Source organism: Azolla caroliniana, unplaced genomic scaffold (genome assembly GCF_043228905.1).
Source record: "Azolla caroliniana isolate FFs.n. ecotype wild unplaced genomic scaffold, voAzoCaro1.0.p SCAF_12, whole genome shotgun sequence".
NCBI classification, from domain to species: domain Eukaryota; kingdom Viridiplantae; phylum Streptophyta; class Polypodiopsida; order Salviniales; family Salviniaceae; genus Azolla; species Azolla caroliniana.
The window spans coordinates 7,681,664-7,741,211 of record NW_028230447.1 but is presented as its reverse complement, the minus strand read 5'-3'; the positions used below and the strand labels follow the sequence as shown (position 1 = coordinate 7,741,211).

Genomic DNA, 59,548 nt, shown 5'->3' with positions numbered 1-59,548 from the left:
TTGCAAGACAAAGTTCGGAGGTTCAACGACGTGCACAATCATTTTGTAACTCTTTCATGAAAATGATTATAAATTTCATACACTTTCTCATATATTATTTTATATCTTATCTTGTCTTATCTTATATTCCTTAAAAATCCTATTTTGTCATATCTTATTGATCTCTATTCACTCTATCTCTACTCTTTCGTCTCTTCCGTCCATAATCCCAGTGATTCCTTCCTCACTTTCACGTTATCCTTTGTGTGCGCAACGCTACGCTTCTAGGCGAGCCACGTCACGACACCAGAGCCATTGGCTGCCGGTGCACTGTTGTTGCGCTTGCACGGAGAGTTGGTTGATGGGTTCACTCGCCGGTGGCTGGTTCCGCCTTACTGCGTCGAGCTGCGCTTCTGGTTCTGCCAGCTGACCACTTTGCCGTTCCGGCTCTGAGTGTGTTTCGGCTAGCCACCCCTTGTCTGCTTGTTCTTGGCCGGTTGGGAAGGTTGGTCTTTGTATATCCGGCTCTTGAGTTACGGGGCTTGCCGGTGCCGCCTGTTGTGCCAGGACTTCTGTGACCGGTTCCCTCCGAACCGGTTCTGGTGCCTCCCTTGGCATGGGATGCTCAGTATGAGTTGCAGGCGTTCCATCCTTCTGTGGATCCGAACGCTTCCCGGCTGATTCAGTGGTGCTCTTCACCGGCTGCCGCTGGAGGTGCTCTGTGGGTTCTTCCTCCATTTCCTCCGCCTGAGTCCCGACATTCATTCTTGCCGCCAAGGTGTTCCTTTCCTGTTGCACCGGTCGGTGGAGTGGGCTCTTTAGGGGCCGTGCCGGTGTCTCCTCGTGTGTGTCTGTCGACCGCTTCCGGCTGGCGCGCTCTTTTGCCGCCTTCTCTGCGTCGGCCGTTTTCCCTTTAGTGGCCTTGGAGGCCAACAGTTGTTGCCGTTTCGAAGCAGGTTTCGGGGTGCCGTCCGTTGCTCTCCCCCGCTTTTTGGTTTGGATGGGCTCCACCGGTGGTGCCAACAGGGTGAGCCATTGCGTCACCGCATGCCATATTTTCCGGCCTTCCTTGCCGTCCTTTCCCCTTACTATATCAATGGCCGTACACAGCCCGTCAGTGATCAGCACCACCCAATCTACCTTGACCCCTTCGTATGTCGCGATAATCAAGCCTGCTCGGTTCTGAGGCATGATAGGGTGTCAAGGGTACACGTGGCCGAACTCATGGAACACACGGGCAATTTCGCGGAATAGCATATCTTCGCCGCCCTGTGTCCTGTAGCCCTTGCTGGCGAGAGAGTACTCACCGAAATATTTGATGAGCTGCTCAGAGGTCGGATTATTGATCGTGTAGATGCCTCCCTCCGGAAGGCCTATTAACGCACGGATCGTCTCCTCCCTGATCACCTCTGTGTCGATTTCTTTTATAATCTTTTCGGCCTCCTAATGTGGCGCCGCCTCCATGATCGTTAAAAAACCTTCTAGTTCGTGCTGCCGTAGCCATTTCTTGGCGGCTTCAGACAGCGTTTGGCAGTCCATCTCTGCGTCGAGGTCGGAGAGCGTTGGCGAGGTTTGGTGGTGGGGAGAGTGTGAGAGAGAGAGTTCTGAGGGAGGGGGTTCATCCGGTACCGACGCTGTGCTACTAGCTTGGCGTCTTTGCTCAGATGTATCTGGTGCGGATACAACTGAGGATCCAACCCTCTCATATCCTCGTAAGACCAGGCAAATACGTCGTGAAACTCGTTGAGGAGTGTAATTATCACCGTTTTGTTCTCCGCATTCATTTCTTTGGCGATGTGCACTGGTTTTGCCTCCTCCGTCGTTCCTAGATTTACCTCTTCTAATTGAGATGCTTTTACGCGCTGTGATACAACAATTTCCCTTTCCAACGCCTCCTGCGCTTGCCATAACTCCCGGATTGCTTCTTTATCCGGTTCTGCTTCGGTTCCGTCCGGTTGCAGTAAGTAGGGTGATACCGCTTCGGCGATGTCAATTTCGAATAGGGGTACAATCTTCGGGTTCTCTTGCAAGTACTGATCTTCTTCTTCATCTACTAATCCTTCCAGCATATTGACGCACTTCGTATATAATGGTGTCAAATCCTTGCCGGTGCCCTTCCTTGGTTGTGTTGGTACCCGTACCTTCGCTTTTCCCCGTCGGAACGTAATCATATTCCTCCTCCAGTTCTGCTTGATGTGTGCCATCTTTAACCAAGGGCGTCCCAACAATAATGGGTATGCTCCTTGAGCCTGCAACTAGAGAACTACGCCTAAGATTCGGAATGTGTGGCCCCCGATGGTTACTTCTAAGTCCCGTATTAATCCTGTCAGCCGCACCGAGCTTGTGTCAGCCATTCGGAGCCAGAACGGACATGGCTCCCACTCTTGGATTCCAAGAGCATCGCATGTCCGGAGGCTTATTACATTTACGCCGGAGCCTCCGTCTATTATCGTGCCTAGGAGTTCTTTCCCTTTCACAATGGCTATAATTGCCGGACTATTGGTGTCCACCACCGTCGATCCCTCCTCCGGATTTGAGAAGAACGTCGGAGCCGATGGTGTGCCGCCTGTCGTCATGCCGGGCTTGAGTCCTTCTGTGAATCTTGTTGGGAGACAGGTCCCTCCGGATGGGAAGGGAGAAGAACAGTCCTATCGGCCTCGGCCGAAACTGGATGACGAGTACCTGGCTTTAGAGAGCCGGATGGTGCAGACCCGGTGAGAACCGGATGAGGAGTACGCGGCTTCGGAGAGCCGGATGGTGCAGACCTGGTGAGAATCGGATGAGGAGTACCCGGCTTCGGAGAGCCGGATGGTGCAGACCCGGTGAGAACCGGATGAGGAGTACCCGGCTACAGAGAGCCGGATGGTGCAGACTCGGTGAGAACCGGATGAGGAGTACCCGGCTACGGAGAGCCGGATGGTGCAGACCTGGTGGGAACCGGATGAGGAGTACCCGACTATGGAGAGCCGGATGGTGCAGACCCGGTGAGGAGTGCTCACCGGATGAAGAGACATATTCGTAAATATGTTTCTGAGAGCCCATCGTGGCTATATTTGTAAATAGCCGAAAAGTCATATTAGTATAAATATGACTTAGGGAAAACTTTTAGAGTGTTGTTGTCATTCTTGTTGGCGCAAGAGATCAGAGCGCGTAACTGTGTACAGAGAGGGAGAGAGAGAGAGGAAGAGGTTGTTGCCTCTGTTGTAACCGCCGCCTGTGGCGAAGATAGAAAGCTCGAGGTTGTTGCCTCGGTGCTTTACTGTTGTACATTGTAACATAGTGATAGTTTGCAGCCTGTGGACTGCTGTGGTTTTTTCCCTAGTTTGGGCTTTCCACGTAAACATCCTGTGTACTCTTCTCTTCACTGTGTGTGCATTCATTCCTGTTTTTTTTTGTGTGTATGATTCTAAGCTCGGTTGTGGCCGAGCATTGCGCATAGGGGACGGGTAGTTCTCGACAAATCTTGGTACTAGCTGCAAGAGTCATCCCAACGGTAGCATGATCTGGCATTCATGCAATGCCTGCCATGTCGCGTTTTCGGACTGACTGTCGCCGGCGAGCTCTTCGGTGTTCTCCTTTTGCTGCGCGAGTTCTGCTACGTTTCGCTCATTTTCCTTTTTCACCCATTCCGTTGCCTATTTCCGGATGGCCTCTTGTGTCTCCCATTCCGTCGTCTTGCCCTTCGACCTTGTGGTGACCTGTTGGAGGTCTGCGACTTCGGCGACTACCATGTTTACTGCCGGTCGCTTATCGTAGCTCTTTGCCGGACATTGATTACTATAATGTCCTTCTTGCCGGCAGTAATAGCAATATGCTTTCCGGATGTTGCTAGATTCGGCATTGTTTCCTGTGCCCGGTGGAGGACTTGTGGTAACCTCGGGGCTCTGGTCTGGTTGGCTACTTGAGGCGCCTTTTTCCGGTTCACGTGGGTGGCTCCCGTTTTTGAAATGCCGTTGTCGTGAAGAATTTCGGCCAAAGGCGGAAACCGGGAAACATTGGCTACATCGGCGGGGTGCAGCGTGTGTACTCACCCATGTACATTTAGTGTGAATATCGAGGGCGCCTTTATGGCACCGAAGAATGAGCAAGTCGGGACAGACGATCCCATGTAAGTCGGGATTTGTCCCACGTTGTAACGCATCCCTTTCCTTGTTCTATAAAAGGAAGGGAACGCCCTTTGTAAAAGGGTTTGCCCATTTTCCCTTAGAGGGTATACCATTAGGTTTAGAGTTAAGTTCTTCTTCTTCTCCTTCTGCGTGTTTGCTTAGGGTTTGGTTTGGTTCGGCCTCCTGTGCAAGACCCCACTCGGCGCGACGAGCTGAGAGCTCCCCGACGGCGGCTTGACAACAGACAACTACTGTAACCTACCTCAGTCCGGCTCGACGCCGGGAATGTATTCTTCCCTTTATATATATATATATATATTTGTCTGTGTATATTCGCGTCGTTGTTGGCGTCGGGTGCTTACCCTCTCCTGCGTTTCTATACATAAGGCGTGAGTCGAGTTGGGTTGTGTGTGCGTGTGTGTGTGCGTGCGCGTGAGTCGGTGTTAAGCACGCTCTCTCTCTCTCTCTCCCTTCGGTTGCTTCCGGTGTGTTTCTGGGATGCCCCAGGAACAGTGAAGCACGACTTCCTACGCTCCATCACTCTCTAGTCCAAGACCCCCGTGGTCCCGCCTTTCTCCACGCACGCGCGTAACAACGCGACATCTTTGGTGAACCCGACATGAAAGGTGGCCAGGGAGGATGGAGTCGGAAGACAACGACCTTGCGGAGATGGTGGCCGAAGTGGTGTTGGAGTCGGCACGAGTGGTGATGAGGCGAGAAGCAGCGCAACAAGCGGTTGAGCGAGTGGTCGGAAGAGTCGGTCGTTTCAACGGGGACAAAGTCCCATCTTACCTGGAAGCCTTCAACGCGGAAATGGAGGAGCGTGGCGTAGACGAGGCGTTGAGGCTGGAGTTCTTCCGTCGGGTCGTAGCTGTCCGGAAGCATGCGGAAGTAAAGGAGCTCCGTGAGGCTCATAGTTCGTGGGAGGCCTTCGAAGAGGCGCTCTTGAAGGCATATGGAGGACGGCGAAAGAGCCGGGGACGACACGATTTCGACTAGTGAGCCACCGGGGTGCAACGAAGGCGTTCCGAGAGTTCGAGCGACGGCTTGCTCGACTCCCGGAGCGGGAACAAGGTTTGGTGGGGGCGGACAAAGTCCTTTTGTTCGTCAGGTCGATCGACCGAGCGGAACGGGAAGCCATATCGATTGAGCTCGAAGACGATGATGGAGCGAATGGGCTTACGGAGGATTGGTCGAAGGTCGGAAGGGTGTGCCAACGGCTAGATGATGAGCGAGCCGAGAAGGCTAAGAGGAAGGGACGCGATGGCGTGCCATCACAGCGGGAAGAGGCCGAACGGCAAAGAGAGTTGGCAAAGGTCAGCGTTGGGGCCAGGATTGCGGAGGCGTACGCAGCTCTCAAAGCGATGCTCGAGGAAGAGGGAAGATCAAGGCCGGAAGCCGAGACGAAGGAGACGGACTTGCCCCACGCGACAGCGGAAGATCGGTACCACGGTACCACGGGAGAGGGTGCGGAACGAAACGCCCTCTCGACTTGCGGAGATAGAACGGCCAAGGACGAGGCCGAGATGCAGATCGCGAGACCGGATCATTGGGACCAACGGTTTCGGGCGTGTCAGCCCGAGGTCCCGGTCATTGGAGAAGCGAGCCCAGACGGGGCTTGCACGATCGGTAAGAAGACGACCGCCGACCACGAAGAGTCGGTGGCTACGGACAAGGGCGTGAAACAGACGGGTGATTCTTTGTGTCTTCCCACACTTGCTCCCGAGACGATGGCAGTCGGGCCCGAGTGCCCACGTGAGTCCCAAGCGGAGGAAGGCAGCGGCGAAAGGGCAAGAATCACCGGCGAGACGATACGGGGAAGGAGTGGACGAAAGCCCACGGACCCGATTCCGGAGAACTCGGCAATTGGGCCCATATGCCCATGTAAGACCGAGGAGATGGATGGCGGTTCCGAGGAGTCCTGGCACGATGCCATCGAAGAAGGATGGGAGGCGGCCTGCGAGAAGGTCGAGGACGGACACGGCACGAGGAGATCGGCATTCCGATACGGGTGGAGCGTGATCCGATCGTGGGTCGTTCGATCGAGACTGGACTCGGCATAAAGGTGCCGATACAGAAGGGGGTGCGGGACGAGCCGCCCTCTTTTACATGGGGAGAAAGACCGACCGGGCGAAGGTCGAGATTTGGAAGAGAATGAAAGCCGGTTCTATGGGATTCCTTACACCGATCCGGCTGCAGGCCCGAGTGCCGACGTGAGTCCTATAAGAGAGATCGGTGGCGACAGGAGAACGGGACTCGGCAATCCGGAGAAGGACGAACGGACCCAGACGAGAACCGGGCGGAGCGGACTCCCGGATGACCATTCCGGGAGGGAGGAAGAGAGCACGCCTACGAAGAGGCCGAGGTACGTCGGTACCACGGGAGAGGGTGCGGAGTAAACCGCCCTCTCGGCATGCGGAAAAGGACGTCCCAGGACAGGGTCGGGAAGCCAAAACAGCGGGCCACGGAGGATCCTTCACACCGGTTCTAGAGACTTCGGCAGTCGGCAACGCGGTCGACGTAAGACCAAGATACTGACGGTGGCGGCGAGCTGACGAAGGCAAGGGCTACGGAAGGGCGGTCTACGGAGGATCCTTCACACCGGTTCAGAGACTTCGGTAGTCGGCAACGCGGTTGACGTAAGACCAAGATACTGACGGTGGCGGCGAGGTGACGAAGGCAAGGGCTATGGAAGGGCGGTCTACGGAGGATCCTTCACACCGGTTCTAGAGACTTCGGCAGTTGGCAACGCAGTTGACGTAAGACCAAGATACTGACGGTGGCGGCGAGGTGACGAAGGCAAGGGCTACGAAGGAGGTATCAGGCCGGCGAAGCGGCCACGAACCAAATCGGACCTTCCGGCAAGGTCAGTGGGGGTAAGGAAGTCCGGTCCTACGGGATCCCCACACCGGGATATGTTTAATGATGCATTGCAACATGGTATGCCGTATGATTGGACTACAAATTGGATCAAACCTTTACATAAAGGTGGAGATATAAATAATGTAAACAACTATCGAACCATCATGGTTGGCTCATTAATGGCAAAACTATTTGGATGTATAATGGAATCAAAGATAAGTGTATGGGCTGAAAAAAGTGGTAAGAGAGCTTATGGACAAGCTGGCTTTCGAAAACACCATAGCACCATTGATCACCTTATCACCCTTCGAGTATTAATGGAGGAAAGTCACCTTAGAGGTAAAGGTTTATATTGTTGCTTTGTAGACTTCAAGAAAGCTTTTGATATGGTACCTCGCGAGCATCTTTGGAGGCGAATGGAAGAACTTGAGGTGCCAAGTGAATATATGCTTGCAATTTCCCGAATTTATGAGAAGGTTATATGTTGTGTGCGCATGAGAGATAAACTTTCAAATTTTTTCAAAAGCACTATTGGTGTTAAGAAAGGATGCCCACTCTCACCAACACTATTTGGTCTATGTATTGATGAATTGGAAGAAATGGTTACCAAGATTGCAAAGGAAGAACGTGTTGAAGAAGTTGTCATTGGGAATGTTGTGATTATGCTTTTGCTATATGCAGATGATGTAGTGCTTTTTGCAAATACTTAAGGAGATGCACAAAAGCTTATGAAGGCATTGGAAAAAATTTGCATGCATACTAAATTAAGTGTCAATAGCTCTAAAACAAAGATTATGCTTGTAAAGAGCCAAAAAAGAGATAAACCATGCATTATGTACAACAATGAGCCACTTGAATGTGTGGAAAGCTTCAAATATCTTGGCCTTGAAGTTCCTTCAAATCATAGATAGAATGAATGTGCTACACGCCGCTTAGAGGCGGGTAAGCAAGCATACTATGTATTTGAGAACACATGCAATCTTGGAGATATTAAGTGTTGGGTCCTCAAGAAATATCTTTTCGACACTTTGGTGACACCGGTTCTTCTCTATGGGGTGGAAGTATGGGGCAGTAGCATCCCTAAATCTATGTGGAAAGAGTTTGAAAATGTCCAAAAGCATTTTCTTACCAAGTTTCTACAAGTTAAGAAACAAACGCCCTACACCCTTCTCCTCCTTGAGACGGGATCGCTTCCCATTGAGATCATGGCCATGGAAAGGGTTGTTGAATACATTCTTAAGGTTCAAAAAAGTCCCTCACATCGACTTCCTAGAATTGCGTGGGAAGCAAGCAAAAAGATCCAAAAGACGCATAAAAGCAAAATTTTGTGTTCCAGTTGGATGCAAGATATAGAAAAATGGTTTGGTAGATGGGATGTGAGACACTTGCTTCATGATGCATCATTAGATTCCTCTGTAAATGAGGCATTTTTGAAACGCCAATGTATCATGACATGGGACAAATGTGGAGGCTCACGCTTCACACATTATACTACACATGTTGCACCTAACTACAAAACCATATTCTTTGCGGAACGGGGAAATCATACACATCCATACATGTTAGAGCCCATACCGTTATCTGCCATTCGAACCATTGCTTCCATGCGACTTAGCTCACATGCATTGCGATGTGAAACATGGCATTGGGGCACAAGTGATGAGAGTGGTCGGCTATGCACACTTTGCCCTAAACAAGTTCGCGAGTCTGAGTATCACACTTTGATACAATGCTCTGCCTTTGATCATATTCGACCATGCTTTCCACATCTCTTCGATCGAGCCCAATCTTTGCATGAATTCCTCTCACAACTACAATGTGCACTCTCGATTGCAACATTCATTGGTAAAGCTCTTGAACATCGAGAGTCACTACTCACTTTCACACATATCACGTGAAATGTAATATTTTTGGTCTCATAGGCCATATTTGACCTCCGAAAACGATAATATAATCTATCTCTCTCTCTCTCTCTCTCTCTCTCTCTCTCTCTCTCTCTCTCTCTCTCTCTCTCTCTCTCTCATGATTGGGTAAACATCCCATTTTGTTGTAACTAATTGTCTCATGGACCAAATTTGGTCTTAGAAGACGTTAATATATCTTTCTTTCTTTCTTTCACTAATTTCACTTGTTTTATGTTTAGTCCACCATTTTTGAAGTTCTTTAGTGCTTTGGAAAGCTCTTTCAAAGTGCTTTTAAATGTGTTTTCAGAGAATGTGTTCCATTATGGTGGTAAAAATATACGATCAAATTTCTCCATTGCCCTCACTACTCGACATTTCCAAGAACTCAAGGTTAAATTTATAACCAACTCAATGACTACATGGTGCATTCTACTTGAGTTTTCTATTCATTAGTCATAAATATGCCAATGGGAGAAAAACTATTCATGATGTGATAAAAAGCCCAAATAAATATGTGTATAATCTATCCATTCATGAGAAAATGGCAACTATGTGTATATCTTTGCAAGAAACAATTATGACTATGCAGAGTGAAATATATGCTTGTAAAGAAAGAGAATTAACTCTTCAACATGCAATGGTGATATAAAATATAGAGATGAAATGGTTGAGGGAGGAACTACATGCAATGAAAAACACAAGTCTTCAAATGCAAGATAACCAAATGCTTGAATAGAAATAAAACTGCCAAGCCTAAAATTAGAAAAGAGATGTTACAGAAGGTGAATGTTGAAAGAAAAGAAAGACCTAACCATGACAAAGTGGAAGTTTCTCTCCTAAGAGAAACATCAAAATCCATGGCATACACACATCCAACAATGAAGTCTAACATTACAAATGTCCTAGATGCAAAAGAGGATTATGAAATTACAAAATAGCAATAATAATGTTGTTATTTGAGGCATGCAAGAGGATGACTCGAAGAATGCATTTTCCCTTGTAGATAATCTTGCAAAATTATTTGATAATCACTTTGGTATGTGAAATGTTATTGTATATGTCGCACACAAGGTTGATAGAAAAAGGTCATAAGGAACATCTTGTAGAACTATTGTTTGAAAAGTTGAATATGAACACAAAGGAGATATCATTTAGATAGAAGTAGGGTGTCTCTAAAAGGTACAAGTTTCTTTGGAATTGAGGATTGTGAGCAACACCATGATGATCTTTTCAAATTACTATAGTAGATTTGGAGCATGATGATCCTTTCATAGACTTGTGTCAAGCTATACCTTTTTCTAAGAAGCTTGGTAAAGAGTTGATTATGGGATATTTTAATGCTAGACTTTGTAAATACCAAAATATTATTGAGAAATCGAAAGAAAATATAATGAATCCTTTTCTATTATGTTGTTATGACATGGTGTGTGCAATGGACAAAAATCCTTTATTATAGGTTAAGGTTACGGTTGAAGAAGTAACAAAAAAAAGATATAACTTGTGTAACAAGAGCTAACTCAAGAAATGAAAAGGTATATGGTTTGAATCTTGCTAGCACTAACAAAAGGGAGGAAGGTGATTTGTAGTACACAGAATATATGGATGAGGTTATAGTAAAATAAAAAGATTTACATTTTGCAACAGTCCAGTATCAAGGTCATGTGCTACAAAACGAAAGTTACTATTTTGGTAAGGGCCCATTTGAGATCTACAAAAGGAGACGGAGCGTTCATTGTCAAGGATCGTGGCCATTTTGAGAAAGATGTCCATGCTTCATCATTAAACGAATTATCACAAGATAATGAAACAAGAAGGCTTGTGGGAGACTTACAACGATAAAAGGCAATGTGGTCGTCACTAGTAGACTTGCTATATTGAAACTCAACAATCTCCTACTGACACTTATACCATTTTTTCCCCATCTCTCCTCACTTAATTCCTATTCAAACGAAGTTGAGGATATTCTACCTTCATTGAATCATGTAGTATGCCCTTGGGATTATTGTGAATGATTGTAATTATCTTGAAAAGTTATGGATATTTTAATAAGATTTCCATTGGGTTTCATGTGATTTGTGACTAAACAAGGATCTCTAGGGCTCATCTCAATTGAGAATTGGATCACGAAGTGTCAATCTATGCATGAAATCATGTAAATTTGCAAGAGACGATGTTCGTTTCAAAACATTTGGTTATTCTTCATGCAAGTATCTAGGAAATAACATGGGGTTTACAATGAAAATTTTGGATCAATAATCGGAGTCCCCCATGAAAAGTTACAAGTGAAAGGAATTTTGGATCAATAATCGAAGGGCATTCGTAATGATGTAACCATGTGATGGACCACATGGGCTTACTACGAAAAGAGGGCTCGTCTAGCTTGACCATTAGGTTGCACTTTGGGGTATGTCATCGTAATGATGAGACTTGAGGTTAGGTAACGTACCAACAAAGTTTTGTAGTAAAACCAAGGGGAAATAAGGACTCTTGACATATATGTTTTCTTTTAAAAAAACATATATGGGCAAATGCCTTTGCATATCTCTTATACGCATAAAACATTAAACATTCAAAAGGAGCAAACTAATTGGTTAACTCAAGTGTTTAATGCATTTGTTCTCGAGGTCTCGAGTTTAAATATGACCAAGACCATACAACATTGTTGATACATATGACTATAAAACATGTTTAGACTTTAGGTCTAAGTGCACTTCGGGGTCCTCGTAATAGGACTTAAAGAGCCGAAACCATATGGGTGGGCACAGAGACATAGTTTATTATTAACATTGTTTCGTGTATAAAGTTAACATATTCATGACACGAAGATACATGGTTGAGCCTTGGGGAGCCTCCATGAAAAAATTGATATAGAGATCAAGGAAAGACATTCATTTGTCACCTCCATGGTTTTTAAAACATCTTTGTGTTACCATAGTAACCTGATCTTGAACCTCATCTCATACGTCCAGAGGGGTATTGACGTGAGATCATGATATCGATTAATGGTTGCCCATGATATGTTCACATCACAACATAATGTTATGACTATTTGTCTGACCTTATGTTATTTCTTTGCCAGAAATTATCATTCAATGGCTCATAATAACGACTCCATGTCATCCGCTCAAGCGAAAGGAATTCAAGGAAATCCTCCTGGGCCAATCCCCATTGAGTCGTATTTGATACAAATACAAAATTTCCTTAATTCAACCGTGCATAAGATGTTTGAACTTCAACAATCTCATAGTGCTCTCGAGACACGTGTCATTACGATGAGCGCTAGGGTGAACATCATTTGTCGTAAAGTCATTTACGAGAGAAAACAAGGAAAGAACCGAAGAAGCAATTGCACGTGGTTGGGCCAATGGGAGTCTCATGTTGAGCTCTATCCCAGACCAGATAGTATGAAGATTGCATATGTCGGCTAAGAACTAGGGGGTAAGGCCGCCGCTTGGTGGCGTGGGCTCCGCACTTTAGGGAAATTGCTCAATATCTGGATATAATTTGTCACAGTTTTCAAGGGCCAATTTCTGCAACCTCCATCTCGAACCGACCCAGCACAAGCTTTAATGAACCTCTCTAGCAGGAAGTTTTCCTCGCTAGAAGACTATGTTCACCATGCTAGAACCCAAATCCAAAATTTGGGTCTAAAAGGGGACAATTGGTTGATACCTTGTTTTGTCAATGCCCTCCCCAATTCGGACTGTCAATGCCCTCCCAAATCCTTCGAAGAGTCCATTGAAATAGTTCTGCTATCAACACACTTCGAAGAAGCACCATAACAAACCCAACGACGCGTCTAGGACTAAGCAGTCGCAATTCGTTGGGAAACGCAAGACACCCAACGAATTCATGGATCACGATTGTAAGCGACATACAAAAGAGCAATGTCGAAAGCTCCAATGGAAAGATCAACAAAACAAAAGTTGTAGACCGTAAAGGTCAGATTCCTAATGTCCTTCAAGTCTATACACGTCATTTAAGTAATTGTAAATGTTCTTTCCCTCACTATGTATTGGGACCCAATGATTTACTACGTGCAAACGGGTATATCAATGGATCTCCCATACAATTTTATTTGATTCGGGAAGCTCACACAAGTTTGTGAATGATTGTTTGGTTCAGATATGGGGAATCCAATCCACTGTAAGTGATCACACCTATAAGGTGCACATGGTTGATGGAAGAGTACAATACATCAACGGGGCGATTGATTCATTAGGAATTTCTATTGATGCTTATATAGAGGAAGTAGACTTCCATGTAATGAATCTTTGTACCACTGATGTAATACTGGGTTATCCCTGGTTTTTTAATAAAAACTCTTCTTTATCTATTTTGTACTCATTTTATTCAATGTGTAAATAAACAATCTCTTTCGATTGCTCCTCTCCATCTATATCTGAGTTGTCTTGTTCTTATTTATTTTATTGTGTACTTGATCCGAACATTCACGTCTATAGTATTGATAATGTCTCGGGTCAATTATCATAGTTTGAACAACAACTCGATAAAATCTTGAATTATTTTCATGATGTTTTTCCAAGTGAACTACCACATGGGTTACCTCCTAAACATAATATAGACCATCGTATAGATATTGTACCTGGTGTTGCACCAATAAGTATACCTCCTTATCGCTTAAGTTGATCCGAAGGTGATGAGGTATCTAAGCAACTCAAGGACTATTTACGAATGGGTTATATACGTTATAGTAAATCTATGTGTATTAATTACCGACAGTTGTATAAAGTGACGATCAAGAATTCATATTCATTGCCCCAGGCTGATGATCTAATTCACCATCTCTAGGGAGCTCGGTATTTTACGAAACTTGATCTCCATACAGGCTACCATCAAATTCATATAAGTGAGGAAGATGTTCCTAAAATTGCATTTCGTACGCGTTATGACCATTATGAGTTTTTGGTTATGCCTTTTGGTTTGACCAATGCTCTGGCCACATTTCAACAAGAAATGAATGACATTTTCCGTGAACAACTTGGAAATTTTGCCGTTATTTTCTTGGATGATATTCTAGTTTATAGACGTACATTAAAAGAACATGTTTGCTTTGTTTTACAAACATTGCGTGACAAATAGTTTTACGCGAAGATCTCAAAATGAGATTTCCACGAGTGCTTGAAATATTTTTGTGACCAACAAGACCAGAAAGATCGTAAGGCATGATGGGCAGATGTCATCCAGGACTTTGATTTTTCTATACAATATCATAAAGGTTCCATGAACATTGTCGTTGATGCACTAAGTTGCATCCGTGAAGTTAACATGCTTAGCTTCATTGAAATAACATCATATCTTTATTATCACCTTCGAGGAAAGTATCTTGATGACAGTTATTTTGCGAAATATTGGGCAAGAGTTGAGTTTGGAACAAACACCACCACATCCTCGAAGGAATCCTTCCACATTGCTAACGGTCTACTCTACCGTAATGGGAAGGTTTGTGTTCCAGATTTGCCTGAGGTCAAAAAGAGAATTCTTTTTTAACGTCATGATGCACCCTCAATAGGGCACCCTGGAATACATCGCACACTCGTTGTCATCTCCACTCAATTCTATTGGCCTACGATGCGTCCTGACATACATTACTATGAGACAAAATATGACCAGTGTCAAGTTAACAAAGCGGAACGACTTAAAACCGTTGGACTTTTACATCCCTTGGATATTCCCAATAATAAGTGGGAAAGTATATACATGGATTTTATTGTTAGCCTTCCTCGCACCCAAAAAGGCCCTGATTCCATCTGGGTTGTGGTTGATCGACTAACTAAAATAGCCAGATTTATGGCTATTAAAACCACGATAACAGCTCCTAAATTGGCTTACCAATTCGTTGACGAGTTATTTCGTTTTTATGGGTTACCGATGGATATCGTGAGTGATCGAGATCCAAAGTTTACTAGCGACTTCTGGACGCAAGTCTTTAAGAAGTTAGAAACTACATTGAGCATGAGCTCCACAGATCGTCCTCAATCTGATGGACAGACAGAACGAGTAAATCAAATTCTTGAGGACATGCTTCGAGCATACGTTGGTGCAAAACCAACAAAATGGGAACGTTATCTCCCAATTTTGGAGTTTGCTTATAACAGCTCCAAACATACATCGACGAGATATAGTCCTTTTATATTGATGTATGGTTTTGTGGACCTTTTACAATCCTCAAATGCATTGGTTCATCAGCCTATCGTCTCACTCTTCATGATGGTGTTGAAATCCATCAAATTTTTCATGTATGTTGTCTAAAAGAACTTTTAGGTTATGGTGACAATATAGTTACAACTGAAACTCTGGTTACTTCTGAAGAATTATCTTCTAAACCACATGTACCAGAAAGAATTCTCGATGTTAAAACAAAAAAAATTGTGTTCTAAAATAATCCGAGAATTTAAAATTAAATGGATGGATAAATCTATTAAAGATGCCACATGGGAACGTGAAAATACTCGTAGAACTAACTTCCCTAACTTTCCATTGCAAGAGTATGTTACGGGCATGACCATATAATATCCCGTGGTGAGAATTTACCGTAATATTCTATACACATGGATAAAGTGTGAGGGTTAAACGAGAGTGTAAAGAAGGGGAGGATTACTTTTAATACTCAGGATTGAGACAACCCATTAGACCAAGTGTGAACTTGCCTGGGGGCCTTAGGTCCGGCTATAAATATGAGGCCTAGCTACCCTCATTTGACACATTATCGACTACGTTGAGACTTTGACATTGTGATGGGTCAACTCTTGTAGCGAGCGCGCCAGCACCAGGTACGACCCGACGCCACGACGGTGGTATGGGATGCCAATCGAGGCTCGAGTCTGTCTCGATCCCTTCGCTCGGGGGTGATCGGGTGGATCAGCACCCTTCTTTCTCTCTCTCATTTCTTATTTATATATCTTTTATCCTTATCATATATGCTTACATTAGTCGCTAAGCTCTAACATAAACCAAACCGTTTAGGGAAAAGTTGAAACCAAATCGAACCATTTAATAAAAATTTTAAACCTAACCATTTAAGTCAAACTAATTAAATATTTAAATAAACAAAAATACATTTAATTAAATAAGCATTTAAGTTAAATTTATTAAATCAATAAAAAACCATTAAATTAATAAACTATTAAGGTAAAAAAAAAGTTAACCAAAAACCTATAAACCTTGAAACCAAACCTATAAGCCTATAAACCCGAGTTTTAGAACCAAACCGAACTGAAACCGAACCGTTTATCGAAAATCTAAACCAAACCAAACCATTAATTATTTTTTTGGAACCAATCAACCGAAACTAACGGTTTGGTTCGGTTTGAGCCGAAACCGTGGCCATTTCTACATATATGTAAAATGGACTTAGTAATTTCATTACTAACAATAACTCTATGTGCAAAATTAACAAAATACATTTTACAAGGTTCACTTACTACGTCACCAATTGTAGCCCAATACACTCACATACTTGAGGAGTTAAACTTTTATACCTATTACGGACCAATTCTACTATCTATGCATCCTTTGTTTTATAATTTGGTACTTAGCACATAAATGGTTGGGAAAGGTTGTTCCGTGGGCTTGAATCAAATAGCTAATGTTTCTAACGAAAAGTAGCTCTTTTGGTTGTTCTTTAGGCTTGAATCAAATAGCTAATATTTCAAGTTAAAGTAGCTTGTGGATGTTCTGTAGGCTTGAATCAAATATCTAATGTTTCAAAGGAAAAGTAGCTTGTGGATGGTCTGTGGGCTTGAATCTAATAACTAATGTTTTCAAGGAAAAGTAGCTTTATGATGTTTTGTGGGCTTCAATCAAATGGCTAATGTTTCTAAGGAAAAGTAGCTTGTGGAAATGATTACCAAAGTCTGACCAGAGACATGTATAGAGTGGGGAAAGCCTCTGATTTTGTTCTGGATTATGTCCTTTTATATCTCATCTGTTAGGCTTTTATGGTATGCTGCATGGTAATGCTATTTCTTTGTCTATTATGTTGTAAGCTATGAAATTCCTTAAGCATTGACTTCAATACTGATTTACAGATGGAGGTGCTTCATGTACTTTCCTTTTCTTTATGGGAGAGTTTACTTGGTTAGTTCTTTCAATTTACACTTCACTTCTTCAGCTCATTGAATCTTCTTGGTGTTTGGATGTCCAAAGGCCATTCACACACATAAAGAGTGTGACCAAAAACACTCAAAAAAAAAGAGTGAATGAGTGAGTTGTCTATGTGGAAACTTTAGAGAGTGAATGTAATACAATTCTCCTCCATCACCCGGATTGGATCGTCCTGGGAAGAGAATAAGAACTAATCCGATTATTATGATTCAACATAACAATAAGTAAGTTGATTACGAAAATGATGAGTATCGGCAAGAGGGAAAAAACAGAAAATGAAGTAGGGTTCACTAATTGTCATTCACTAATGCCAAGATGGAACTTCACCTTTGTTAACCTTCCTTAACCTATCTATATCCAAAGACTTTGGCCACTTATCCCTATGACTCGACCATATAATGATGACCACATAATGACAACCCATAATATGCATAATACCTGAAGTTTTCCTTTGGTAAAAGATATAGAATACTTTTCACACTCATTATAAAACTTTTTGAGTACACAATTGTGCATTTCAATCTTATCTATGCAGTAATCATTTTTCAACATATGGCAAATGATATTTTTCAAGATTTCCTCGAATCTTCACCTTAGTTTATTGGGATGGCATCGTGATCACTTGAAAGCGCAAATGGGCTTACATTTTTGAAGTGGTTGAATCTTAAATAAGAGAGTTTTGGTTCATTTACAGAGTCTTAGCAACATCTTTGCAATAGCTCTAGGAAGGACACCAAATATCTAAATGTTCTTTCCAAAATGACACCTTGGAAAATGACTACAAAGGTGTCTTAACCCTCCCACAGAAGTGTTACTTTTGTGGTAATACCTAAACAAGTCCTTAACCAATTTTGTATTTCTTTCATTTTGCAAAGGCAATGTATCTTTGTTGGATGCTTATCCCTATTAGTTAGGAATCCACAACGGCTCAGCTCAAGCCTAAACCAAACCGGTAAATTGTTTTAGAACAATTTGGTGGTTCACATTGGTTCAAGCTTGGGCTTCCTTACCTGGTTAAGGCTTAATCGGTTTGGATAAAGTAGTTTAGGAACATGTTCGGTTCAAGTTTGAAAACTCCCCAACCGGTTAAGGTTCCTCAACCTGTTTGGTTTGGACAAGGCCAAATTGGTTAAGCCGAAACTGAATTGTTGACAATTCCTACTACTACTATAACCTCCAAGTAAGCAAGACCATAAGAATAACCTCTCTTTTAATGGCAAAGCAATGTGCCATATTATTATTAGGCAAATTTTCCACCAAGAGTATGGTTTAGCTATGCATGGAGCAAGAAGAAGCAACTAGTATACCCTTGTTCTAATTTGATTCATTGGTAGAGAGTTTGGAGCCAATACCCACATTCCAATGTTGTAAATAATTGTCTCTAGTGACGGAAAAGGTATCCAATCATGGACCAAATCCATTATTTTGTACCAAATTTCTCTTTGTGGGGGACATGTATACTTGCTCCCACATTGGTTGGGATAAACAAGCATCATCTATCAATAGATCCTTCACATTGTAAACACCCTGTTTAGAAATAAATATGAATTTCGAGGTTCTTGACATACTAATGTAGACTGGAAATTTTAGTTCTAATATACTCTCAACAATTTTAGTTTGTTATCCAAGAAACATTCACCAGATAGTGACCTCAAATTCATTGTAACCATGTTCCCCAATATGAAGTTGCAACTTTACCCCACCCTGAAAAGGGCATGTAACCAACTTCTTAGGTTGCTAAGCTTATCATACTAACAAAATATCTTGAAAATATGTTATCCAAGAGAAATATGAATTTCAAGTAGTTGTTTCTTAGACTTTCCTACTCACAAATTGCCTCTTGAGTTACGTTGCAAGTCGAACATTGTTACAAGCATCATACATACAGACCTTATCCTTGCACTCATCAAAATGTTCTTAAAAAAACATAGCATATTTGCGTGTATACTAGAAAACTGGTAATTCAACCAACTTTTAAGAACATACTACACCATTCAATCTAATGCAATAGCTTGAAGATCAAACCAGTTTGGCAAAGAGTCAACTTTGAAAAGATCGGGGCAAAAGTGGGATGAGACAATGAGGTTGACAAAATAAGAAGCAAAGAAAGAAAGAAAATTAAAATTTTACAAGGATACAATCAACAATGATTTAATTACCATCTATCGATCAACAATGATTTGTAAGATCAGTTTATTTGTTAAACATAACACAGGGAGAAAAAAGTGAGGTATACCTTAGCCACTGATTAAGCTAATGTCATAACCAGCATAAGGTACCAACATTGCAACCAGCAAAAATGGCAATGTTTTTGTCAATCTGTAAATTTTGCATGAAGATCCATAAAAAATAACAAGGGTATATTATTTAAAAGGACGCAAATACATAAGGCGTCAGGCAAGACTTTTGGATAAGCAATAGCTGCTTATTATTCCTGTCCTCAGCTAACAAGAGCAAAGGAGTGACATTGAGTCAATGGCTAACAGTTTCTGGCCATACCTATCAATTTCAACAGACAAAGGAGCAGATAAGACGATCACACAAGCTGGATAAATTTCTTATTAGAATAAGTTTAAATAAGATTCTTCCAGCATCCGCAGGCCTTGGCAAGCTCAACCACTAAAAGCACTTCGCAGGTTTTTATGTATAACTTCATCTTTCATTCTTGTTAACAGATCTCATCTCCCCATCACTTGTGAAGCTACTCATATACTTACATGATTAGCACAAAACTACGCATTGCAGTAAGCACTTGGATACACAAAACGTCAAATGACCTATACTCTATTATAAAGTGCGTGCAAACAAGCAATCGACTGTTCAATGGCATTTGTGAAATATTAACATCTTCACAATGTCCTTTAAAGTAGATATGAAAACAACAAATTCTGATATAACATCTGCTTGTTTCACTTTCATATCATTAATATACATCCACGGCTTCAACAAACAAGTAAATTATACCAATAGGTAAGCCTACAAAGATCAGTTACATGCAACAAAATACAGACTGCTTTGCATACACTTGCGTTTAACATCTTTTTGCCCAAGTTTGAACGTTGAAGTGTAAGGCTCTGCCTAAGTTCCGAGCTATTCAAAAACATCAACTATAGTTAAATGGAAGAAGAGCTTCGTATAATATCCTGCTAAGATTTAAAAAAAGAGTTATACAAAGCAATCTTCGACTTTTCTAACTAGTTAAAGAAAAAACATGGGCCAATTTCCATAACAAGCTTGCTAATGATTTCCCAAATGGTATACATTTCAATTCTGACCAGCAAAATGCATGTGAAACCAAGCCACATTGTCCATAAGTGAAACAAAATGTTACTACTACCATTCATTGCTGGTTTAGAGATACTGATTCATCATCGTTTCGAAGGCAGTGTATCTGTATCATGTTGTAAACATTTCTCATGAAGGCACTGCATGATGTCCAATCAAAATTGATTTAGCATTAGCCAATATACTAAAAGAACATTTAACAAAAATAATTATTGATTCTCCAATATCTTATCTTAGATAACATTAGGAATCATTGAATAACACTAAAAGACATCAATAAAAATTACAGTGCCAAGAGATATAGGCCTAATTTTTTTGCCAATAAGGGCTATAGGCCCATAGATCAGGAATTCAAATCCCAATCACCCCCCTTCAAAGAAACATTAAGATCAGAGAAAGAAAAACGAAACGATTGTCAAAAACTTGACATAGTAAAGAGATTGTTCAGCTTACTATATGTGGATGTATCGATTTGCTCCGGTAACTCTTTAATATCAACTTCAAACCTCTCTTGCACCTGAGCATGAACCAATGTTTTTGGCACCATTACTACACGTTTGGCCCATCAATAATACTTTCCCTTCTATTGTAGTAATATTTCAATTCAGAAGAGGTAAGTTTACCTGGTTGAGCACATTTGAATCTTCGGTAGAAGCTACAAATGTTATCCCCAAGCCTTTAGTACCAAATCGACCAGCTCTTCCAACCTGTAATAAAAATATATGACCATAAAAATTAAGATAACTATCGTAGAATTAAGATCACAAAATGCATATCATGGAGGTGAACTCTCACCATATGAATATGAATACGTGTACAATCACAAGAATGACAAAACATACTAGTGTCATTAAGAAACTCAAATGTGTACAATGGAAATATACACTTACCCTATGAAGATATGAATCAGCCGTTTCAGGCATATCATAGTTGATGACAATGTTCACTCTCTCAATATCTATACCTCTGCCTACCAAGTCAGTTGCAACCAATATTCTCTTGTGTCCTTCCTTGAAACCTTTGTATCGTGTTAACCTGGAAGACATATACAAATTTGGATCATTTAATTTACTAAGTCAGCAAGGATCAAATATTCTCGCATGTCCTTAGAGCCGCATCCTACCTCAGGTTAATATCTATATGTTAAATTTTTTTAATTGAGCATGTAGTAACCAATCAAAACTCTATTTCCTTCACATTGACAGAAAAACTTTGCATTTCAATGTCATTCCTAAATGTTAATTTTAGGGTAAGTATCACTCATAATATTTAGTATTTTTAATTCATAATGATACTAGACTGTATGGAGACATGTATCTTGCTTAAAACTTCTCAATATAGGAAGAAATGGAGAAATAGTACAGAACCTTTCTTCTTGTGACATGCCGGAATGAATGCAAATTGAGGGGAAATTGCATTCCACAAGAAGCTTATTTAGCTCAGCAGCCCTACTAACACTCTTCACAAATATCACCACTTGATTGAAGTCCAGTGCATCCAAGAGATCGTTTAGTTTTCGGTTTTTCTCTTTCTCACTCAGCTTAATATAATGCTGATTAAAAAAATGCAATCTCATAATTAGGATTCAAACTTTACAAAATAAGCTTAAAACAGCCATTCAGATGTGATCATTATGGGGAGAAGCAATCACAAAAGAAAGACAAACCTGCACAAGACCATGCAAAGTCAGCTTTGCCTCATCATCCACATAGATCTCCATCGGCTGTAATGTAATAATAACAAACATATCAGCCAATAACGATGTACCTTGGGTTAACTATCAATAAATACAACCCAAATATTTATTTCTTTGCATAATCATACCAGACTAAAATACACAAGCTAGAAGTTAGGGAGGTCCTTACATCTTGCATAAACCGCTTGCAAACTGGACGAATTTCTTTGCTCAAGGTTGCTGAAAACATCATTACTTGCTTGTCATGTGGAGTTAGTTTGAAGATTTCTTGCACATCCTTCCGCATGTCTGAAACCATAGGCAGAAATCAAAGGAAAATTATAAGATCACACTTCAAACAATAAATCAGAACATTAAACAAATACTATTAGTGCCATGACCACTTACCAAGAGAATCGAGCATCTTGTCACACTCATCAAGGATAAAATGCCTCACACTTTTTAAGTTCAAATCTTTGTCTCTCGCCAAACCTAGGATTCTTCCAGGTGTTCCAACCACTACATGTGGACACTCATTTTTCAAAAGATCTTTATGAGTTTTAATATTTACACCTCCATAGAACACAGATACTTTGATATCTGGAAGATAAGTGCTGAATCTCTCAAATTCATGGCAGATCTGCAAGAACAAAAGCAAAGGTAAAAAATGAAACAAGAGCACACACTTAAGCATTAGTAAAACTGCCATAATACTCAAATTTCAAAAAACAATAGCGTTAACAGGTGTGAAGCAAGTACAAAAACAAAAATGAGAACACAAAAAAATCCAAGAAATACTTAAAACAGAAAAAATCTGAAATAAATTATAGCCCTAAGCTTTTCTTTATTTCTCCAAATTTCACTACGTTATCAGTATGTCCCCAAATACCCAGGGTATTTCATAGTTTTCTCCTGCTTAAAAGTATAAACATAGTGTATTTACCTGGTATGCCAATTCACGAGTATGACAAAGCACAAGCGCGGCGACTTGACCACTAACAGGTTCAATCTGTTGAAGTGTTGATAGCACAAATACTGCAGTTTTCCCCATTCCTGACTTTGCTTGGCAGATAACATCCATTCCCAATATCGCTTGAGGAATACATTCATGTTGAACTGGGCCATGAACACAATTTAACATTGTCACCTTCAGGTGATGGATAAATAGAGGCTGGTAGGTACAATAGACAAGTTACCTTCAGATGGGTGTTCAAATCCAGAGTCAACTATAGCCCGTAGTAACTCAGGTTTCAGTAGGAAGTCCCTAAAACCTGAACTATGTATACCAACATATCCTCTGCACAAAGACATAATTAGAATTGTAATTCCACAAGCACTTATTGCAGTATATCTCCTTGTGATATACAGCTCCATGCATTCAACTTTTTAAAAAGAAAAGAGCTGCATAGAATGCCCACAACCAAAAAGCAGGTGTTTATCTACCCACAATAACAAAATTAAGCACATTTATGAAACGTGGATAACTTTGAAACTTAACTTCAGAAGATTTTCTGGCAACTTGCATAATATAAAGAAGAAATGTGAAACAAGTAATGAATCCCCCACACACACACTCACATGACTTCAGCAATTAGGATACAGCTAAAAGATAAGAGCTGTATGGACTGCCCACAACCAAAAACCAGGAGTTTATCTACCCACAATAACAAAATTAAGCATGTATATAAAACCTTTCACTTTAGAAGATTTTCTGGCAAGTTCCATATTAGAAAGAAGAAATGTGAAACATGTAATGAGTTGACCCACCACACACACACACACACATGACTTCAGTAATTCAGAAACAGCTCAAAGATAAGAACTGTAAAGACTGCCCACAACCAACAAGCAGGTGTTTATTGACCAACAATAACAAAATTAAGCATGAATATAAAACCTAGATCACTTTTGAAACTTCCCTTCTGAAGATTTTCTGGCATGTTCAATAATAAAAAAGAAGGGATGTGAAACGTGTGATGAGTTAAACACCCCCCTACACATGACTTCATAATTAGGATATAGTTACATCACTTCCCCATCACTTCCCTGATTTCCGCAACCATAATGGTTACTGCATTTTTCAAAGAAAATCCAAACATCATATCACAAGCACATACTAACAATCATTAAACTACTTATTTCCCATATCCAGCATGTGTTCCCACTACATTTCTTAACAGATACAATGTTAGACCATGGTTTTGCCTCGTACACCTTAATCATGAGTATTTATTCCCTTTAGCACACTGCTTAAATCCAGACAATGAGATAACCACGAGCAGAAAATAGCAGAAGTGACTCCAGCAAATCAATACTACCCATGGAAGCTGACCAGCTTAGGTTATTCAAAGTAAGGTAGATTATTTGCATTCCAACCTTAAACATAAAATTCTCAAGGTTGACCATAACCACCCAACATTTGAGAGAAAGTACATAATCTACTTTTCGGACTGTTATCCTCTTGCTGAGCTGAAATTGATAAGCTGTAAAACTACAAACTCCTATATGGGAACCCATGATACTATGGAAATAGAAAACATAATCTTCTACTATATTTATAAGATCTAGAAAAACCACGATAACTTCTGAGCACATTGAATAATACGCCGGGCATAAGCCATAGAGATTTTGTTCTTAAAGAGTGCCCTCGAAATAGTTGAAAATCTCTTCAGTTTCCTAATTATATTGCATCTCCATAAGTGGATTGCTGAACTGCAATAATTTATACTAAGAAGATCGAGAGATGAATCAAGCAGAACCACATCAAAGGCAAACGGCCGAGAACAATGACATTACTTTAACTTAACCTTTGATTGGATTGAAGAGGTTTAGGTTAGGTTAGGTTAACCATGAATGTACTGAAGTAGATTAGCTTACTTTAGCTTAGATGTTGCTTGGAACGGAGTAACTTAGTTTACTTTAGCTTATCCCTCGGTTGGATTGAAGTGGATTGGCTTACTTTAGATTAAGCTTGATCGGTTGGAAGTAGCTTTAACATCACTTTGACCATCTAGAGCAAGGCTTTGATAATGATTTTATACTTGAGAATTTGTGAGGTTGAAAGTTTGTTAGGCGTAGGACTCCATGACTTACTTTTTGCCTCCATTTGCTTTTGCCGTGACTGCATCAGGGGCAGCTTCTTCTTCTTCTTCATAGTCAAGGAGCTCCTCTTGATAGGTATCGCCATCCTTCATGTCTCCCATTCTTCTAAACCTGAACAAGGAACCACACAATTCAGGAAACCAGTCTTCGCGTAGCACATTAAAAAGAATTCAAAATAATGAGAGTAAATCTTTGGCGTCTTTTTGGCAGAGGGAAGAACCTTGTCAGGAAATCAAGTAAAACGTCCCTAACTCCACTGTAAAATCTTAATTCCATTATAAAAACCCTTAACTTAGTATAAAACTTGAACTTCACTAAGGACACCGATTTAAACAAACAAATCAGGGAATAAAAACAATGAGGCTAAGGAGCAAATTCCTTGCAGAGAAAGAAATCACAATCAAAATAAGTGTAAAAACACTAATTGCACAACAAAATCCTACTATTGTAAGAATCCTAAAACTCGCGTCAAATTTTGAAGTCTGCTGGGAAAGAAGACCGCCAAACTTAGGAACTTACAAAAGGTACCAAGTGATATCAAGTGAAAAACAGTAAACCCCAGAATAAAATCTTAATTCCATGTGAAAGCATAATTCTACTGCAAATAATGAGGGCAAAGGACAGAATCCAAAATAAAAATGAAGTGAAAAAAAGGATCCACCATTAAAAACCTAATTTCATCTTCCCTGTAAAACCTGCCACGCTAAACTAGAAATCAAAGGTTCCGAAATATGTGGGCAAATACGTTTTCCTTTCAGCAGATAGTATACACAGAGAAAGAGCTTATAATCAATATCAGATGAAAAAAAATTTGATTCCTACTTCCAGTAGTAAGCCTAACCCTGCTGCCAAACCTTATCCCAGTAAAACTCTAATACCCCTTCAGAAGCAAAAATCCATAGCAAAAATTCTAATACTGTATTGTTAAACTTAATTCCAGTAGCACAATAAATCCACAGTACGAAACCTGACTCCAAGTCAAAACCCTAACCGCATTGTAGAAACATCGACTCTACTGCCCTAACTACTCTGCAAAATACCCTAGATGTTCTGTAAAAACCCTCAATGCACTATGAAACCTTGACGAATGTGAAACCATAACGTTCCAGTGAAAAACTATGTTCATTGCAAAACCTTTTATATGTTCACTACTAGTACACTGTTAAGTTCTTAAATTCAGTGTGAATCCTAATTCCACAGGCAAGACATTAATGCCACTGTAACCCCATAATTCCAATTCAAAAACCTAAATCCACTGTAAAACTGAAAGTTACAGTAGACCCTAATTAGATTGTAAACCCTTAAATCGATTGCAGAGTCTTCAATCACAGTAAAACCTTAACTTCACTATAAAACTCGAATTCCATAACCCTAACTCCATCCTAAAACCCACTAGAGCTCCAATGTGAGAACCTAAAATTCACTGTAAAGTTCAAGTCCAACTCCACCATAAAATCCTACGCCCCACGTAAAAATCCCTGACACTATTGAAAACCCCAAATACCACTGCAAAACCCTACTGTGGAAAGCTAGAATGACATGAGCGAAGAGCAGGAGAAAGAGGTGGAGACTGACCTGGGCCTGTTTGTCGAAAACGCAAGGGCTGACGGGGAGGCGTCGAGTGTATGGCGTCGGGCCGGACAGAGAGAAGAAGATCCGCCTCAACAGATCTCTCCGCCCTAAGCGCGCGCAGAAGAGGAAGGCAAGCAAAGCAGGAAAGGAAGGGAGAGAGAGAGAACAGAACAGAACGCAAAAGAGCAGAAACAGAGACACAGAGACACAGAGAGAGAGAGAGAGAGAGTGTGTGTGTGTGTGTGTGTGTGTGTGTGTGTGTGTGTGTGTGAGAGAGAGAGAGAGAGAGTGTGTGTGTGTGTGTGTAAGAAGCAAAAGAGCACCCAACAAAACCCTAATCCTCTTCTTCTTCTTCTTCTTCTTCTTCTTCTTCTTCTTCTTCTTCTTCACTGATGGAGTAAACAAATGTGTTGGTGGGCCGCCCGCGATGCTCCGTGATGACCGTGCGGCATGTCCCCAGGTCATTTCGATTGATGATATGCCGATTTTCCTGTCCGATATACAAACTCGGCACCCACATCCACGAGAGAGGAGATGCTCGACTGCACCACCTTCGGCAGCCCATTCAATATGTAGCATAGCCACACGGATGGCTTTCGTTATAAGTTTGGTTGAGCAAGAGAAGCGATACACCACTCGCACCTCTTGGTGGATACCATCAGTCATTCATTCAATCCAACAACCTGCAACTTTTTTTTTGTGTGGTCATGTGTATGAGAAGTGCTATTTAGGACTGAGACCTCGCCCAATACGTTAACACGACACGTTGGTTGAGTTGATGCTATATATATGACGAGTTTGTAGATTGCTAACCCAATACACTAATGCAGCATATAGTTTGGGATAAGCGATATATACACGATGAGGCCATCGAACATTTAGCCCACTGCATTGGCATCATTGGCATGGCATGTAGTTTAGGAGAACCAATGTACCATGAAGTTATTAGTCTGTAGTTTGACTCAACAACATGGCCTATAGTTTGGGTGAAGTGTATATGGTGTAAGAAACATGTTAAAAAGTATAATGATGTTATTTGAACTCAAGACCCAAAGTTCAAGGTCAAATTTGTGTTCCTTGTAGACTATGAGCTAGTGGAATCCAAAGAGGCAAATATAATGTTCCAAGGGCTTTGTGCCCAATAAAGTATGAGATAAACAACATAATTTGACTTTCGCTCCAACTACTCCAAGTCCTACCATCCTCGATGAGCACTCTTGGACTCTCTTAGTGCTATTTTTTGCTTCTTCTTTCTTCTATATGTGTTAGTCATGTAATGCACATGATATGGTGAGCCGAGATGGGATTTAGAATTGTATGCCTTCCCATTACAATGTCACATGGTCCCTGTGGCACTATCCCAATTCTTAATTGTTCATCATGCTCACCAAAATGCCTCACTTTAAATTTTGCATGTGAAACAATCTATCTCTAACTTCCTATTTACAATTTGGATACATTTGGAAGTTTAATTCCACCAAAGTCATGGACCACTACATTTTTAAAACTTCCAACAATATACCACATGCAAAAATGTGAAGATCCACAAATAGTGTTGCCCATTTTTTGTGGTGGTTAACATTGCAATTTTATAATAAAAAAATGTCCCAACATTAATGCCCCCCCCCCTCCCCTTCATGTTTGAGTGTAAACATCCCATATTACATACAATGGTTGGAGTGGCATAGACCATGGTTGCAACAGGTTTTATCTCTATGACTGCAACTTACCATTGTTGGTTGTGGACATTGAATCATGTGATAATGAATAGAAACAAGAACGGTTGAATAACCAACATCTAACCATAAGCTCGAGTAGCTAAATGAAGGGCATTTCCCCACTAGAATGAAATGGTATGGTCATCCATCTCTTGATAAGTGGTTGAAATGGAGTATATGGTTGCCCATATTCATGACTACCGCCATTAACACAAACATCCATTGGTCCACGTTTCCATTGCCCTTGATATAGTTCAAATTAATTGGAAATCATCAATGTCATGTAAATTGACACAAGATACCGTCATTCATCATTGACAACAAATGCGAAAAAAGTGTGAAGTCCAAGCTAATCATGATTGCAAATATTCGTAGTTTAGAGAAAAGTGGCAAAATCATGAAGTACAAAAGGGGCAACAATCAGCTTTACTGGGAGCATTCAAGCATAAGAAGTATGAAGAAGTTGGAAAAAATTGGACATAGGTAGATTTCTCCATACATGTGACAATCCTAGGTACTTGTCAACTTGGTTTTGACCAATCACACGAGGGGTTTCATGCACTAGTGTGTTGAGATGTTAGTTTCAGATGAAATGTCTAATTTGAGTTGTCTATCTAAATGCCTATCATTACATCTTATATGCGTAGTTGTATTTGATTATTCAAAACACAATCCATTCCTTATGGTTTCAATGAATATATGCACTTTTGTACACGAGTAGAGCATTGACATAAAATTAAGCATATTAAATATGAAGAATAACACATAATAATAAGAAGCCCACACCATAAACAAAGGAGCACGAAGTAATTACTGAAGTGATAACAAATTACCTTTTGAAGCAATAAAATCCATTAACTTGTACAAATTTGTGTGTCACATCATCTCTAATTCCAACATTTTAAGTTGATATTTTTGTCCCTTAAAGCACATTTAGCAGTCAAATGGAGTGTATTCTCACTTTCAATAAAGTGCATTTTGACCATACGTGAAAAGGAAATCAAAGAAGTTGCAAAAGAAACTGTAATGCAAAATAAGTGAATGTGGGCTAATAAGAACCTTGATGCAATGAATGTTAATTGCAAATGCATTGACAAATTACTATTTTTTTTTCCAAAAACAAACTCATTCCATTAGTTATTAAAATTTATAGATAAGAATGTTATATACAAATCCCAATAGGGACGCAATAGTTCCATCCATAATATGAACCATACGTACCATAAACACCCTCAAAGAATGATAAATACCATACTTTTGGATTAACTATTTATTATGAGGTAAATAAGCCTAAAAAACAAAAAAAAACATTAAAAAAATGGGGGAAAAACAAAAAAAAACATAAGAATGTTTGAATAACATTCGCTTTCCAACGTAGGAAAACGAATGTTATGCTAGACGAACACGGATTTTACATACTATGGTTCATCTTATGTGGAGGCCCACTAACTCAAGAAAGGGAGAGGACAACCATTTTTGGATGAAGGTTAATTGTTGTCTTTCTGTTCCATTAGCTCCACCCGTGAGGCCATTGTGTTGGCTCTTTAGTGTGGCTACAACGTCACATCTACATCTCCTGCAATACCATCGCCTGATGCATGGGCTGATTGGAGAAGACCCGCCTACATCGTTGTTGCGGAAATCCGCGCGTGCATGTCGGCTTGGGCGGGACCACGGGGGTCACGTACTAGGGAGTCAGATGGTGGAGGTCTCACGCTCTACAATTGGCTTCCAACTGTACCCAATTGATGAAGGTAGGGTTTCCGTTCGATGAAGATTACGGGTACAACAAGACAGTTAGTCGCAACTAGGGACTCAACTCAAATAGGTTAAAACTTGAGAGGAATATACACGATATATATATATATATATATATATATATATATATATATATATAGAGAGAGAGAGAGAGAGAGAGAGAGAGAGAGAGAGAGAGAGAGAGATTACAAATGTTTTTACAACAAATTGGCTTACATGCCATGAATTCGGTGGATATTACAAAACAATCGGCTAAATACAACAAGTTAAGGAATGGGAACCGGCGAAGGCAAGTCAAGTGGGCCACCGGGACCGCGACGTCCATCGTTGGTCACACCCCGAAGACGGTGGAGTGTTGTCATGCCACTTTGCCCTCCCTTCTCGAACCAGCCACCATGCGAAACACTCTCCATCGAGGAGAGGAAGCTGAACCACTAAATACCTCCACCGGAATGCCAAAGAGCTGTCGTTGTAGAAACCCTGAACCAAACCAAACTCTCACATGAAAAAGAAGAAGATAGTAACACCGAAACCCTAAACCGCATAAACCCTAACTCACACGAAGAAAATCGGAAACCCTAAATCTCCCACGAACTCTCACAAGATGTAGAACGAAAACGGAACACTAAACCTCCACTCAAAAGAAGGAATTAAACCCATGAGACAACAACGAAGAAGACCTAAAATGAAACCCTAAAACGAAATAGGGTAAAGAAGACCGGAGTAGAAACCCTAAGAAGAAGAAGAAACTACCAAACCCTAGATCTACATGGTACACCCTCCTAACTCAAAATGGGTGACCCCCTTAATAAGAGGCCCCTCACCTCCTTTTATAGTTCAAGGAGAGAGGGATGTTACAATGTGGGAGGCCCTATATTCCTCCCCTTTCTTATTTCTATACATATTTTCTCATGTGCACGTGCAAGTCGTTGCACATCCTCGTTTTATTCGTTGTACCCGATTTTCTCACCATTGCCGAAAATATTCACGACATGCACCCCCACCAAACCACATATCCTCAAGTATGTGCCAATATAGGGGAAGAGGTGAGATTTCGGCAATGGTGATCAACCGGCTTGTCGACCCGTCCATCTTTGCATTCGGCCAAAATGGGTTCGATCAATCGGGTTCAACTGGGTCAGCCACCGGATCGGTTTCGGCCGATTGATGCCGGTCGAATCATGTGTCGTCTCGGTCGAGTTCGGTCAACCGACTCCCTTCCGAGTCTTCTTCCATTCGGGCCGGAATACCGACTCTTCCTCTCTTGCCACTTTTCACCTCTCCATCGAATTTTCCCGCGGCTTCGTCCTTGGCCACCTTTGTCGGCCACCTTCCCTCTGACCATCTCCATCGATTAGGGCATTTCAACCCTTAGTCATTCCCCGAATTGCGCTCGCTTTTCCAAGACCAAATATGTCGCGTATATCCACGGGTTTGTGTTGAAACAGGGCGGGAGCACCGGGATCTCGGACCAAGGAGCCGGTGTGCGAAGAAGGTTTTCTGGACACGTATCCACTCCATATAGATGATGGGATGTCAGACGGTGAGCACACAATGTCGTGGTGTGGCGTGTTCAGTGTGAGAAAGAGTGAGGTTCCACACACATCTCATAAAGTCATGTATAGTAGCCTAATGGTTAGGCCTAATAAGGATATATAGAGAGGTGTAGAGTTCACGTTTATCTTGGTGCAAACCAAGGAGTATTTTGTTCCCCTTCGATTCCTTATACATCAACTTCTTCGGCATCTCGATGGTAGTCAACTCGGGAGCGGTGGCGTAAGGGAGGTTGTAGTGGCAGTGCCATGATATGGCAAGACTCGAACCCATGCCCTTATGTTATATGGGTCGAGCTCTTGACCATTACACTATCTATTGTAATACGTAAAATATCATGTTCATTTAAGTTTTACTATTGAAAGTTAATGTATATTCTAGATTTCTATAGAACATTCTAAAAGCTTCAGGACTACTCCTGAGGGCACTATAAAAGGAGGCACAAGGCATTATTTTGAACCAAATTGGTTCAACTCCAGTCTTAAGCCTCATAGCTGTTTTGTACTTACTCTTCATATAATATATCATCTGTTATCATCATCTCTCTCTCTCTCTCTCTCTCTCCTTTTTGTTAATCCTCGGGCCGAACAACAGCCTAACACAAGGTGTCCACTTAAGACACTTCACCAAAGGGTGTTACGGCAAGATGACTTGTGACACAATGCTTAATTAGACCTTAATTGGTTACTTAACAATGCATCCTTAACACGCGTAAGATATACAATAAGCACAGAACGGTAATCAATACTGAAAGGTTAAGGCAATAAGTTTTATTAATTATCCGCTGTTAATTACATTGTAACTGGGCCTTTATATAGGTCTCCGGTGCGAAGTACAAAACGGTGCCAACCGGCACCTATTTGGAATCGGTCCGGATCCGGATCGGCATACCGATTCCGGTCCATCCGTCCATATTAATAAAATAATTACAACAGTTCCCGAATAAACTATTCCTTTCACAGTCTGGTCTGGACATCCTTAAGCCTTCTTGCTGGCCGGGTAACACATGGCACGCCCGTGGGACAGTACCTTGTACGTTGAACCCATTATCCGGCCCTGCTACTCTTCGTCCAAAATATCCAGAATGCTTTGCTCCAGAATTTCCAATGGCTCGTTGGGAATCTGTTGTTGCTGCTTTAGCTGCTGCTACTGTGGCTACTGTTCCGTTTGTGGCTGCTCTGTTTGTGCCTTCTCAATTTGGGGCTGCTGCTCCGTTTGTTGCTCTGGCACCGATGTTTCCTTCGTTGTCTCCTCCGTCGGAGTTGTCGCTGGCTGATTGATCCCGGCATGGTCCCCGTTTGGTCCTTGTACTGGCGACGGTTCCTCATCACTAAGGTTGACCGTTGCCGCCTTCCTTGCTTTTTCTTCCCGAAGCCGGGACCGCTCATAGCTCTCAAACTAGATTTGAGCCTCCAGCCGATCGTCGTCCAGTTGAGCTATGAGCTGTCGGACCTGCACCAATTGTTCATCCACCAAGGCTGTGAAATCTTCGGCCAACTCATCCCTTATGGCGGTGAAGTCCTCCGATGTCAGCGTATAACAATCATCACCTTCCTTCCGCCGGTTTTCCACGTCCGCCCTGAGCAATTGGAGTTCCGCTGTATTCTGCGCCCATTTCGTCCACCATTGCACAGAGCTCTCGTCAATCAAGCGTTTGGTCTTGGTGAGCCTTGCCCGGAGGATGCACTGGATCCGTTCGGTTCCCATCTGTGATTTGATCTCCGTGGCTTGTCGCTCCTCTTTCAATTGCTTGATGATTCTGACCGTGTCTGCCTCCTGCTCCCTATAATGCGACAATTGACTTTGATAGGTTGTTTGCAACCTCTGTAACACCATTGTCGCCCTTTCCTTTTCTTCATGGTTCTGCTTGTGGAGCTCCATCCGGTCCATCGCCGCTTCCTCCAATAGCTTTGAACTCTCAACTCGTTCGTTGGCGAGTGCCGTTGTGGCCCTATCAACTTCTTACCGGAGCTCGGCCATCCTTTCCTGCTGTTGCTTATACTCTGCCTCCAGCTACTTGTAGTCCCGGTGCAGATGATCAAAATCATCGGTCTTCTGCTTCAGCCTCTGGTTGATCTACCGGCGCGCGTGGTCCTCCCGATCCTTCTGTTGATGGAGTTCTTCCTTCAGCCTTTCGATTTCCGTCTCCGCCATCCGTCGCAACTTGTCTTTCTCCTGCAACAATTTCTCTTTTTCCTCCTTTAGCTGGTCGTAAGCATGATGTCCTTTACGCAGGTTTCCCTTTGCCCGGCGGAGGTTCTCAATGGTCTTCTTTAATTCTTCTTCGGCCGCCTTCTTCAAGTTGCGTTCGCGGCTTCGTAATGCTTCTGTTGGGATTACGATCCCTTCGGATGGGATGGTCGGATGTCGGAGATGAATGCCGACGAGCCCGGTTTCGGTTTCGGATCCGGATGTTGAAGACCCCGGCTTCGGTGCCGGATGACGAATGTACCCGGAGAGCGATCCGGATGCAGGGACATATCCGTGAATATGTTCGCTATGGGCCCCTGAGGCTATAGTTGTAAATAGCCCCAAAGTCATATATGTATAAATATGACTTAGGGCAAACAGTTTTCTTGTTGCTCATCATTTTTCTGTTTTTCCACTCAAGAGGAGTGAAGAGGGAGCAGCCGTGAGAGAGAGAGAGAGAGAGAGAGATAGAGCGCGAGAGAGGAAGAGGACGACGCCTCTTTGTATTTCCGCCTCCTGTGGCGAGGACAGCGAGCTCAAGGTCGTCGCCTTGCAGCTCGCCATTGTATACTTCTCTGTATAGTGTTGGTTTGGAGTCTTGTACTCCCGTGGTTTTTCCCGTCTAGGGTTTTCCACGTTAATCCCTGTGTGTTCGCGTTTTTGTTTCTCTTTGTGGTTCCTATTTTCTGCTCCATTGATTTGCGCTTACTCGGTTGTGGCCGAGTGGTGAAGGTGAATCGAAGTGTCGATTTCCCAACAATCTGGTATCAGAGCGAACTGCTGCAGAAAATGGAAGGCGGCGGCAGCGGGCAGCCGGGGATGATGGTGCTGAATGCGCAGAATTACGCCGACTGGAAGATCAAGATGGAGGATCTTCTGATTGTTCGGGACCTGTACGAACCGATTGACAGGTCGGAAATACCGAAGGGGGTACTTGAGTCGGAGTGGAAACTCCTGAACCGGAAAGCCGTAGCGACGATCCGACAATATGTCGATGTAAGCGTCCTACAACATGTGGCGAACGACACCAACGCATATGAGATGTGGAAGAAGCTGTCGGGCCTCTACGAGAGGAAGAATGCGTTGAACCGGACCTCCCTGATGAGGAAGATAGTGAATCTCAAGTACCGGGACGGCGAGAGTATGGTGGAACACGTAAGCACGTTCATGGGATTCGTGAATCAGCTTGCGGCGATCAAGTTCCCGTTGGAGGATGCAATGCAAGCCATCATCCTGATGTGTACATTGCCGGAAAGCTGGGAGAACTTGGTGGTGACTCTCAGCACCTCCTGCACCGAAGATAACTTGTCCTTACAAACGGTAAAGACAAGTATTTTGAACGAAGAAGCGCGTCGGAGAGATAAAGAACCGGCCTCCGACTCGAAGGCGCTGCTTACCGAATCGGATCGGGGAAGACAATGGAACCGGAGTCCGCAAAGACGGGAGAAGTCGGGGACCCGGTCGCAGTCAAGAGGAAGGCCCACATGCTTCCACTGTGGGAAGCCGGGGCACTTCCGAAAGAATTGTCGGCATTACCGAAAAGACAACGGAGCCGACGACACCGATTCGAAGAAGTCACCGGAGAGAAACGGTGCATACCGGGGAGCCACGGACCGGAGAGGTTCGGATCGGCGAGGGCAGGACCGGAAAGGAACAACGGCACTCGCGGCAAGTGAGGAAGAAATCATGCTCATCACCGAAGAAGGTGAACTAAACATTGCCGGCGATGAGACGACCTGGGTGGTCGATTCCGGAGCATCGTTCCACCTGACCCCGGAGAGAAGATACTTCTCATCCTACACAGCTGGTGAGCATGGCTGTGTTCGGATGGGGAATGAAGGTACGTGCCGGATTTCCGGCATAGGAGACGTGTGGTTGACAACCCCGACCGGATGCAAAATGCTGCTGAAGGATGTCCGACACGTTCCGGAGGTTCGATTGAACCTGATTTCGGCCGGGAGGCTAGACGATGAAGGCTACACAGGTAGCATCCGGAACGGCGTAATGAAGTTCAGCAAGGGGAGCCTGATAGTGGCTCGGGCCCGGAAAGACAACACACTGTACCTGATGAATGCCCGGTTATGTCCGGAAGAGCTGAATGTGGCAGCCGACACTGCCGGTGAGCTGTGGCACAAAAGACTGTGCCACATGAGTGAGAAGGGGATGAAGAGGCTTGCAGAAGACAACCTTATTCCAGTGAAGCATGTGCACCTGGAGAAGTGCACCGATTGCCTGGCCGGTAAGCAGAACCGAACCTCTTTCCACTCAAGGCCACCGACGAGATGTAGCGCACCATTGGAGTTGGTGCACACTGATGTGTGTCAGGTAGAAACGAAGTCACATGGCGGAGCCCAGTACTTCGTAACATTCATTGATGATCACAGCCGGAAGCTGTGGACGGCACCGTTGAAGACAAAGGACCAAGTGTTGTGCGTCTTCAAGGAACTCCACGCGAGAGTGGAAAGGGAATCCGGCAAGAAGCTGAAAGCGATACGAGCGGATAACGGAGGGGAATACCGGGGGCAGTTCCAGGAGTACTGTCGCTCGAAGGGAATCCGACTCGAGTTTACTGTGCCGAAGACGCCGGAACTGAACGGGCTGGCCGAGAGGATGAACCGGACCATAATGGAGAGGGTCCGGAGTATGCTGGCACACGCGAAATTACCCAAGGGGTTTTGGGCTGAGGCAATGTCGACGGCGACATACGTGATAAACAGATCACCCTCAGTACCTTTGGACGGAGACACGCCGCAGAAAGTGTGGACCGGTAAGGAAGTGTCCTACCGGCATCTGAAGGTGTTCGGGTGTCTCGCATACGTGCATGTGGCAAAGGACCGGAGAGGAAAGCTAGATCCAAAGACCCGGCCATGCATATTCCTCGGTTACGGCGACGACGAGTTCGGCTACCGAGTATGGGACCCGGTCGACAAGAAGATATTCAGGAGTCGAGACATCATCTTCATGGAGGACAAGACACTCGCCGACTGGGAGTCGGAGAAGAAGATGAAGAGCTCCAAGTCGACCGGTGAGGATCAACTCTACGAGGAGCAGTCCCGACCGGCAAGGGACCGGTTAGCACTCGAGGATCCGGCCGAAGACGGTGAAGAAACAGAACCGGCCGAAGAAGATGAAAATGATACCGGAACCGGCCCCGATCCCGAAATGGATTCGGATGAAGAAGAATCGGAAGAACCGATTACCGAAGCTCCGGAACGGAGATATCCTCTAAGAGAGAGAAGGGCCCCCCAGAGATTTCCGGAACCAGAGCACGTGCTGCTAACCGACGAGGGGGAGCCGGAGAGCTTTGAAGAAGCAAAACATGACACCCAGAGCCGCAGGTGGTTGAGTGCCATGCAGGACGAGATGGATTCCCTGCATGAGAACCACACATATGAACTTGTGGAGTTGCCGAAAGGAAAGCGGGCACTTCGAAACAAGTGGGTGTTCAAGCTGAAACCGGGAGATGCCGGAAACCCCCCGAGATACAAAGCCAGGATCGTGGTGAAGGGGTTTCAGCAGAAGAAGGGCGTCGACTTCGACGAGATATTTGCCCCGGTAGTGAAGATGACCTCCATCCGGACGGTGCTGAGCATAGCGGCAAGCATGGACCTCGAGGTAGAACAGATGGACGTGAAGACGGCATTCCTTCACGGTGACCTCGATGAAGAGATCTACATGCAGCAACCGGAAGGATTCGAGAAGAAAGGGAAGGAGCACCTGGTATGCCGGTTGAAGAAGAGCCTTTACGGACTGAAGCAGGCTCCCCGGCAATGGTACCGGAAGTTCGACTCCTTCATGACCGACGAAGGGTACCTCAAAACGCAGTCCGACCACTGCGTGTTTGTGAAGAAGTTCGAAGGAGGAGACTTTCTAATACTCCTCCTGTACGTGGACGACATGTTGATCGTCGGACGGGACCAGGTCAAGATACGGATGCTGAAGAAGGCTCTTCACCGAACCTTCTCAATGAAGGACCTGGGTCCGGCGAGGCAAATACTAGGGATGCACATCATCCGGGACCGGAAGAAGAAGTAGTTGTGGCTGTCACAGGAGAAGTACGTGACGAAGGTGCTTCACCGGTTCAACATGTCGGAAGCAAGACCGGTCGGATCGACCCTCCCGGCAAACTGCAAGCTGTCCAACAAGCAAAGTCCCAAGACAAAGGCTGAAAAGGAGGATATGATGAAAGTGCCATATGCCTCAGCCGTCGGGAGCTTGATGTACGCCATGGTGTGTACGAGACCGGACATCGGATATGCAGTCGGAGTGGTGAGCCGGTACATGAGCAATCCCGGCAAAGAGCATTGGAACGCGGCCAAGTGGATACTCCGATACCTGAAGGGCACGGCAAACGTGTGCCTCCGATTCGGCTCCGGTAAGCCCGAACTCGACGGCTTTACCGATTCGGATATGTCGGCTGATGCAGATACCAGCCGGTCCACATCAGGGTATGTGATGACGTATGCAGGGGGAGCTGTTTCATGGCAGTCGAGGCTGCAGAAGACGGTTGCACTGTCAACCACGGAGGCGGAGTACATGGCGGCTGTTGAAGCCGGCAAGGAAATAATATGGATGAAGGACTTCATTAGAGAGCTCGGTATCCGGCAGGAGGAGTACCGACTCTACTGCGACAGTCAGAGTGCCATCCACCTTGCGAAGAACGCGGCCTATCACTCCCGGACGAAGCACATCCAGCGAAGATATCACTGGATCCGGGAAAGGATAGAAGACCAGGAGTTCGTGCTGACGAAGATCCACACGGACGAAAATGGCTCAGATATGCTGACCAAAGTGCTCACACCTGACAAGCTGGAAGCATGCCGGAAGAGGATCGGATTGGAGAGACATCCCATGCCGAAGTGAAGGGGGAGTTTGTTGGGATTACGATCCCTTCGGATGGGATGGTCGGATGTCGGAGATGAATGCCGACGAGCCTGGTTTCGGTTTTGGATCCGGATGTTGAAGACCCCGGCTTCGGTGCCGGATGACGAATGTACCCGGAGAGCGATCCGGATGCAGGGACATATCCGTGAATATGTTCGCTATGGGCCCCTGAGGCTATAGTTGTAAATAGCCCCAAAGTCATATATGTATAAATATGACTTAGGGCAAACAGTTTTCTTGTTGCTCATCATTTTTCTGTTTTTCCACTCAAGAGGAGTGAAGAGGGAGCAACCGTGAGAGAGAGAGAGAGAGAGAGAGATAGAGCGCGAGAGAGGAAGAGGACGACGCCTCTTTGTATTTCCGCCTCCTGTGGCGAGGACAGCGAGCTCAAGGTCGTCGCCTTGCAGCTCGCCATTGTATACTTCTCTGTATAGTGTTGGTTTGGAGTCTTGTACTCCCGTGGTTTTTCCCGTCTAGGGTTTTCCACGTTAATCCCTGTGTGTTCGCGTTTTTGTTTCTCTTTGTGGTTCCTATTTTCTGCTCCATTGATTTGCGCTTACTTGGTTGTGGCCAAGTGGTGAAGGTGAATCGAAGTGTCGATTTCCCAACAGCTTCTTGTGCGGCAAGTTCGTCTCTTAAGTCGGCAAGCTCTTGGGCTTGCGCTGCATCTTTCTCCGGAACAGTTTCTATCTTTGAGGTCTTATCCGTATGTACATCTACCGGAGTCACCAGTGTTTGGATCTGTGTTGTGGTTAAGGCCATTTTGGCCATGTCTTCTATGACCTGATCCAAGTCTTGTTCGAGGCACCGGATCCTTGACCGGGCCGTCTCTAGTTCATCGGTTGTGACTAGCAACTGTTCTGTTTGCGCTCTTTCTTCCACCTCTATGTATCCGATTACTCTGGCAATTTGTTCCCCTATCCATCGGAGCCATTGGCTGCCGGTGCCCTGTTGTTGCATCTGCACGGTGTGTTGGCTGATGGGTTCACTTGCCGGTGGCTAGTCCCGCCTTTTTGTGTCAGGCGGCAATTCCGGCTCTACCTGCTGACCACTTTGTCGTTCAGGTTCCGGTTGTGTTTTGGGCTACCGCACTTGTTCTGCTTGTTCTTGGCCGGCTGAGGAGGTTGGTATTTGTATAACCAGCTCTTGAGTTACGGGGCTTGCCGATGCTGCATGTTGTGCAGGGACTTCTATGACCGGTTCCCTTTGAACCGGTTCCGGTGCCTCCCTTGGTGTGGGAGTCTCAGTGTGGGTTGCAGGCGTTCCATCCTTCTGTGGGTCCGAACGCTTCATGGCTGATTCTGAGGTTCTCTTCGCCGGCCGCCGCTGGAGGTGCTTCGTAGGCTCTTCCTCCGTTTCCTCCTCCTGAGTCCCGACATTCATTCTTGCCGCCAGGGTGTCCGTTTCTTGCTGCACCGGTCGGTGGGGTGGGCTCTTTAGGGGTCGTGCCGGTGTCTCCTCGTGCGTGTCCGTCAGCCGCTTCTGGTTGGCGTGCTCCTTTGTCGCCTTTTCTGCGTCGGCCGTCTTCCCCTTAGTGGCCTTGGAGGCCAACATCTGTTGCCGTTTTGAAGCAGGTTTCGGGGTGCCATCCGTTGCTCTTCCCCGTTTCTTGGTTTGGACGGGCTCGATAGGTGGCGCCAATAGGGTGAGCCATTGCGTCACCGCATGCCATATTTTCCGGCCTTCTTTGCCTTCCTTACCTCTTACAGTATCAATAGCCACGCACAATCCGTCGGCGATCAACACCGGCCAATCTACCTTGACCCCTTCGTTCGTTGCGATAATCAAGCCTGCTCGGTTTTGAGGCATAACGGGGGGTCGAGGGTATACGTGGCCGAACTCATGGAGTACACGGGCAATTTCGCGGAATAACATATATTCGCCGCCATGTGTCCTGTAGCCCTTACTGGCGAGAGAATACTCACCGAAATATTTGATGAGCTGCTTGGAGGTAGGATTGTCGATCGTGTAGATGCCCCCCTCTGGAAGGCCTGTTAACGCACGGATTGCCTTCTCCGTGATCAACTCTGTGTCGATTTCTTTGATAATTGTTTCGGCCTCCTTGTGTGGCGCCGCCTCCATGATCGTCAAGAAACCCTCTAGTCGGTGTTGTCGTAACCATTTCTTGGCGGCTTCAGACAATGTTTGGCAATCCATCTCTGCGTCGAGGTCGGAGAGCGTTGGGGAGGTTTGACAGTGGTGAGAGTGTGAGAGAGAAAGTTCTGAGTGAGGGGGTTCTCTGTGCGCAAGCTCTCTTCGATTGATCTTCACGCGTCTGTTCTCCTTGGTTCGCGAAAGAAGAAGGTCTCGGTGCGTGCAGGTTTTTTTCTCTGCATCTTGGCGCCTTTTTCGAGCCTACTCGTGTGCAAGTCGTGTACTATAATAGCATTACGTGCCATGTGGTGGTGTTTTAATGCCCTATTCATAGCCTCCTCGTACCTTTTCGAAGTGCCTCTTTACTCCTCGTTTGCATGGCCGTTTCCACCACTCCTTTGCATGATTTCTTTGATTCCATTCGATTTTATTTATTTATTTATTTTTTAAATTAATTGTGTGGTTAAATTTTCTCCGGTCCTAACGGACCCTTACCCGCATGAAGAATCTTGTCGGCATCGTGATGGTTTGCCGTCGTTTTGCTCTCCCCGGTTGCCGGCTCGTGCTCCTCCTTACCGGCTTGGTGGTAGCCGTTTTCCTCACAGGTTGCCGTCTTGGTTGGCCTGCCGGCGTCTGATTCGGTGTCGGCCCTTCATTCAAATGGGTTCTTGGTGGTAGCCGTTTTCCTCACAGGTTGCCGTCTTGGTTGGCCTACCGGCGTCCGATTCGGTGTCGGCCCTTCATTCAAATGGGTTCTTGGGCATAGGTCCTCTATATGGCTTTAGTCTAAAACCGTTGACCCATTTACCCAGCACCTCGCCGGCAAGTGTCCCTAACTGGTAGGATCCATTGAACTCGCGTGTGATCCAATACGGTCCGGTCCATCTAAATCGTAGTTTGCCTGGCATTTTACCCATCTGGGTTTGGAACACTAGTACCGGCTTGCCGATTTCGAACATCTTTTCGTTTCCCTTCCGGTGCCGATCTACAAACGCTTTCCGTCGCCGTTGTTCCAATTCCAGGTACATGATGCTCGCCAGTCGGTGTTCTTCTAGTTCACACAGAGCCTTTTACCGAATTGCCTCCGATTCCTTTTCATTAAGTCGTTCCCGAATCTGGATCCGTAAGCTCGGTACCTGGAACTCAACCGGCATGACTGCCTTTAATCCGAATGTTAACCGGAATGGCGTTGTTCGGATGCTTGTTTTGTATGCCGTCCGGTAAGCCCAAAGTGCACTGTGCAGCTTCGTGTCCCAATCTGTCTGATTCTCATTGAAGATCTTGCGCAGGATATTCTGTAGCGTTTTGTTTGTTGACTCAACTAATCCGTTGGCTTGTGGTTAGTACGGGGTGCTCCGTTTATGAACTACCGCATAGAATGACGTCAAGCTCTCCACTACCTGTCGAAGAAAGTGCCCTCCTTGGTCGCTTATCAGCTCTATGGGGTATCCATACCGGCACCAAATGTATTCGTATAAGAATTTTGCCGTCGACGCCGCGGTGTTGTCTCGTAGGGCTTTGGCTTCCACCCATTTAGTGCAGTAGTCCGTCGCGACGATCACATACCGGTTGCCAGTTCTCATTGCCGGTGGTTTAAATGGTCTGACAAAATCTAGTCCCCATTTCTGAAATGGTTCTAGCAGTAGTACTGGCTGGTGCGGCATCCTAGCTTGTTTCGTTGGCTGGCCCATTGGCTGGCATAGATCACACTCTTTCACGTACCGGACTGCGTCTTTCAATGTAGTCGACCACCATAGGCCACTTTGCCATATCTTCCTTGCCGTAGCATCCCCGGCATAATGGCCTTCGGTGACTCCGCAATGTGCTTCCCGTAGTATTACCTCTTTCTCATCGCTGCGCACCGCTCGTCGCCATATACCGTCCGCACCTTTGTGGTATAGCGTGTCCTGTAATAAACAGAAGTGCCGGCTTTGTACCACCAGACGTTTCCTCTCATCCCGGTTCATCTCCTCCGGAGGCAATCCGGTGCTCAGAAATTGGTGCATATTTGTTAGCCACTTATCTTCTGGTGCCACCGTTTCATCTATTGCCGTTTCCGCGGTGACTCGAAATAGCTCAGCATCCGGAAACTCGTCCGGTACTCCGTCGCCGGTTTCGCCAGAATCTAACTGGCTTAAATAATCTGCTACCACGTGCTGTATGCCGAGTCGGTGGAATATCTCGAATTCGAATTCCTGTAATAGCAAAGTCCACCGGGCCAACTTACCGGTAAGTGAAGCTTTGGACACTAGGTAGAGGAGTGTCGAATGATCTACATGGAAGGAAAACTTTTTTCCCAATAAATAATGCCTGAATTTTGTTACGCTGTAGATCATGCCTAAAGCTTCCCTTTCTGTGGTGGAATAATTTCGTTCGACTTGGGATAACTTCTGGCTTGCGTAATATACGGGCCAGTACCATCTTGGCTCCGTAAGTTGCATCAGCACACTCCCGATTGCAATGTTAGACGCATCCACGAACACATGAAATTCCTTCGCCCACTCCGGGGGTTGCACTACCGGCGCTTGTTATAATAGAACTTCGAGTGCCCGGTACGCTTTGTCTTCGGTGTCGGTCCACTGGAACGGTTTCGGTGTACCGCAACATGCAGTGGTGTAGCTAGATCCGCCAAATACCGGAGCATTTGGCTATGCCAACGAATTTGGCCTAAGAAACGGCTCAATGCCTTTGCCGTTGTTGGCGTCGGTGCCTCCAGGATTGCTTTTACTTTGTCCGGATCCACGATGATGCCCTCCTTGCTCACAATGTGCCCCAGTAGCGTTCCGCTTGACACGCTGAATACACACTTCGCCGAATTCAGGCTTAGCCGGTAAGCCCTACACTTTTCTAGACACAGTCGAAGGTGCTGAAGGTGGTCTCCTTCTCGGCTGTATATGGCGAGGTCGTCGAGGAACACCTACATGAACGCCGGTATGAATTCTCCGAATATTTCCATGATGATCCTCTGGAACGTTGTCGGCGCCGTTTTGAGTCCGAACATCATCACTACGGCAACAAACACTCCCCATTCCATGACGAAAGCCGTTTTCTCCTGGTCATCGGGGTGCATCCGGATCTGGTTGTATCCAATGAATCTGTCTAAAAAACTGTATACCTCATGGTCGGTGATTGCGTCCAAAACTCCATCTGTAAATGGAAGTGGAAATGCATCAGTTACCGTCGCCGCATTAAGCTTCTGGTAGTCGACACACACTCTAATTTTGCCGTTTTTCTTTGGTACGACTACTATCGGGCTCAGCCATGTAGATTTCTTTATGGGACGGATAAAGCCAACTCTCAGCAACTTGTCGATTTCCTCCTTGACTTTGGCGGCGTAGTTTGGATTCATCCGGTACCGTCGTTGTGCTACCAGTTTGGCATCTTTGCTCAAATGTATCCGATGCTGATAGAGCTGAGGATCGAGCCCTCTCATATCCTCGTAGGACCAGACAAACACGTCCCGAAACTCTTTGAGAAGTGTAATCATCGCCATTCTGTTCTCCGTAGTCATTTCCTTGGCTATCTACATCGGTCTCGCCTCTTCCGTAGTTCCTAGATTTACCTCCTCTAGTTGGGATGCTTTAACCCGTTCTGATACGGCCATTTCTCTTTCCAGTGCTTCTTGTGCTTGCCGTAACTCCCGGATCGCTTCTTTATTTGGTTCTTCGTTCGCTCCGTCCGGTGGCAGTATGTATGGTGATACGACTTCAACTACGTCAATTTCGAACAGGGGTACTATCTTCGGATTATCTTGCAAGTATTGATCCACCTCTTCGTCTGCTAATCCATCCAGCATATTGACACATTCGGCATATAGGGGTGTTAATTCCTTCTCGGTACCCGTCTGTGGTTGTGTCGGTACCCGTACTTTTGCTTTTCCCCGCCAGAAGGTGATTATATTCTTTCTCCAATTTTGTTTAATGTGCGCCGTTTTTAGCCACGACCGCCCCAATAATAGCGGGTAAGCTCCTTGTGCCTGTAATTGTAGCACTATTGCCGAGATGCGAAATGTGTGGCCGCCGATTGTTACTTCCAAATCTCGTATTAAGCCGGTCGGTCGTACTAAGCTTGTATCCGCCATTCGTAGCTAGAACGGGCATGGTTCCCACTCTTGGATTCCCAAGGTGGTGCATCTTCGGAGGCTAATCACATTGATGCCGGATCCTCCATCTATTACTGTTCCGGGTAATTCCTTTCCCTTCACGATGGCTGTGATCGCCGGACTGTTCGTGTCTACCACCGCCGGTCCCTCCTCCGGATTTGAGAAGAATGTTGGTGCTGGTGGTGTTTCTCCTGTCGTCATGCCTGTCTTGAGTCCTTCTGTGAATCTGGGCACTAGTTGCAGGAGCCGTCCTAATGGCAGCGTGATCTAGCACTCCTACAATGCCTACCATGTCGCATTTTCGGTTTGACTGCCGCCGGCAAGCTCTTCAGTGTTCTCCTTTTGCTGCGCAAATTCTGCTACGTTTCGCTCATTTGCCTTTTTCACCCATTCCGTTGCCTACTTCCGGATGGCCTCTTGTGTCTCCCATTCCGTCGTCTTGCCCTTCGACCTTGTGGTAACCTACTGCAGGTCTGTGACTTCGGCAACTATCATGTTTACTACTGGTCGCTTGTCATAGCTCTTTGTCGGACATTGATTACTATAATGTCCTTCTTACCGGCAATAATAGAAATATGCTTTCCGGGTATTGCTGGATTCGGCATTATTTCCTGTACCCGGTGGAGGACCTGTGGTAACCGCGGGGCTTTGGTCCGGTTGGTTGCTTGAGGCGCCTTTTTCCGGTTCACATGGGTGGCTCCCTTTTTTGAAATGTCGTTTTTTATTAAATTTCTTTTTGTTGCGGTACCCTTGACGGGGTTGGACGTCATATCTCCCGTAATCTTCCCGTCGTTGGTGATACCTGGGGGAGTGATCCCGGTTGTGATGCTTGTACCGTCCATTGTAATCTCGGTACCTGTCATATCTCTTGTACCGGTCATAGTTGTCTTGCAGATCGTTGTACCGGACATCCTGTGTCGGTCGATATCGCTCCTCTCGCCGCCAACGTTCGTCTTCTTCGTCTCGGCTGCTACGTGGCTCAATTTGCCGGACTAGTGGTGCTTGCCGATTCAATAAGTTATATTCGCACCGGTCCATCGTGTGGCTCGTAGATTGGCAGAGTAAGCAGTGCGTCTGCATGGTGCACTCCAGTGACGAGTGTCCGGAATTCAAGCAGGTTGTGCATTGGATTGCTTGCCGGAATCGGAGATCCTCATCGGTTGGTAACGCTCGTTGGAGGGCTCCCATTGTTAGCCAAGAGCTCGTTTTCTCCATTTCTCTAACCTGGTCGATGACCTGGTCGACGGTGCTTGTGCGAAAGTCGATGACCGTGCATACCGTTCGTAGAGGTTCCCAGAGCGCGACTAAGAATATAGCCCGTGTTTCTTCCTCCGGAGGTGCGCGGGTAAGCTGACTGTGCATCCGCTGAAACCGGATGACAAACTGCGGAATGCTCTCCCCGGGGTCCTACCGGATGGTGTAAAATAGGCCCACCATTTCTCTCTGGTCCACCTCCTTCTGAAAGAAGTGCAAGAATTTATCTTTCAGGTCCGCAAAGGTGGTGATGGTGCTAGGGTCCTGCGTCCGGTGCCATCTGGCGGCCTGTCAGGCCGAATTCGGCTATCTTAGATCGTTCCTCTTCGGTCGCGGTTAACCGTTGTGACACATGGTTCGCCTCCCATGTTTGTTGAAACACGTGAACATGAGCCTCTGCATCCGGGTCATCCCTATACTTGGAGTACTGGAACAGCATGTCTTCGTTCGGTGTCGGTACGCGGGCTGGCGGTGTCAGTGGTCTTTCCTACTGTTCCGTCGGTGTCGGAGGTCTTTGCTGGTCTTCCTTTGGTGTTGCCAGCTCGACTTCCGGTGTCGAAGGTCTTCCTTTGTCTTCTTCCGTCTCCGGAGGTTGCTCCACGTCTAGTGTCGAGGGTTCCCGGTCTGACAACTCTAGTTCCGGTGTTGGTAATGTATCCGACTCCTCGTCCTCCGGTCCTCCTGGGGTGTCGTTATTGTTGCGATAGTTCGTGTGCGCACTATAACCCCCTTTCGAATCCGATTCCAGCGCTGAAAATGCTTCGGATTCGCCGTCTCTTCCAGCCAAGGCCTGGAGAAGGGATTCCGCTTCCCGGAGGCTGCTTAAGCTGCTTCCTTCGTCCGGGTAGGTGTTTTGTTGCAAACGGAGCGACTCCTCCGCCACTTTCCGGATCACTTTGGAAAATGATCGATCCAATCGGATTTCTTCCGCTGCTTGCTGGAAAGCCTCCCGCCACCTTCGCCGTTCAGCAAGTCTTCGTGCTCTCTCCATAACCGGGTCGTCTGTTGGCCTAGTCATCCATTCCTGCCGCTGTTCACTACGATTGTGCAGGAATCGTGGTCGCCAAAAACTGTGTTAATCCTCGGGCCGGACAACAGCCTAACACAGGGTGTCCACTTAAGACACTTCACCAAAGGGTGTTATGGCAAGATGACTTGTGACACAACGCTTAATTAGACCTTAATTGGTTACTTAACAATGCATCCTTAACACGCGTAAGATATACAATAAGCACAGAACGGTAATCAATACTGAAAGGTTAAGGCAATAAGTTTTATTAATTATCCGTTGTTAATTACATTGTAACCGGGCCTTTATATAGGTCTCTGGTGCGAAGTACAAAACGGTGCCAATCGGCACCTATTCGGAATCGGTCTGGATCCGGATCGGCATACCGATTCCGGTCCGTCCGTCCATATTAATAAAATAATTACAACAGTTCCCGAATAAACTATTCCTTTCACAGTCTGGTCTGGACATCCTTAAGCCTTCTTGCCGGCCGGGTAACACTTTTCTCTCTTCCTCTCTCGGGAGTCTTACGCAGTCCCGTTCTCTTAGTACTAATAGTACTTCCCTTCTCCAGTACTAATTCTCTCTGTTTTAGTACTATTCCTGACAATTTGAACCAATTTTCTCCTCTAGTCTTCTTTTCGGTTTCCCTCATCCTCTTACCACTTTTTTTCCAATACTATGGCTACTGTTAGTGCCCAAGAATATCAATCCGTTTTTTCCAAGCTACTGTGTCTAAAAGAAAAATTCGTTGCATTGGAACAAGAAAATCAACGATTGTTAGGGGATCTGCAACAAATCTCTTTAGAAAAACAGCAAATGCAGCAACAACATGGGCAATTGCAACAACAACATGGGGAGTTAGCGTTACATGTACAACAACTCGAAGCAACCATCGTAGCGTTGCGACAACAAGGATCAAGTCCCCAAGGATTTCATAAAGAGCCCAAGATTGGACTTCCTGTGAAATTCGATGGAGCGCGATCGCAATTCAGGGGGTTCCTTAATCAGGTACGCTTAGTCATTCAAATGCATCCTTCCCGATACCCCATTGATGCATGCCGAGTAGGCCTAATAGGCATGTTGCTTAGTGGCTCATCCTTGGCATGGTTCGCTCCGCTTCTAGAAAAACAATCGCCCTTGCATAATAACTTTGAATACTTTATTAGCGAGTTTAAAACCTGCTTTGGAGATACCGACAACATCAGGACGACGATCAACAAAATTCGACGATTGCATCAAGGTGATCGTCCAACCTCTACCTACGCAACAGATTTCCGTCTACTCGCCTCAGATATCCCCTGGGATGATCAGGCACTAATGGAGCAATTTCGCTACGGCTTGTGAAATGATGTCAAAGACTTACTTTTAACCTTCCCCGAAGAACCAAAGTCTCTTACAAAGGCAATCAATCGATTGGTCCAATATGACAACCGCCTCTTCGAACGACATTTGGAACGTCAATTACAAGTACCACGCCCTAGGTCGGAGCCCACATACTCCTCGGTCGCAACTAAACCGTTTGCATGAGATGTATCTCAGGCAAATACTCTGACACCAATGGAGATCGACACCATGCGTCGACGTGGCCCGTTATCGGAAGAACAAAAGCAATGACGACGTGCAAATCGATTATGTCTTTATTGCGGTGGACCAAGGCATATCGTAATCAACTGTCCCCATAGACCAAGAAGACAGGTAAATAAAATTGTAGCCTGTACTAAACCCAAGTCAAATCCCTTAGGAGTGTCTGATAGTATTAATAGTATTGATAGCCCAGGAATCTCAAACAAATTTGAAATCCTTAGTCGATTAGAAGAAGAGTTAAATGACTGAGTCCAACCAAAATAGTAGCCGTTTGGTTGGACAACCCTAGATCTGTGCAACCCATTAGCGGTTCCATTCCCTCTAAGCAAGTTAGCAATGTGTTCTTAGCCCAAGTCATGGTTAGTACTAAAAGTACCCCTCTAGTACACGTCTTAGCACTTTTAGATTCCAGAGCCAATTCCTGTTTCATGGATCGGAATTTTGCCCAAGCTTCTCAGATATCCTTAAGAAAACTTTCTTGCCCCGCATCTGTAGTAATTGATGGTCGTCCCATTGCTTCCGGGAATATTATAGAAGAGTCAGAATCCATTCAGGTTGTCCTAGGTAGCTTTGTGTGTGTGGTATCATTTGATATAATTAGTAGTCCAGAGCATCCCATTGTCCTAGGATTACCTTGGTTTGAATTACATAATCCAAACATAGATTGGAGAACAAGAGAAGTCCGGTATCGACAACCTCGAGAATCTACTCATCAAGTTTTGACCATTTCACTCCATCAATTACGCGAAGAAGGACGCAAGGAAGCAATGTTTCTATTTGCAATATCAGTACATCCTTTTAGCAATACTAAGAAGGAATCCTTAGTTCAACTTCTGGCGAAATATCATCCTTATGCCAATGTATTTGACAGAGGATGTGCAGTTTGGTGGGGGTGGATGTCATGGTGTGGCGTGTTCGGTGTGAGAAAGAGCGAGGTTCCACACACATCTCATAAAGTCATGTATAAATGAAAATTAATAATAATAGATAATTTATAGTAGCCTAGTGGTTAGGCCTAATAAGTATATATAGAGAGGTGTAGAGTTGAATTCTCTCTTGGTGCAAACCAAGGAGTATTTTGTTCCCCTTCCTTATTTATGACAAAGTAAATAAAAAAAGCATGTAATGTTAATATAGGCGCCTTTGTCCTCTATAAGAGGGGAGGAATAGGGCTTATTATGGGGTCACCCATTTTGGCTTAGGGGTGTACCACTAAGGTTTCATCTTCTTCTGCTCTTCTTCTAGGGTTAGGGTTTGGTAGCCTCCCTTTCTCTTTCATCTTTTCCTTCTCGGGTTAGGGTTTGAGAGCTTCTTCTTTTCTTCTCAACATACTAGAGGACTTAGGTTTTTAGGGTTTATGAGTTTAGATTCTATTCTACTTCTTACTCGAGAGTTTAGGGCTTCGATTCCTTATACATCAACTTCTTTGGCATCTCGGTGGTAGTCAACTCGGTAGCCAGTGGCGTAAGGGAGGTTGTAGTGGCACAAGAGCTACTCCGAATCGAGGCAACATAGCTGTCAGAAGTAGTTAGACTCATCTTCGCCGGTTTATTTTAGCCCCTTTGGTTGATTTATAACCGATTATTGTAATAACCACCAAAATCGTGGTGTCAAGCCTAACAATTGTAAAAAAAAAAAAAAAACAACCCTAATTTATATAAAAAATTATGTATATTTCCTCATGTCTTTATCTTAATCTCGCACTTCCTCACTACTTTTGTCTCCTTGGTCCAAGGCCCCGACAATCCCGTTCAAGCGACACACGCATGTGAAACATTGTGACAATGGGCTTAGAATCGAATACCATTCCAGACCGGTTGCCGGATAGCAGCAAAGAGCTCACGTGTTCATGTACTCGGATACGCACGCACGAACGGACACATAACAGAGATAAGAACACGAGGATGTACAACACACGGAGAGACTCAGTAAATTAATGATAAATCAGAGAACAGAGAGAGAGTACAACCGGTTGCGGCCGACGGTAGAACTTCGAGCTCTACACACGCACACACTCTCAGAATGACGGGCCTTTGGTCGGAGCACACGGGCTTCCTACGCAAGCAGAGGACTCCACCTTCTTCCCGAACTGAGCACAGAAGAGAAAAGGGAAGAAACGACAAAGCTCGGGTCTCAAACCGACAACACTTTCATCATCCCGTCGAGCTCGGCTAAATGGTACGTCACATTGTTGTTGGCACTTGTCACCACATATGGCCCGAACCATCATCGTGAAAACTTCTGGGTCGACCGGTGCTAGTTGTCGAGGTTGTTGTCGTAGACCAGCACCCAGTTGCCTTCCTCGATCTTCTGCGGCCGGTCACACTGGCCCTTGTTCTTCTTCCTCACCTCTTCTATCCTCATCATTGCTCGTTCCACATCCTCAGGCCTCCGCTTGAGTTGTCTAATCCGTGCAACTACCAATTCCTCCCGACTTATCTCCTTTGCCCCCTCGTGACGAGGCTATCGTCCGCTCCACTAGCATGATCGGCTTTTGTTCGACCATGAGCTCAGCTAGAATGTACCCTATTACGGGCATGACCATATAATATCCCGTGTTGAGAATTTATCGTAGTATTCTATACACGTGGATAAAGTGTGAGGGTTAAACGAGAGTGTAAAGAAGGGGAGGATTACTTTTAATCATTGGGATTGAGACAACCCATTAGGCCACGTGTGAACTTGTTTGGGGGCCTTAGGTCTAGCTATAAATATAAGGCCTAGCTACCCTCACTTGACACATTATTGACTACGTCTAGACTCTGACATTGTGGTGGGTCAACTCTTGTAGCGAGCATGCTAGTGCCAGGTACGACTCGACGCCACAACGGTGGTATGGGACGCCGATCGAGGCTCGAGTCCGTCTTGCTCCCTTCGCTCGGGGCTGGTCGGGTGGATCGGCACCCCTCTTTCTCTCTCTCCTTTCTTATTTATCTATCTTTTATCCTTATCATATGCTTACATTAGTAGCTAAGCTCTAACAATTGGTATCTGAGCCATGTTTCTTTTGTTGATTGTTTTTTTTCTTGTTGGATGGCGATCGAGCGATGTACGATTGATCGATGTACTATCAACAAAGGAATTTCGGTAACTCTTTCTTCTTCTTTTTTCTATTCTTCCTTCACCCAATCTAATCATGTATAGTTAATATGTGTTTTCTTTCATTGATTCAATGATGTTGTAGTGGTAATTAATTTGTTGTATAAAACATTTACATATGTATATGAGGTCAATACCTCATTAGACATATAATTGATATGTGATTCGTGTCGTATGTGTACGAGGTTAATACCTCAATTGTGTATTATGTTCACATACATATGCTACGTATGTGTTTGAGGTCTCGATTTCTATGTAAAGGATATGTGATTGGTGTTGTATGCATTAGAGGTCAATACCTCAATTGCGTATTATGTTCACCCTTATTTTTGGATGTTTCGTGAGCGTGGGGGATATATGTGTTGGGAGACAGGTCCCTCCGGATGGGAAGGGAGAAGAACAGTGCTGATGAGCGAGTACCCGGCTACGGACAGCCGGATGGTGCAGACCCGGTGAGAACCGGATGAGGAGTACCCGGCTATGGACAACCGGATGGTGCAGACCCGGTGAGAACCGGATAAGGAGTACTCGGCTATGGACAACCGGATGGTGCAAACCCAGTGAGAACCGGATGAGGAGTACCCGACTACGGACATCCGGATGGTGCAGACCTGGTGAGAACCCGATGAGGAGAACCCAGCTACGGACAACCGGATGGTGCAGACCCGGTGAGAACCGGATGACGAGTACCCGGCTACAGAGAGCCGAATGGTGCAGACCCGGTGAGAACCAGATGGCTATATTTGTAAATAGCCAAAAAGTCATATTAGTATAAATATGACTTAGGGCAAACTTTTGAGTAGTTGTTGTCATTCTTGTTTTGCACAAGATTAGAGCACGTAACAATGTACAGAGAGAGAGAGAGGTCGATGCCTTTGTTGTAACCGCCGCCTGTGGCGAAGATCATGAGCGCGAGGTCGTTGCCTCCGTGAGCTCACTGTTGTAATTACTGTGACATAGTGATAGTTAGCAGTCAGTGGACTGTCGTGGTTTTTCCCTCTCAGGGTTTTCCACGTTAAACATCCTGTGTACTCTTCTCTCCATTGTGTCGTGCTTGCATTTCCCGTTTTTTGTGTATGATTCTAAGCTCGGTTGTGGCCGAGCATTGCGTATAGGGAGCATGCAGTTCCTGTCAAGTGGTATCAGAGCGAAACGACACAGAAAATGGACGATTTGTTGGGAGCCATGTTCAAGCTCACCAGCTCCAACTATTCGGTGTGGAAGTCGAAGATGAGGGACATGCTCGTGGTTAAAGATCTTTGGTTGCCGGTTCAGTTCGGGGACAAGAGACCGGACAAAATCGACGCCACGATATGGGAGGTGATGCACATCAAGACAACGGCGTACATACGGTGCTTCATCGACATGAGCCTATACAACAACTTCAATGAAGAGAGCAAGGCTCATGAGCTCTGGGAGAAGATCGGCATTATGTTTCAAAACAAAAATGTTGTTAATTAGGTTTCGGTATTCCGGAAGCTAGCAAGACTCCGGTACCAAGATGGCTCCAGCATGGCAGAGCACATGAATGCCTTCCAGGGGCTGATCCACCAGGCAACATCATTGGAAGTACCTCTCGTTGATGAGGTAGTAGCGCTTCTCCTGCTCGGTTCCCTCCCGGATAGCTGGGAGACGTTGGTTGTCACTTTGGGCAACGCCGGGCCGGAAGGGAAACGGTTATCCCTAGCAAGAGTAAAGTCGAGCATGCTAGATGAGGAGGCGCGTCGAAAAGATAAGGATACGAGCTCCGACTCCAAAGCGCTCCTTTCCGAATCGGAACGCGGAAGACAAAGAAACCGTAGTCCCCAGAACCGGGAAAAGTCGGGGACACGGTCAAAGTCAAGGGGGAGGCCTACTTGCTTCTATTGCGGCAAGCCAGGACACTTCCAAAAGAACTGTCGGCATTTCCGGAAAGACAAGGAAACCGACGATACCGATTCGAAGCGGACACCGGACCGAAACGGTAAAGACCGGAGGGGGGCGGACCGGAAGGGAACGACGGCAATCGCGGCAAGTGAAGAAGAGTTGATGCTCATTACTGAGGAAAGTGAGATAAACCTTGCCGGCGACGAGATGACCTGGGTGGTAGACTCTGGAGCGTCATTCCACCTTACCCCGGACCAGAAATGCTTCTCATCCTACTTAGCCGGTGATCATGACTATGTCCGGATGGGGAATGAAGGTACATGCCGAATTGTCGGCATAGGAGACGTGTGGCTGACAACACCAACCGGATGCAAGATGTTGCTGAAGGATGCCCGACACGTTCCGGAGGTTCGTCTGAACCTGATATCAGCCGGTCGGCTAGATGATGAAGGCTACACGGGTAGCATCCGGAACGGTGTTATGAAGTTTAGCAAGGGGAGCCTAATTGTGGCTCGGGCCCGGAAGGTCAACACATTGTACCTGATGAATGCCCGGTTATGTCCGGAGGAAGTGAACGTGGCATCCGACACTGCCGGTGAGCTGTGGCACAAGAGGCTGTGTCACATGAGCGAGAAGGGGATGAAGAGGCTTGCAGAAGACAACCTCATTCCAGTGAAGAACATGCACTTGGAGAAGTGCACTAATTGTCTGGCCGGTAAACAAAACCGGACCTCCTTCCGATCAAGGCCACCGATGAGACGTAATGCGCCACTGGAGTTGGTGCATACGGATGTGTGTCAAGTAGACACGAAGTCACATGCTGGAGCGCAGTACTTCGTGACGTTCATAGATGACCACAGCCGGAAGTTGTGGGCCACACCATTGAAGACGAAGGATCAAGTGCTATCCGTCTTCAAAGAGCTCCATGCGAGAGTGGAAAGAGAAACCGGCCGGAAGCTGAAGGCGGTTTGAGCAGATAACGGAGGAGATTACCGGGGGCAGTTCGAGGAGTACTGCCGCTCGAAGGGAATCCGGCTCGAATTTACCGTGCCGAAGACGCCGGAACTAAACGGGCTGGCCGAGAGGATGAACTGGACCATAATGGAGAGGGTCCGGAGTATGTTATCGCATGCAAGACTACCCAAGAAGTTTTGGGCTGAGGCACTATTGACGGAGACATATGTGATAAACAAATCACCCTCAGTACCCTTGGACGGAGACACGCCACAGAGAGTATGGACCAGTAAGGAAGTGTCTTACCGGCATCTGAAGGTGTTCGGGTGTCTCGCGTACGTGCATGTAGCTAAGGACCGGAGAGGAAAGTTAGATCCAAAGACCCGGCCGTGCATATTCCTCAGTTACGGCGACGATGAGTTCGGCTACCGAGTGTGGGACCCGGTCGACAAGAAGGTATTCGTGAGTCGAGATATTATCTTCATGGAGGACAAGACGCTCACCGACTGGGAGTCGGAGAAGAAGATAATGAACTCCGAGTCGACCGGTAAGGATCGATTCTGCGAGGAGCAGACCCAACCGGCAAGAGACCGGTTAGCACTCGAGGAACCAGCCGGTTACGGTGAGGATACCGGACCGGCAGAAGAAGAAGTAGAGGAAGCTGAAACCGGAACCAGCCAAGACCCCGAATCGGATTCGGATGAAGAGCAAATGTAGGAGCCGACTACCGAAGCCCAAAGACGGAGATATCCTCTCAGAGAGAGAAGGGCCCCCCGGAGATTTCCGGATGCAGAGCATGTGCTGTTGACCGATGAGGGGGAGCCGGAAAGCTTCGAAGAAGCAAATGATGACACCCATAGCCGAAAATGGTTAAGTGCCATGCAGGATGAGATGGATTCCCTGCATGAGAACCATACGTACGAATTGGTGGAGTTGCCGAAAGGAAGGCGGGCACTCCGAAACAAGTGGGTGTACAAGTTGAAACCGGGAGATGCCGACAACCCCCTGAGATACAAAGCCAGGATTGTGGTGAAGGGGTTCCAGCAGAAGAAGGGCGGGGACTTCGACGAGATATTTGCCCCGGTAGTAAAGATGACCTCCATCCAGACGGTGCTGAGTATAGCGGCAAGCATGGACCTCGAGGTAAAACAGCTGGACGTGAAGACGACATTCCTTCACGGCGACCTCGAAGAGGAGATCTACATGCAGCAACCGGAGGGATTTGTGGAGAAAGGGAAGGAGCACCTAGTATGCCGGCTAAAGAAGAGCCTGTACGGACTAAAGCAGGCTCCCCGACAATGGTACCGGAAGTTCGATTCCTTCATGACCGATCAAGGGTACCAGAAGACGTAGGCCGATCACTGCGTGTTTGTGAAGAAGTTCGAAGGAGGCGACTTCCTGATACTCCTTCTGTACGTGGACGACATGTTGATCGTCGAACGGGACCAAGCCAAAATACAAATGCTCAAGAAGGCCCTCAACCGGACCTTCTCAATGAAAGACTTGGGACCGGCAAGACAGATGCTGGGGATGCATATTATTCGGAACCGGTCAATGAAGCAATTGTGACTGTCACAGGAGAAGTACGTGACAAAGGTGCTTCAGCAGTTCAACATGTCAGATGCGAAATTGGTCGGATCGACCCTTCCGGCAAATTGCAGGCTATCCGGTAAGCAAAGCCCGAAGACGAAAGCAGAGAAGGCGGAGATGATGAAGGTCCCATATGCCTCTGCTGTCGGGAGCCTAATGTAAAAATACTTTCTGTCTAGGGTTGAATACACGATGTTCCCTATTATGATTGGCATAAAAACGCGCTCTACGTTAAGCTGTTTTATATTGTCTCGTGCAATATGCAACATATCTTCCATATCCCGAAGAAAGTTTTGCGTACTTCGCAACTCATCATGATGTATATTAACATCAATCGGGGCTCGTGGCTGAAAACCATACATCAACATAAAAGGACTATATCTCGTCGATGTATGCTTGGAGCTGTTATAAGCAAACTCCAAAATTGGGAGATAACATTCCCATTTTGTTGGTTTTGTACCAACGTATGCTCAGAGCATGTCCCCAATAATTTGGTTTACTCGTTTGGTATGTCCATCGGATTGAGGATGATCCATGGAGCTCATGCTCAATGTAGTTTCCAACTTCTTAATGACTTGCGTCCAAAAGTCCCTAGTAAAATTTGTATCTCAATCACTCACGATATCCATCAGTAATCCATAAAAATGAAATAACTCGTCAATGAATTGGTAAGCCAATTTAGGAGTTGTTACCATGGTTTTAGTAGCAATAAATCTAGCCATTTTATGTAGTCGATCAACCACAACCCAGATGGCATCATGGCCTTTTTGGGTGCGAGGAAGGCTAACAATAAAACCCATTGATATACTTTCCCACTTATTATTGGGAATGTCCAAGGGATGTAAATGTCCTGTGACTTTAAGTCACTCGACTTTGTTAACTTGACAATGGTGACATTTACTCACATAGCTATGTATGTCAGGACACATCTTAGGCCAATAGAATTGAGTGGAGATGAGAACGAGGGTACGATGTATTCCAGGGTACCCTACTGAGGGTGCATTATGGCATTCAAAAATATTTCTCTTTTTAACCTCAGGCAAATTTGGAACACAAACCTTCCCATTACGGTAGAGTAGACCATTAGCAATGTGGAAGGATTCCTTTGAGGATGTGGTGGTGTTTGTTCCAGACTCAACTCTTGCCTAGTATTTCGCAAAATAATTGTCATCAGGATACTTTCCTCGAAGGTGATCATAAAGATATGATGTTATTTCAATGAAGCTAAGCATGTTAACTTCACGGATGCGGCATAGTGCATCAACGACAATGTTCATGGAACCTTTACGATATTGATGGAAAAATCAAAGTCTTGGATGAGATCTGCACATCGTGCCTTGCGACCTTTAAGGTCTTGTTGGTCACAAAAATATTTCAAGGACTCGTGGTCCATAGTTACCACAAAACGATTTCCATAAAGATAATGTCACCATGTCTTGAGCGCATGAATAACTGCAAATAATTCCCTTTCTTGCATGGTATACCGACACTGAGTAGAATGAAGGTTCTTACTCTAAATTGCTATCGGTTTATCATCTTGATATAGGACGACACCTATCACATAATCGCTTGCATCCGTTTCAACCTGAAAAGGTTTTGAAGGATCTGGTAAAAGAAGCGAATGAGCCTTGCATGCCAGGTCCTTGAGTTCCTTAACGACCAGGTCTAGTGTAACATTTCACACAATAGGTTTTCTAGAGTTATGCATTTGACCTTTGAGAATATCAGTAAACAGTGTCGTCAATTGGGAGTAATTACGAAGAGATTTTTGTGAAAAACTGACAAAACCAAGGAATGATTGAACTTCTCGAATGATTCCGAAGAGTGGGCCAAAGTTTGACTTTCTCGATGCGAGAAGGATCAATTTCAACTCCTCATTCGGTTATGAGATGTCCAAGATAAGTAATTGATTTCGTGAAGAACTCACATTTTGAGATCTTCGCGTAGAATTGCTTGGCACGCAATGTTTGTAAAACAAAACGGGCATGTTTAGCATGTTCTTCTAATGTACGACTATAAACTAGAATATCATCCAAGAAAATAACGAGAAATTTTCCAAGTTCTTCTCGGAAAATGTCATTCATTTCTTGTTAAAATGTGGCCAGAGCATTGGTCAAACCGAAAGGCATGGCCAAAAATTCATAATGGCCATAACGCGTACGAAATACCATTTTCAGAACATCTTCCTCACTTATACGAATTTGATGGTAGCCCGTATGGAGATCAAGTTTTGTAAAATACCAAGCTCCCTGGAGACGGTCAGTTAGATCGTCGCCCTGGGGCAATGGATATGAATTCTTGATCGTCATTTAATCAAGCAACGGTAATTAATACACACACGTCATGTGCCCTCTTTCTTTTTTACCAAGAGAATAGGTGCAACCCATGGAGATTTACTATAACGTATATAACAATTGGATCCCAATACATAATGGGGGAAAGAACAATTACAATTACTTAAATGATGTGTATAGACCTCAAGGACATCAGGAATCTGACCTTTATGGTCTGCAGCTTTTGTTTTGTTGTCGTGCTCTTTCCGTTGGAGCTTCGACATTGCTCTTTTGTATAACCCTTCTTTTTGCAGAATACGCAAAAAGGATGTTGTCGCTTACAATCGCGATCCATGATTTCGTTGGGTGTCTTGCTTTTCTTAGCGAATTGCGACTGCTTAATCCTGGGCGCTTCGTTGGGTTTGTTGTGGTCCTTCTTCGAAGTGCGTTGATAGCGAAGAACTATTTCAACGACCTCTTCGAAGAATTTTGGACCCTTATCGTGCACTATCTATTGATAGTCCGAATTGGGGATGTCATTGACAAAACAAGCTATTAACGAGTTGTCCCCTTTTAGACCCGATTTTTGGATTTGGGTTCTAGCATGGTGAAATAGTCTTCTCGTGAGGAAAAATTCCTACTACAGAGGTTCATTAAAGCTTGTGTTGCCTCAGTTCGAGAGGGAGGTTGTAGAAATTGGCCCTTGAAAACTGTGACAAATTTGTCTAGGTATCGGGCAATTTCCCCAAAGTACGGAGCCCACGCCACCAGGCGGGCCCTTACCCCCTAGTTCTCGGCCGACATATGCAATCTTCATACTTTTTGGCGTGGGATAGAGCTCAAAATGAGACTCCCATTGGCCCAGCCACGTGTAGATTGATTCTTCGGTTCTTTCCTCTTTTTTCTCTCGTAAATGGCTTAACGAAAAACGATGGTTCACCCTATCGCTCACCAGGTCTATTAGTCTCACATTGTAAACTAATGACATGTGCCTCGAGAGCACT

At 44.9% G+C, this 59,548-nt stretch overlaps 1 protein-coding gene across 3 annotated transcripts; it reads right to left on the bottom strand.

Annotated features, from left to right (window-relative positions):
- Positions 1-19,917: 19,917 nt before the first annotated feature.
- LOC147857009 (DEAD-box ATP-dependent RNA helicase 15-like) lies at positions 19,918-26,704 on the bottom strand. Of its 3 annotated transcripts, XM_087328272.1 has the most exons (12): positions 26,612-26,704; positions 25,032-25,151; positions 23,135-23,235; positions 22,882-23,054; positions 22,347-22,578; positions 22,129-22,247; positions 21,930-21,986; positions 21,631-21,815; positions 21,154-21,298; positions 20,887-20,970; positions 20,717-20,780; positions 19,918-20,403 (listed from the first exon to the last, which is right to left on the bottom strand). In XM_087328272.1, exons 2-12 carry the CDS (start codon positions 25,139-25,141, stop codon positions 20,393-20,395), a joined length of 1,281 nt encoding a protein of 426 aa, XP_087184398.1. In that variant the 5' UTR covers positions 25,142-25,151; positions 26,612-26,704; the 3' UTR covers positions 19,918-20,392. The 3 variants fall into 3 exon arrangements, with proteins under 3 accessions (XP_087184398.1, XP_087184399.1, XP_087184400.1); XM_087328273.1 differs by lacking the exons at positions 25,032-25,151; positions 26,612-26,704 and adding an exon at positions 24,816-25,015; XM_087328274.1 differs by lacking the exons at positions 25,032-25,151; positions 26,612-26,704 and adding an exon at positions 24,153-24,773.
- Between the last annotated feature and the right edge of the window lie 32,844 nt (positions 26,705-59,548).

What these genes read in the sequence shown, in the direction of transcription:
- LOC147857009 (XM_087328272.1), bottom strand. Translation starts at nt 25,141, where the DNA reads ATGGGAGACATGAAGGATGGCGATACCTATCAAGAGGAGCTCCTTGAC. An exon ending in ATTTGAACACCCATCTGAAG is followed by an intron (nt 23,055 to 23,134) that starts GTAACTTGTCTA and finishes TTCATGGCCCAG; the next exon opens with TTCAACATGAATGTATTCCT. An exon ending in CTCGTGAATTGGCATACCAG is followed by an intron (nt 22,579 to 22,881) that starts GTAAATACACTA and finishes TTGTTCTTGCAG; the next exon opens with ATCTGCCATGAATTTGAGAG.